The 52,138-nt window shown below is 44.2% G+C and overlaps 1 protein-coding gene and 2 pseudogenes across 1 annotated transcript in view; 1 reads left to right on the top strand and 2 right to left on the bottom strand.

The window, feature by feature from the left end:
* The window catches only part of PSAT1 (phosphoserine aminotransferase 1), a 19,011-nt gene extending 10,021 nt beyond the window's left edge, over nucleotides 1-8,990 (top strand). The window contains exons 7-9 of the mRNA XM_005868296.2: nucleotides 4,980-5,108; nucleotides 6,964-7,101; nucleotides 7,847-8,990. Of these exons, the coding sequence (XP_005868358.1) occupies nucleotides 4,980-5,108; nucleotides 6,964-7,101; nucleotides 7,847-7,952 (373 nt within the window). The 3' untranslated portion in view covers nucleotides 7,953-8,990. The remainder of the gene's footprint in view (nucleotides 1-4,979; nucleotides 5,109-6,963; nucleotides 7,102-7,846) is intronic.
* A 22,232-nt stretch (nucleotides 8,991-31,222) lies between these two features.
* Nucleotides 31,223-31,938, bottom strand: LOC102262906 (annotated as a pseudogene).
* Nucleotides 31,939-37,877: 5,939 nt separating this feature from the next.
* On the bottom strand, nucleotides 37,878-38,994 carry LOC102262589 (annotated as a pseudogene).
* Nucleotides 38,995-52,138: the final 13,144 nt, after the last annotated feature.

Here is a 52,138-nt window from a genome sequence, read left to right as displayed (position 1 = left end):
GGTAGTGTTTTTGTTTGATTTTGTTAGCCTTGGTGGTTCACCATTAACCCCAAAGCTCTGTGCAGGTGAAGTGCTGTGACTGCATCTCAAACAACCAGTGCAAATTGGGAGGAGGACTTTTAAACGGGGGGCCTCCCCTGCTTGCTTTTCTTTCCCTGCTGGGCCTGCACGAAGGAAGCTTGAAGCTTGGCAGCAAACATACTGGCTTGGGACAAACACCTTCCTGGTTTTTCACCCAACCTGCAGGGGTCCTGTTAGCTGCTTTGCACGCCTCTCAGGACTGCCCACAATCTTTTAACTCCCAGCTTCAGGTGGTTTGGGAAAACCTTTGGAACCCCTGGGATTTAACAGTTTCCTGAGAGATCTTCCTACCAACCATCTGTGAGACCTCTGGCAGGGCAGATCCTCTCATTATTATTATTCTCATTTTGCAAGTGAAGAAGCCGGGGCCCTACCTCTAGGAAGTGGCATAGCTGGGATTTGAGCCCAGGCAGCCTGGCTCCAGAGCCTGAGCCTCAGTGTGCTCTTCGCAAGCAGAATCATCAGGGTGGGTTTGTTTGTGTTTGAAGGATACCATCTGTGAGGGGCGGAAGTTTTCTTAAAAGAGTGTGTATAAAAGGGGGACTTCATTAGAGGTCTCCCCACTATGCTGCCTGTAGGAAATCCCCCCCCCCCATACATTTCTTTCCTAGGGAAGAAAGGAGTTGTTTTCAAAGCCAGGATTCTGATGGAATCCCTGCCAGTTTTCCACCCGCTCACGTGGGGCAGAGCAGCTCCTCGTGTTGTGTCCCCTGTGGTCCTTAGGGAAGGGGGTGTTCTGGTGCTAGCTCTCCTGGTGGCCTGGAAACCCCACTCTGTTTCCCCCTGGTTGAAAGTGTTTCTAAAATACCTATTAGGGATGGGGTGGTGTTTGGTGGGGGATGCTGAATCTATTGCTCACCTCTGGGGTTCTAGGCAGAGGAAAAAGAGTGCTCCCTGGCCAACCTGGAAGTGAGAACTGGGCGTGCTAAGTGGGGAGGCACAACTGGGGACCCTCTAGGGCAGGGCTCCTAGAGAAGGGGCTGAGGTGCCAGGTTCCACAATGGCAGGAGGTAGCTCTACCTGTTAGAAGGTGGGGTCAGGGCCTGGCTCTCAGCCAGGTGAGCCTTTCAGGGCCACTACTGGCTGTGGGAGGTGGAGGGAGACGGGGAGAGCACCATCCTGAAATTGGCCTGAAGGTGGCCAAGTTCTGATCAGAGCACAGCCTGGAGGAGCAGGGGAGCTGTCGTCTGGCATCTTCTCCATGAGTTATGTTGTGAAATAAAATTTTAAAATGTGGTGAATACGTTAATATGCTGTTTGTTACTATTAGGAGGGAATCAGCAGGAACTGAGAAAGTGGGCCAGTCTGTCTAATGCAGTGGTTCTCAACCTTCCTAATGCTGCGACCCTTTAATACAGTTCCTCATGTTGTGGTGACCCCCAATTTCATTGTTACAAATTGAACATAATCAAAGCATAGTGATTAATCACAAAAACAATATGTAATTATATATGTGTTTTCCGATGGTCTTAGGCGACCCCTGTGAAAGGGTCGTTCGACCCCCAAAGGGGTCACGACCCACAGGTGGAGAACCGCTGGTCTAATGGGAGGTGAAAGTGTCTGGAATCAAACCTGGAGATACAGAGGAAGTCCTAGAGCAGGAGCTTTGTCATAGGGCCCCCTCCAGCCGTGGCCCCAGGCCTTGACCTCGCCTGGGGTGGGGAGGACAGAAGGTGGGGTGGGGAGGACAGAAAGGTGGCCGCAGGAACTACCTCCCAGCACTTTCCTACCTGAGGAGACTGCTAAGCCAGAGACAAGGACAGAGAAGGGGCTATGTTTTTCCCCAGACAGATCAGAACAGTGATAATTGGGCAGCTCGGGGCAGGATAGTTAATGTTTGATTCGAGTCATGTAAAGGTAGAAGATGAAAGAGACTGGCTTAAATGTATTCTGCCCGAAGACAGCTCTTGGAGGTTGCTTTGCTTTCCTTTACCCCAAAAGAAGAGGAAGAGAACAAAGTAAAAGTCTGTATAGTTGAGCAGTTACCCTCAATCTCTAACTTGAAAAATGTAGCGTTCATTTGCAGTGCTTAAACGTTCAATGTTAGAAAATCGTCGCTCACCCAGTGAGAACAAACTCCTTAGACAGAGACATGAAGATTTGTGCAAAACTTCCTCCCCAATCTTTGAATGTAAGGTGATAAGACACTCAGAACACTTCAGAACTTTCTGTCACATAAAAGTCCTTGAAAAGGTCCGAGTTTGAAAAGAAGCCTTATTTTTTTCTTAGAAAATCAGAGCCAAATGACCACAGGCCCTGGGAAGTTTGTTTGAACTGTGCTGGGTAACTGGCCTTCAGATTCTTGCCAGTAGCCCTGGGTGATGAATTGGGGTGGAATAAAGAACACTTGGTCATTCTCTTCAACCTTTAGAAGAACACATGAAGCCCAGTTAGTGAAAAAGCAAAAAGATGCCTACACTTTTTTTTCTTCTAACTCTGTAGACGTTTTTACTTACTATGATTAACTGAACCCATAAGTACAAATTGGTTTTAGTTGTACTGGAGGGTAGAATAGCTAATAAGAAACAAACTGAACCCCACTAATTCGGGCCACCTTCTCAGAATGGGCCCAGCCTTGTCCACCATCAACTCCAGAAGCTCATCCGCAGAGTTCGAATCTTTAGAAGAGCTAGGGAGAGTTTTCTGGGGACTTTTCTGGTGTGCTTTTCTAAGCCCTGGTGCACAGAATAATTTGTATTGCTTTAAAAATTTTTATAAGAGGAACGCGTGCTATTAGCAGAGGTTTCTGAAGTAATCAGAACCTGCCGAGGTAACCACTGATAATTGCTTGCCGTGTATCCTAACAGATCCTTAACTGGGCATATGCACATATACAGAGCTGTATATATAATTACACGAATGGAACTTTCCTATGCACACTTTTCTGAGAATTCCTTTTTTTTCCCACCCAACAAAATACTATGAACATTGCCATATCCGCTCACCTGCCTGCCTTTTTTTCCTTTGAATTGCTGTGTGGTATTTCATAGAACAGATGTCCTGTGATTTATTGAGTCATTTAACAGGCAGTCTTAGGTGGTAAACCTGGGCTCTGTGTTTGCAGGTGGCATTTTAGATGTACAGTGGGGCCTTGACTTACGAGTGTCCCCACTAACGAGTTTTTGGAGATACCAGCTGTCTCTCGGCCGATTTTTTGCATTGAGTTGATAGCGTAATTTGAGTTAATGAGCTCCTTAACGAGCTCGGTCTCGGAACGAATTAAACTCGTAAGTCAAGGCCCCACTGTATAAGTCAGGTGAAAGTGTTGCACTGAGAGTGGGGAGAATGGAGACCAAGTTGCAAAGCTGTGTAAGCATTTGAGGGCCCTGTATTGTGAAGATTTGGGTTGCGTGGGGGTAGAAGCATAAGTTAATGCTTCTAGAAGCCACAGGAGAGTCACAGGGACCAGACATCCTTCCACTGCAGGGATGTGATCCCTAGGACAGCCCTCTGCCTCTTGGCGAGGCTTCAGACACCAAGTCTCCGGACTATGCGTAAAATGGGTGGGTTTTCTGCTGACTCTGTCTGCTCAGATTGCATTAGGATTAGCCAGAGAGCGAGGGCAGTGAGTCTGAGCAGGTCAGCCGCTGGGAAGGTAGTGTGTCAGTGCTGGGCTTTAATGCAGTGTTGGATGTGATTATCAAAACAGCAGCGTGGGGACCCTGGGAGAACAGCGCTGCAGGTGAAAGTGAACTGTGGCCTCCAGAAAGTACTGTTGGTGAACGGGCTTGAGGGTGGCTTTGGTGGCGGGTGTGTTTTTGTACTTGGTGGAGAGAGAGCAGTTTTGGGGGATGTCACATCAGTCCCTACCTGTCCAGCCCAAGCCCTAATGCACTTCACAACATTTGGGACACAGACAAGATGAAAGGGCAAGATCACCCCAATTCTAGGCCCCAGAAAGCCATTCAGAAAGAGGTTGCATTAGACTCCTCACCAGATGTCACATCAGTCCCTACCTGTCCAGCCCAAGTCCTCATGCAAACCTTCTAACACTGAATATCAGCAGGTGGAGGTAGGGGAGTGGCAGACAGGCAGCCTTAGTAGGGGACACACTTCCCTACCTCCACTTGCTGACATTCAGTTCCTACCTCAAGCACCCTCAGACCCCCTGGCCCCAGCCCACCCAGTTAACCCTTCACTTCCTGAACTACCAGAGTCCTCTGCACATACTTCCCTGTACAGCTTTTACCATTTGCTCTTTTATTTTATATTTCTTTGAGGAAAAGGTGCTCAGCTTTTCCACTCCAGAGCTGACCCAGGGCCCTCCACCAGGCAGGAGGCAGTGTGGCTTAGTGCTAAGAGCATGGGCTCTGAGTCACAGTCCTGACTCTAGACCCAGTGCTGCCACTTACTAACAGATTCCCCAGGATTAGTCACCTCCGGACCAGGGAGACCAACCCACTTCTGGTGGACACGTGCGACATTTTAACTGCCCTGCTCTTCCCAACTCCACCTTCCCAGCCAACAGGCAGATCCAGCAGGGTCCTTGCTCCCCTGGTCTCATAGTTGGGCAGGGGACCTAACGGACCAATCCCAGCCTTCCCTGGGATCCTCTGAATTGGGAGTGAGGAGAAAGAGGCAGGCGTGTGTTGGTCAAACTGTGAGATATGAGGTCAAGAGCCCAGGGAACATTAGAAGGATGCTCATCTGAAAATAGGAAGCCACCAGTCCAGCAGAGAGAAGCAAGGGTCAGAAATAGCAGATGGGGTGGGATTTGTGTCCCTGGTTCCAAGGAACCTCCGTCCTTCATGGGGCGTGGAGCCATCCCTTTCTGAGCCAAGTGACCAGTGACATCTTAAAGACTGTTTTGGTATAACTTCACAGTTTGCTTGAGTGTCTTTTCACTTTTGCAGACCAGAACTAAATGCATGTTTTTTTTGTTTTAATCTTTATTTTAGCATCTATGTCATGGGCTTGGTCCTGGAGTGGATTAAGAACAACGGCGGTGCAGCAGCCATGGAGAAGCTCAGCTCCATCAAATCGCGGATGATTTATGATATCATTGATAATTCTGAAGGATTTTATGTGTAAGTCGATGGATTTTCTCTCACATTTTGTCTCTTTGTGAATTTAGAAATGTGTATATCCCAAGGAGTTTTGGCAAATGGGTGCATTCATCTTTCTCTGGGACATTGAAGTGCTGGTGAGCTGGGTGGGGGAACCCTAAATACAGAGTCTTCATTCCTCCATCTTTTAGGTCTTCCCGCTCCTCCCCCCCCCTTAAATTAGCTATGCTTTTTATAATTGGTCCTTCATGGCGGGAGCCTGAGGCAGCAGAATGTCAAAAGAGGGTATCCACTGAATTTTTCATTTAAATGTCAACTGTGACACCTACCACTTTGTGAGAAGGGGTGGGCAGGTAAACTGAAGGCTCAAAGCCTGTTACCAGATACCTGGTTTCCCTCCTTGAGTCTTTTCTGCATTTAGGTGTGCATGTGACTCCTGTTAACTAACAGGAATTGTGGATGTACCCTCAGGGGAGAGTGTGACTTTAATGGGGGCTTCCTCACACTACTTTTATTTGCTAATTTTCATGAATCCCACTCTGAGAAGTGAAAAGAGTAAGACAGGAAGTATTGGAAAGTGGAGAAAGAGGGTTATTACATATTTAACTTTTCTTTTATTCCAGAGGAGTATGTCAGTTCCTCTGACATTTGCCACTTTGGGTTGTCAGTAGAAAATAATTTTGGCTGCTTATTTTCCAAATCAGAAACTGAAGTCCTAAATAAAAAATTCACTCATCAGTTTTGAGAGTCTGTACAAGCCCTGTCGGTCTGTGCAAGGTGCTGGGAATAAAAAGATGAGTTGATTGAATTTAACTGTTCTAAATTGTTTCCGTTTCCTATTTTTGCATCACAAAACACCCCAAGATAGTGGCTTAAAATTACAACCATTTTCTTTGCTTGTGATTCCTTGGGTCAGCCGGTGGGGCTGGGCTCAGCTGGGGAGTTATTCTGCTGCCCCCACCTGGGATTGCTTATTCAACCGAAGTCATCTGGTGACTCACCTGGAGCCAGGGGTCAAAACTGGCCTCAGTCACATGTCTGGGAGTTGGTGCTGGCTGTTGGCTGGGCCTCTTACCTCCAGCAGGCTAGCTCTGCTTACTTAATGGAAGCAGTGTTTTAAGAGGGCAGGGCAGGTGTAGAAGGTGCATATGCCCCGTGAGGCCTGGAAGTTGTACAGCATCGCTTCTGTTGCAGTCTCTTGGTCAAAGCAAGTCACAGGCCAGCCCAGATTTAAAAGGTATGAAGAACTAGACCCCACCTTTGCTCGGAGGGCTGCGGAGAATCTGTGGCTGTTTAAAAATATACCACAAACATTTTCTGCAGATATACTTAATCCTCACATCATCCTTATGTGAGGTTCCATTACTCTTCCCACTGTTCAATGAGGAAAGTGAGGTACAACAGAGAGGTTAGTAACTTGCTCAAGGTCACACAGCTTGAGACAATGCAGTGTGACAAGTGCTTTGAGAAAACCGCTGCTCATTATATATTTTGAAGTCTTTCAAACACTATGAGTGCCAAATTTTTTTTCTCTGCAGCCTTGCTGTGTGGCTGCCATGTGTTGGAAGCTTCATACATGTTGTAACACTCAACTGTCACAACTCGTCTGAGATGGAGGTGTTATTATTTCCAATATTCAGATGAGGCAATGGGTGCTCATGGAAATTAGCTACAAGTCATACAAGAGAATGCTCAGTCACTGTTCCTTATGCTAGAGGCGTCTCCCTAAGTAGATGATAAATGTCCTGGGCACAGCTTTTTCCTTAAATCCGCTGTTTGCATCTAGAAAATGTTTAAACATTTTTTTTTCTGTTCATTTGTTAATGGCAGTTGCACATTTTAGAAAAGTCACTGGACTAATAAACATGTTTCTCAGGTGTCCAGTGGAGCCCCAGAATAGAAGCAAGATGAATATTCCATTCCGCATTGGCAACGCCAAAGGAGACGATGCTTTAGAAAAAAGATTTCTCGACAAATCCCTTGAGCTCAATATGATCTCCTTGAAAGGACACAGGTGAGTACGCATCCAGTCCAGAAGCCTGCATTCAGTCCAGAAGCCTGCATCCAGTCCAGAAGCCCGCATCCAGTCCAGAAGCCTGCATCCAGTCCAGAAGCCTGCATTCAGTCCAGAAGCCCGCATCCCGTCCAGAAGCCCAGCAGAGAATGGGTTTAGCTTATCAAATGCAGAGAATGGGTTTAGCTTTTCAAATGCAGAGTAAAATGCCTGCCCATCTCTGAGTAGCAGTTATTGTAACTTGGGAAAACCAGTTGTCACAGGGATAACTCTTTTTCCTGTTACTTCTAGAGCTCTTAGCACGATTCCCTTGGTGAGAGCATGGAGGAGCCACATATTCCAAGGACTTTTGTTAAAATTCCCCTTGAAAATGCCATGATTGGATCTTCTAGCACAGGGGTTGCCGTCCCATGTCTGATGAGGCCGGTACAGCCCCGTTCGGTGTAGGCAGATCACTGGTGCTCCAGCTGAGTGTCAGATGGAGCAGTCATTCTTGCAGGCTCTATGAAAAATACACGTCCTCACCACATGGGAGGCAGGACGCATACCCTGCAGTGGTCCTGGCTCCCTGTTCCTGTTGAGCTAGGTTATGTGTGAGTCAATAGACCTTCGCTGCATCAGGGAGAATTTTCTAGTGACTAGATGTCTGAGGCTCCCAGCCACCTGTGGGGGTGATTGGAAAGAGGGTTTGTCTCGATGCTAAATTAGATGCTCTTGTTAATGGTCGTACCTTTGGTCCTTCTAGGTCTGTGGGAGGCATCCGGGCCTCTCTGTACAATGCCGTCACGATCGAGGATGCTCAGGAGCTGGCAGCCTTCATGAAGAAATTTTTGGAGATGCATCAGCTGTGAACACATCCTAACCAATCTATATTCTACCCTTGAACAATGTCCCACATTTAAAGTAACTTAACGGCTTCAAAAATTTTACCATGGTAGTTTTCTCAAAGGAACATGCTTATTATAGATTCTTCCCTCCCCACCCCTCCGCCAAAACCCCCTCACAAAACAGCGCAATATGCACAGTTCTTCAAAGCTGGTGGGACGTAACAGACACCTTAATTTTGACTTGAAATGAAAGCATTTAAAAAATCTTCTTTTAGCTTTTCTAACAATCCCACTTTTATGTTGTCTTTGCTGCTACGTTTTCTAGCTAGATCTTAGTATTCAGACTTGCCTGTGGACTTACTTACACAAAGTGCAGTTAATGTTCCTGGAGACACACGAACACGTAGCATTGAGGGTGGGTGGGGTCTGCCAGGTGCTGAATTTTGATCCTTCCCAAAATGGCAGCTGTAGGGGCTCCTGGGTTCCACAGGGATTAAATCGGGTCAACCTTGACCATGGGTGAGTGTTTAGGAGTTCTAGGCTAAAGGGCCAATTGGAGATCTTAATACTGTTACTCTCATAAAGAGATAAAAGTGACATACCATACGTTTATATAGCAAAGTCTGTTTTTAATACCAAATAGTTTATATCTCTATGCATTTATATTTCTAATAATGTGGTTCTTAGTGATATATGTAGAGTCTTTGGGAATTTGTTAAGAGTCCTTGACATTGTGCATTGTTTTTTCAACAGTTGTGTCTTCTCCCTTCCCTCCTACCTTTGGAAGCTGCTTCACAAGATTTAGAAGCTCCCCGATTCACTTTTATTTAGGTGGAAGAGAAGGTTGGTTGGTTATTTTTTCAGTTATGCCGTGAAACTAAAAAAAAATCTTAAACTCCCTTAGCGTTTGTTCACTTGACTATTCTCGTTAATTGTGTTTGACCAGAGTGATGCTGTGAGTTCTGGAAGGTCCTTGCTGGAGAGTCTTGCTCCTGTTGTTTATCCATTGTCAGTATTTGATGTTGAGTACCTGAAGGACATTAAAGTCCTAAAACACCTAAACCTTTGTCAGTGAATTTCTTTACCTGCTTTTAAGATTGTTCTTTTTCAAAACTTTATGATGGGAAAACTTGAGTTTAAAAATAACATCTGATAGGGTATTTAATTTAGTTCAACCAAAGGTATAAAACTTGAGTTCAGTGTGTCCATTTAAAAAATATATCTATTTTAAAAATTGATTTTAGAGAGGGAGGGAGAGGAGAGAGAAACATCAATTGGCTGCCTCCTGCACACCCCCTACTGGGGATTGAGCCTGCAGCCTGTGACCTTTTGGTGCATGGGACGACATTCAACCAATTGAGCCACACCGGCCAGGGCTTTTTTTTTTAAAAAAAATGATTCAGCGCACTGTGTTAGCTTTCCATTGGCTTTTGGAATGGACATTATCAGCAAAACCACCTTCCGACATACTCATAACTCATGGTGTAAAGTCCCATGAACTCTTTTCTGCTCAGGCCAGAAACATGCTAGTAGGATGGTGTTGAGCTATCTGTGTGCTTCGTTGTACTGTGTAATGAGGACTGGACTGGTCTCTCATCTCTCTAGTCAGGGCTAAGCCTCCCAGTCTTGGTTTTCTCATCTATAAAAGAAGGATTGAAATAATTCCCCCCACTTATCTCAGGAATGTTTAAAAATTTACAAGGGCTCAATGCAGGATGTGAATAATAACCACAATAAATGTTTAGCAAAAGCCAGCCAGTCCATGGGATCCAACTAAGTGTTCCCATTGAATAGAGTCAACCTCTTCCTCAACCTTCCATCTGATGGTTGCAAGCCCTATGGTTTGTACCAGCCCCGAGTTCCTTAAAACTCCACTTGTGTCCATTCCCATTGCCATGGCCAGCTCTGCTGTTGGTTCTCAGCAGAATGTTTCACCAGCCAGTTGGACGATTAATTCCCCTTGTGCTCCTCCTTGATATCAATTCCAGGCTTCTTAGCCCAGCAATCGCAGCTTCTTTTGTTTATGGTTCTTAGAATGTGGCATGAATTTGCCCATGTGACACATTAGCCTGGAGGTCCTGCCCCCACTCGTCAGGATCAATCTTCAAGACACCTGTCAACCTCCCGACTGTGTCTCCTCCCTCAGAACGATGCTCTTTTCCCATTGAATCCATTGCAGCACCTTCATTCTGTTCTTCACTGGACTGGGTGTCTGCTTATCTGCCTTCTCCAACAGAGCAGCAAGGAGGGAGCCGTGTTTCTCTTTTGCCATCTCCTGGCATCCTGCTTTGCCCTGAGGAGGTGCTCAACGACTGTTTAGTGAATGAAAAGTCTTATCCAGGTCCTGTTGGTCTTCCTGAGTTTTGCAAACAGCCTGGAGTAAAAGGCAGAGTTCTAAATCTCGTGTAGGGATTTTTTAATATTCAAAAGCTTAAATATACAATTTAGTTTTCCACTAAAATGATTAGATATGATTGGTTGAATGAGTAAATTTCAAATCTTGGAGGGCTTCTAGACTCATAAATCTGTGAAAGCCTTTGGAAGATGGTCAGCAACTGCATTCATCCAAATACAAATGGTAGTCCCTGTTTGGATACAGATTGCTGGAAGGTACTCATTGATTGAAAACCTTGACCTTTGTATGTCTCAAGTGAATGAACTGATGCCAGCCAGTCTGCTGACACGTGGAGAGAGGTAGAAGGGGAGATAAGAGGGATCCTGGGTCAGCAGGCTGCGATGGGAGCCAGAACCAGCTAGTCTTCCATTAAGATTACAAATGGTAGATAAACTTGTGCCTTGGGGAACTTGTGTAAGGGTGGTGGCCTTGTGTTCCTTTCAGATCCTCCAATTTGTACTTCTTCCCCTAAACTGGATTTGAAGTGTGATTTTCCTCTCAAAGTTCTTGACAACTCATAATCATACTAATGTCATCCAAGTGAGAAAAATAATTGTTCCTATGTTTCTTGTGTTTATTTCCAGGTACTCCTTCGTCAGTAACACGGAGGTTCTGTTCTTTGCACAAGAAACAAAATTGTGTTATGTGCCTTAGTCTTCATTTCCCCACTAGTCTATCTCAATATCTAATGCCCTCTCATCACAACTTAGCTGAAGCTGGAAGGTTTGCCAAGCCCTTAGGTGAACTATGTGATGTAACAAATAATTATTTCCTTCCTCTAGAGCTGAAGGAGACACTAAGACCCATAAAATGGACAAGACCCATTGCTAGATGTCCAATTCTGCCCAGGGCATTAGCAGGTCTGGCCTTGTATCACTCCATGATTAATGTTGGTTGTATCATGTTCTTTGGAAGGAAAATAAACGAAAAATTTTCTCACATTTGATCGGAATGAACATAATTAAAGATGAAATGCAACTGGGTCTGCAAAGAAATCAGTCACTTTAATTGGAAAGAAGATTCCTTGCCTCTATCGGTAATTGGGCTCTTGGTAATTTAAAATCAGAATCCATGACAATTTGTGACAAATTGGCTCCTTTTGGGCTAGAAAAGGTAAGAAGTTTTAATTACCTCTGGATTATTCCAGAATGGATGGCAAAGCTTAATCAGAAAGATATTGAGAGAGAGAGAAGCTAGTAGTGAGCATAGAGTTATTGAATTTCTTTTTAAGTAAAATAGTTCATTTGCTGTGACAAAAACAAGAGCTTGTGGTATCTGAAGTCCCAAAGATGTAAATTGGATTTTCTAAGAAAATAGGGAACTTGGCATATAAGAAAAAGTTTACGTACACAAAAGTTCCATAGTTAGGTTATAGAAGTTAGCCTTAGTTATTAGTGCATGAGAACATTGACAACGTTGGGCCTCCCTTGGGGGCAAGTATGGATTTTGTACTTTGAGTGTTAAACATATAAGTAATAGGCACTAAATTTAAGAAAGTCTGAAGGTCATTGCTGGTGTTTTAGCCTTTGTTTCTATAGTTTGCCTAGGAAAACCTGAGGAACAGGCTGGATTTTAGGTTGACACACTCGGTTATAAACTTATTTTGAATTGTGTGTGTTTATTTTCTATATCTGTATAGGTGTAGATATAGGTATAGCTAGATACAATTTCAAACAGAAAAGCTGCAGGATTAGTATAAAGAACTCACATATGTTTAATCTAGATTCATCAATTATTAACATTTAGCTTCATTTTCTTTGGTATTCACTCTCTTTCTATTATAACTTCTTTCCCCCCTGAACCACTTAAGGATAAGTTGGAGACATTGTGCCCCTTCTAAACAGTGATGGTTTCCTAAGAGCAATGGCATTCCCTGACATAACCACAGCCTAGTGATCTAAGTCAGAACTTTAACATCAATGCTTTTGACTCATCTACAGTCCATATTCAAATTTTGCCACTGTTCCAGTAACAGCCTTTATAGCTTTTCTTTTTAGCCCAGGAACCAGCCCACAATCATGCATTGCATTTAGTTCTCATGTCTCTTTAGTCTAAATCTGAAACAGTTCTTCAACTTCTTTGTTCTTCAGGTTATTGGCAGTTTGTGAAGAATATGGACTGGCTGGTGTATAGAATGATCCCCAATTTGGGTTTGTCCTGTTTTACGCATGATTGTTTCAGGTCATGTGTTTTTTGCAAGGGTGCCATTGTGTCCTCAGTGCATCCCAACAGGTGTGTCATTGGTGTTTTGACTAAGGTGGTGCCCCTGAGGTTTCTCCATTGTCAAGTTGTTATTTGTCCCTTTGTCGTTAATAAGAAAAAATTATGGAGATATTTTGAGACTCGATCCTGTTCTTCATCAAACTTTTCCCTAAAAAGGATAATACAGGTAGATTTATGTGATGTAGAAGGTGAAGTGATTTGCTTATTTTCCAGCAATGCAAAAAAATAAAATAAAATAAAATAACAACCCTAAAATATATGCAAAAGTATGCAAAAAAGTATATTGGGAAGTCAAAAGCTGGAGGACATATAGTCCAGGAGCCCTGAGAGTAACAAGCATGTTTTGAGGATGTGAATAGTGTGGGCCAGTGTGCTTTTGGTGAAAGAGGGGAAAGCATCTCCTGGTCAGGATTTAGGGACCAACTTGTAGAATTTTCCTTAAGTCAAATGTGTTGTCTGTTTTTTCTCTCAATATTTTTAGAAGCACAACCCTTTGGCAATGCAGACCTCTAATGGCTAGATCATGAACCACACAGCCTGATTATGCTTTGAAAGATGTCATATAACAACCTAAAGTTAAAGTTGTTTCTGATGATTCTAGCCTAGCAAAATAGCCCCCAAGAGAAACATAACATCTTGGCTTCCATCAAGCCAGGTAAAAAAGCCAAAGCCATCTTAAATGCCTGAGAAATGAAACTTGAGTTTGAAATATGAGAAATATAAGAAGTTACAGGTCATTCTTGGGGGGTGAGGGGTAGGGGGAGGGGAATAGTTATCTTATCCAGCAAAGTGAAAGGTACCTAGAGTCTAAATCATTCCTTCCTGCTCCTGCCCCCACTTTAAAACCATAGTTTCTTTAGGTTGAAGGCAGAATCTTCAGTTCTTGGGAAATGACAGCTGAGCAGGTTAGTAACCTCAGATAGCAAGCATTCTATTATAAAATACATTGGGGAAAATACTTTCAAATTTCTGATGCATTTAAAGCTAGGGTAGTCTAACACATTTTCTAAAGAAATGTGTTGGTTTTTTTTTTTTTTATTATTGATTTCAGAGAGGAAGGGAGAGGGAGAGAGATAGAAACATCAATGCTGAGAATCATTGATTGGCTGCCTCCTGCATGCCCCCTACTGGGGATCGAGCCCACAACCCGGGACCCTTCAGTCTGCATGCAGGCTGATGCTCTATCCACTGAGTCAAACCAGCTAGGGTGAAATGTATTCTTTTTTAAACAAAAATATATTTTTATTGATTTCAGAGAGGAAGGGAGAGGGGGAGAGAGAGGGAGAGAAACATCAATGATGAGAGAGACTCATTGATAGGCTACCTCCTGCACGCCCCACTCTGGGGATCAAGCCCACAACCCGAGCATGTGCCCTGACCAAGAATCAAACCGTGACCTGGTTGATGCTCACGCCGGCTGGGCTAAAGAAATATGTTCAAATTAAGGCTCTAGCTGACTGTCTCCCAGTCCCTTCCCCCAATAAGCAGTGCCCAATTCTTCCAGCAGCACATTGTTCAAGGCTATTTATTCAGTGTTTTCCATGAGCAAGGTTCTTGTGGATGTAGGGGCAAGCAAAAATAATCAAGGTATTATATCAATTAGGATTTTGTTGGTTACAATAGAAAACTTGATCCAAAATGGCTAAAGGAAAATAAAAGGAATTTATTGGATGATATAACGGAAAAGTCTGAAGGCAGGGCCAGCCCAGGTCTGGTTTGCTGCGGAGGCCCATGATATCTCACCTTTGGGTCTCCTTCATGTCATGCTACGTGATAACCACCATGGTGACATTGTCTATGTCTGTGTCTCTTACTTCTCAGCCACAGTGCCCGGGCTTGCTTTGCCTGAGTTGCCCTAGGTCAGGCTCTCATTCCTGAACCAATTACTAGGGTCTGGAGGAGGCATGGACTTCCTCCAGATGTACTTCTTCCAGGTGGCTGGGATACATCAGGGCCCATCCTTGGAGCTGAATTGGCAGCCAACTCCACCTAAACCATATGGAAGCCTGTTCAGTTTGCCAAATACATTCTGCTTTCTGTTGCCTTCAATGGAACTCACAGCCTAAGTGGAGAGGCAGACAATAAACAAACTGATAGAAGATGTGAAGTAGAGGAACGGAGCTGTGAGACTATGTAGGGGGATGCAGTCCAGACCAGGAAGTGGGAAATGACATTTGAGTTGAGATCCAAATGGTAGAGCAGGAGTTAATCAAGAAAAGAGATTAGAGAGAGGTGAGTAATTTGTGCATTTGGGGAGAGGAGTATTTATTTTATTCCCTCTTTGTAGAGTTGGTGTGTAATACTCTAGTGAGCACCCACGTGGTACCCGGTAGAGGCCGCAGTTCCTAAGGGTGACTGCAGGAAAGCACCAGCTGGCTGCAGGTGGCCACCACCTTGGGATCAGATGAGCACCTGCATTGGCTCACTGGTGCCTGGGGCACCCTCTTGCTGGAGTCTGAGGTCTGCAGGGGTGGGCCTTGGACAGTGACTATTAACCAACCAGTATGGAAGTAGAGAAACATGGAAGTAACTGGTGTGGCTGCAGGAGTGTGTTCCTGCTGGATTTCAGCCCTGAGTGTCCTCATTGTGGGCTGCTTCTCACTGTATGCCAACCATCAAGCCTTCCTTATGTGATATTCGATAAACACGTAGGTGACTGTGTCTCTGGCTGGGTAGCTCAGTTGGTTAGAGTGCTGTCCCGATATGCCAAGGTTGCAGGTTTGATCCCCGGTCAGGGCACACAAAAAGCAATCGATGAATGCATAAATACGTGGAACAACAAACCAGTGTTTCTCATCCCCCCTTCCTCTCTCTAAATATCAATCAATCAAAAATACTTCAAACAGGTAGATGACTATATTGGTAGCATGGGGAAATAATCTACATTTATGCTTGATACTGATATTTCGCCCCAGAGCAAATTAGCAAATACTTCTCTGGGTTCTGCAGAGCATCTTTGGCACTGATTTCAACTAAAGGCTCTGGAAGTCAAATCAACCATGGCCTGAGGTTTGTGAGGTGTGGGGTCCCTGCCCCGAGTTACATGTTCATTGCATTGTAGTTTTGGAAGCTCACATGGAAAAACTACACCCAGAGTTGTGTTTTGTTTGAACCTTCCAATACTTATGGACATATTAACAATCATGAGATTAAGTATTAACATCTTTTTTTGAAGGGGTAGAAAGTTTGGGCTGGCATTCCAGCGTGGCGACAATGGTCTGGAAGCAGTCGAGGCTGCCTCTTTGGGTGGCATGCTCTGATTTGCCTTTCTTCCACCTTGCCCGCATCTTTGGTATTTGTTACCTACCTGGCCCTTGGGCAATGGGTCTGCAAATAGCAAAAATTAAGGTAAAGAGAATAAGACATTTGGTCATCCCTGGTACCACCCTCTGGCCTTTTCCACTGTCTTAACTCCTGGAGCAGGAGCGCCAACTTTACAGCTGTGGGAAGGACTCCGACAACCGAGCCAGAGCAGCCCCCAGACCAGTTGATGTTAGTCTGTTACCTTTGTGCAGGCTGAAAGCATTAAATAGTCATTTCCAGCCCTGGCCGGTCTGGCTCAGTGGATAGAGTGTCAGCCTGTGGACTGAAGAGTCACTGGTTCGATTTGGGTCAAGGGCACATGTCCGGGTTGTGGACTCGATCCCTCACTCAGTGGATAGAGTGTCAGCCTATGGACTGAAGAGTCACGGGTTCGATTTGGGTCAAGGGCACATGCCCGAGTTGTGGACTCGATCCCTCGAAGGGGGTGTGCAGGAGGCAGCTGATCAATAATTCTCTCTCATCATTGATGTTTCTATCTCCCTCTCCCTTCCTCTCTGAAATCAATAAAGATATATTTTTTTAAAAATCATTTCCAGTTATACCTCTTTTTTTTTTTGCAAGAGAAAACAACCAAATTTAATATACACTTATATGTGGGAACCCTGCATATAGGAGAGAGTCAGAGACTCCACATGCAGGAGACCCTCAGAGATAGAAAGGGGCTGAGGTATATAAGACATCCGGAGCTAGGGATGAGGCAATGCACCTTGGGGGCTTCAAAGGGTCCCCCAAGGGTAATAAGAACAGACATTTAGTGCAGGGGGCCTCGAGGCGCAGCTCCAAACTGACACACCATTTCTGCTGCGTTCTATTGGCCGAGGCAAGTCCCAATGTGAACCCAGTTTCAAGGATGGTGAAACGGACTCTACCTCCTGGTAGGAGAAGCTACAAAGTCACACTGAAGAGGTGAGTGAGGCTACAAGGTGACTATCTGGAGCCACGTTTGCGATACTTTGGGAAGACGACTGCTGCCTTCTTCAAGGAGGTGCTTACAAACCATTTCTCAAACATCCCAGGTAGCCTATAAATCTCCATGTCTGGTCTGGTGGTCCCCAAAATTCCCAATCGATTTTGGTGAAGGGACAAGTTGTGACAAGTGTTATCTCTAAATGGGTGGTTTTATTACTGACATCACACTGCCCCTCATACATTATTTATAAGGTTTCCCTGTATGTATGTGCAATTATGTTTCTGTGTACATTTTGGGAAATAAATCGTACAGGTCTCTTTTCTTTCACACTCCCTAGAGAGGTTATAGAGGCAGTAAAAGTGTCCAAATTTGTGAGAAATTGGAATAATCAAGAGTTACCTGTATGGAATGCTATTAACGATAGCAATTCACGCTAGAGTACCTTTCATCTCAGACACTCGGGCTCTGTTAACAGATTAAAAGTAGTAAAAGACACCGATCTAGAGAATTTTCATTATCTTGTGCTTTGAAAACTCAGATTTTCATTGGTTTGAATGGGCCTGAACATACATTTTTTATTACTAGGGGCATAGAAGCCTCTAGCAGTCTTCTTAATAAAGCAAGACGAGTTGTAAGGGATCATCTGATGGAGGGTAAATGTGCCATACTCCATTTTAAGAAAAATACAATATAAAAGTCTTACCATGGAAGAAAATCTTGATATGATCTTTTAAGAAAACCTCAAGAAAAATAAAGACACGGCACTATATTAAATTTAAAGCCAGTGTCTTATAGGCAAAGAAAAACAAAGACGGTCTGATTAAGGCTGCTGCATCGTTCTGCCGTTTTTTCTTTCTTATTTTTTTTACCCCTCACCCATTTCTGGGGCCTTTTTAGACCATAAGCGTTTAGGGCCCAGAGAACAGCCCCGTCTTGATGTAGCACCGAGCAAATGCACCGAAAGGTTCTCAATGAACAGGCAGCAAATTCTAAGTCCAGAAGGGGCCTGGAGAAGCCCTCTCTTTACTTCCTGGGAGGACTGTTTTAACCAGGTTTTTTTTTTTTCTTTAAATCTCAAAATGGAGAGACTCCACCATCAGAATTCACGTCTCACCTTTGCCTTGGGCTCTGCTGTGGGTGTCTGTAGAGCAGACCCTGGCCCACCCTCCTGAGCCACGGTTTGAGTTGCTGCGGTCTGTCCTGTGTCCAGGGGCCTTCTCGAGGGGGCTCTGGACTCGAATGTGCCTTGATCATGTTCTTCTGCAGAAGCTTGGGTGCTTGACCACTCTGACCCTCCGTCTCCTCGGCAGGTTCTGGGGAGGATTAAATGAGCTCGTGTGCTATCCAGGTGGCTGAGGCCGAGCAGGTATAGACCGAGTCTTCGCTTCCTTTCAACTAGTTACAGAGAACAGCATGACCCGAAGGATGGGACACCGGAACTCCAGCGTGGTGTTTCTCAAACGTTAATGTGCCTACGCCCCTCCTGCAGATCTTGTTACAATGCAGGTTCTGATTCATAGTTCTGGGGTGGGGCCTGGATTCTGTATTTTGAATAAGCTCTCAGATGATAGCACAGTGCTGCTGGGTTGTGGGCCACACTTGGAATAGCAAGGCTCCACCTTCTGCCTTTCTCCCGGCCTCCTGGAAAAGCAAGACATCTGCCCCGGTGGGGAGAAAACATCTGCAATGTAAATACTCTAACCTATGTCCCTCTCGGGCAAGGGGCCTGTCCCACCAGGTCAAGGTGAGCAGAAGAGACCTGTAGGCTGTGAGTCCAGTTCCAGGCTCCTGGAATTGGAGGTAGACATCTGGTTTTAAAAACTGACTCTCCCACCCTCTAGATGTGTGATCTCGGAAAAATTATTGAACCTCTCTGTGACTGTTTCTCCATCAGCAGCGTGGGAATAACCAGGGTACCTCCCATTGCATGAGATCATAGATGCATGTCCACAGCAGCACTGGAGCTTAGCTCTTATTTTCATTAGGAGGCAGGTATAATTAGAAGACAAGTGTCTTTTTCTAAAACAAAAGCACCAACAAAAATGTCAGCTTCCTTCCCTCCTGCAGCTTAGATGCACAGGGAAGAAATTCATAAATAACTCCCCACTAGGGGCCTCTTGCCTCCAGCCAACAGGGTCAAAGGACTGCTCTGAAGGTGTGTCCATCCTGTCACCTGTCATGCCAGCCCTTCCCTTTGATCTCTCCCCTTTCTCTGTGGGCGGATTCACCTTTTATTGGAAGAAGAGAGATGGAACACACACTAAAACAAACCTCTGCTTACTTGGAAACTTCACAATTTTTTATTCTTTAGTGGGCATCAGGGCCAACGATCACCAGCTGCTCAGACACAAAAAATCATGCTTCGGAAATCTCTTGATGTCGATTCTGCACACAGAGCAATCAAGCTGCCCTACGTGTGCCACTCACGACAGAAGCCCTTTTACACAACTTTTTAAATGGAAAGAACTCCCGACCAGGAGAAAGGAGCCATTCAGGATGGACTTTAATTGGCTATTAGTGCGCTTACCGGGCGGCGGAAATCGCTTGGCCTTTGGCTCCAGGCCGTGCTGGGCACCCACTGCAGGCATTAATAGCTCATTAACGCGCACCCTGTCACTGCTTTATTTTCTAATTAATACTGCCTGCTTAGGGATAGGGGAACGAACTATAAAATTGTTTTATCTATTGCTTCAGCAATGAGGGAGGAAAAAAATGTTATTAGCACCTCATGCCTGCCACATTCATGATTAGACTAGAAAATCAGAAAAATCAGCACGGGTCTTATTTTCAGAATCTTCACCTCAGGGGGGAGAGAGGTGAGTTTCAAGCCTCATAGCCAGCTGAGATCAGGAAGCTTGAACATTGATGGTGTAGTCAGCCCTTGGGTTCCTTATAGTATCTCAGAGTGAGACAGGCTAGTGAGCCAGGACAAGTGGAGTAGGGAAACTGAGACAGATAGTTAAATGGCCAACAGTTTACCGCAAAATCCTGTCTTCCCTAACCAAGGACACTTAGGAGTAAATGGTTTACACTTCTCCCCAACCAGAGGATAGATAGCAGAAATCCAATTAGTGCCATTTGACAACCACACCCTAGGACAGATGAAGTTCAAGGAATAAATCTCATTTTGGTGCACCAGTATAAAGCTGATGAATATTTTATTGATATCTTTTTCTAAGGACCGACTTCTGTGCATGGGCCACGAAGTTTCAATCGCACTGTACATGCGCGCCTGCACGTGGTATTTTGTGGAAGAGCCACACTCAAGGGGCCAAAGAGCCACATGTGGCTCGCGAGCCGCAGTTTGCCGACCACTGCTATACCAAAATGTTGTCGGTTTGATCCCCAGTCAGGGGATCATACTCACATCGATGTTTCTTTCTCACTCTTTCCCTCTCCCTTCCCCTCTCTCTAGAACCAATGAATAAATAAACGAACTAATACATAAATAAATAAATAAGCCAGGTGGATCTGGAGGGCATTATACTAGTGAAATATGTCAGAAAAAAGACTAGTACTGTACTGTATGATCTCACTTATATGTGGAATCTAAAAAAAAACTTGAATAGAAACAGAACAGATTAGTGGTTACCAGAGGCAGGAGTAGAGTGGGGAATGGATGAAGGGGGTCAAAAGGTACAAATTCCCAGTTATGAGATAAATAAGTGCTGGGGATATAATGTAGCGTGTAGCGACTCTAGTTAACAATGCTATACTGTATCCTTGAAAGTTTTGTGAAGAAAGTAGATCTTTAAAGTTCTCATCACAAGGAAAAATATTGTCACTATGTGAAGGATGGATGTTAACTAAACTTATTGTGGCAAACATTTAACAATCTACACATACAGAAAATTATTACTTTTTACATATTAAACTAATACAATGTGTGTGTCAACCTAGAGAGAGTTGGGGGGGGGGGGGGGGAGGAGGAAGAAAGCCAACCTTGCAGGTATAAAGCCTCCTTCCTTCCCCCTCACATTCAAGGTGAGACCGTAAGCCAAGATCTTATACTGTGTTAGTTACGTTTCTATTAACTGTGTCAGTAAATGGTAGGTGATTCCCTTCCCACACCTTCCTTTGTTAGCCATTTGGGGATAAGGTAGAACCACACTATTGGAGGGATCATATATCTCAGATTCTTCTAGAAAATCATGGTCTCAAAATTTGATCCTTTTTTCCACCTAAGTACACTTGTATTTTTCATAAAACAGGTTTCAAAATTTAGTTTAGAAACATTATGGCCACGGTGCCTGCTCTGCCAAGATGGTAACTTGGAGGAGTGGTGAGGCAGTGGCAGGTGGCAGGTGAGCAAAGCCAGCAGCCAAAAGGAGGAAAGAAAGAAAACAAGACCCAGAAAATCCATAACTTGAGAACAAATCCCCAAATGATAATAGTATAAAGTAGCAGCAAGTACTAGCCCCTAGTTTACTGCCAAATCTATTCCTCAAATAGCATGCTAGTAGGAACATTGAACACAAAGTGTCCCCGCTGTAAAATGGAAATACTAATATCTGTTTGTGTTCCAAGGTTATTTCAAGGGGTAATGCTAATATCAATAAAGCCTTTTAGAAAAATGAACCAAAGCAACTGGGAAAGTATTCCTTTTCCTCTCAATCACTACCAAGCGGTAGCTCTAACTTAATTGAATCCTGGAGGTTGTCTCTGAATCCTGGAGGTATTACAATGACCGACTTCCTACCTGTCAAATATTCCTGTACACTGTGTGCAGACGGTTATGGCTGAGCCCTCGGCCTGTCTGGGAACTACTGCACAAGAGGATCTAATCGATACACATTACGGCATTCTCAAGAGTCTTTGGCAAAGGCCTATAGATTAGTTTGCTAACGGCATTTGTTAATTGGACAGCAGACCGGGTGGCAAGAAAAATGCGCTTGTCAGTTGGGAAAAGCCCCTCTAAAAATCAACAGACACAAGCAAAGCAATCTCAGCGCAAAGGTTGATTAGAACGTGGCTTGTATTTTGGACAATAAACTCTATTTATGATAGTCTCCCGGCCATTAAGTATCTCTGCCACGAGAGAAAACTGGGGCTATTAACTTCCTCAGACAGAACCAGGGGGAAGAGTGATCATTCCTTTTATAAGCAGAAGGGAAGGTTCTGCTCAATAAAGATCAATTAAACATCTCTGTTAAAAGGCTGCTTGAAGCCGGTGCCAATAGAAATTGCACTGTGTTAAGTCAAGCTCCTCGTTCCCTCCAGCCCTCCCCACCTCTGTATCTTGCACTGGGAAAAATTTTATGGGGACACTGGGGATTGTCAGCTGTATAAGGTGACAGACGCTCTCACATCCATGGCTGAATGGTCTATGATGTTGGGTGACTTTTCATGCATTTAGCAGGGGCATTCCCAAAGGATAGCAGGCAAATTAAATGCTCCTATGAATTCAGCTAAGCATCAGTGGAGAGAGATAGAGAGAGAGAGAGAGAGAGAGAGAGAGAGAGAGAAAAGAATCTATCAGTAGGTGCCCCAAAAGATTACTTGGTGGTCAGCGCTCCTAATTCCCAGGAAGCAGGAAGAGTTTGGGGGGCCTTGGGGGCCCATTGCATAAAGAAAGCCCCTCAACAACCTCTGCCAACATCTTACACGTACCAAATACTGTGCGCTTCCATTCTCTGGTTTAGACTGTGCCCTCTCGTGTAAATTCCATCTTTCCTTGGTCAAAATTAACTGCCTTGCTTTCTGAGCTCCTCTATGGTTTTCTTACGCTTCAATGATAATACCTGCCTGACAGTTAATTTTCCAAACATCTGGCCCTCCTCCGAGATGCAAACTCCTTGTTTATCTTTTCATCCTTTATCATCTATCCACCCCCAATATCCAGTTTGATGGTTTGCACATGACAGGCGTGTGGAAATAAGCTGCACGCTGGTCTTGGATAAACCTCATCGCAGTAGGCGTTCTTGATCAGCATATTCCTGAAAGGCACACTGGCCTGAGTCAGGGGAGAACCCAGACAGGAGGAATGCAGATAGCTCTAAGGCAAGCACGTCAAACTCTCGGCCCGCGGGCCGCAAGCCTCACTTATTTGGCCCGTGTTAGCCTTTGAGTTTGACATGCTTGCTCTAAGGGGACACGCCCATCTATATTTAAACCCAGAAATTGTTGGACTTAAAAATCCTCAGCAGTCATCCAGAAATCAAACCCCTGGGCCTCTCTGTATTAGGCTTTTTAATTTTTAATTTTTAAATTTTATTCCTGTGTAACAAATTAGCACAAACTGAGAGGTTTGCCATACATAACTTTATTATCTCAGTTTCTGAGGTTGGAAGTCCAGGCACAACGTGGCTGGACTCTCTGCTCTGCTGGGGCTATACCAGCTGATGTCAAGGTATCAGCCACAGCAGGTGCTCCTCTGGGGCTCAGCGTCTTCTAAACTCAGTTGCTGGAAGAACTTGTTTCTTTATGGTTGGAGGACTGAGGACCCTTTTCTTGCTGTCCGTCAGCCAGGGAGCTCCCAGCTCCTAGAGGACACCCACTTTTCTTGCCACATGGCCCCTCCATCGCCGAAGCCAGTGATGGAGACTCTCCGCAGACTGATTCCTCCTCTCATTTTGCTTTCGGTTCCTGTCTCTGACTTCCACACTCAGGTTTAAAAAGAGCTCAATTGATTTGATCAGGCCTGTCAGGAGGGCTTCCCTCTCTTAAGGGCTACTGATTTGGGACTTAAATTACATCTGCAAAATCCCTGCAGAGTAGGACTTAAATTAATGTGTGATTGGATAATGGGAACAAAGTGTGTATTCACCAGAGGATGGAAATCTTGGAGGCTGCCTTAGAACTCCGCCCAGCGCATTCACCAACAGCTGAGGTGAAAACTTCGCTCATCTGCCTGTGCTTGACCTCCTCATGTCCTCCCTGCGTCATGAGTAGCGCAGACAGGGAAGGTCCCAAACCTGCATCAGGTACTGAAAGTGCTGCTCCCTGAAGAGGAAGGGAAGACACAACCTTCACTTTATTCCCTGATGAGGGTGCTGCTTCATGGTATTAGGAAGATTTTCATCAGACCAACTTCATGATTGAGTCATGGCCTTAATAAGGTGACAAGTAGCAGCATTAGTGTCTCTTTTTTTCATGGTATTATGAATGGACTAAGAGAGGAGTCAGCAAACGATAGCCAGCCACCTATTTTCTGTAAGTAAAGTGTTGGACCACAGCCAGGCCCATTCATTTCTGAATTGCTGCTGGCTGCTTTTTTTTAAAAAATATATTTTTATTGATTTCAGAGAGGAAGGGAGAGGGAAAGAGATAGAAACATCACTGATGAGAGAGAATCATTGATCGGCTGCCTCCTGCACGCCCTACACTGGGGATTGAGCCCGTAACATGAGCATGTGCCCTTGACCGGAATCAAACCCAGGACCCTTTAGTTCACAAGCCGACGCTCTATCCACTGAACCAAACCAGCCAGGGCACCGCTGGCTGCTTTTGTGCTGAGAAGTTGTGACAGAAACCAGAAATATTCTCTGGCCCTTTCCTTTGCTGACCCCTGGCCTAAGATCATTCCCATAGTTCTCTGATGATAGAATCACCTGGGTCACTTGTTAACAAGCCAATTTCTGGGCCCACTGAGTCAGAACCTCCAGGGTAGGGGTTTGGGAAGCCCAGTGAACAAGCTCCCCAGGTGATTCTCATTCCCGGGAACTACTGCTCTCCTGTATGCTTTCCTGCCAATTAGGGGAGCGCGTTTAAAAGAGGCGATGGGTGGTGCCTTCAAAAGCAGACTTTGAGCTTCCACCCTCTAGGATGCATCCTGCTCTGCTTCTCACCAAACCTTGACATTTCAGGTAAGTTACTTTTCACCTGCAGTTTCCACACGTGAGACGTGAGGATGATGCTAACTCATTGTCAGTGCATGTATGTATGTTGAGTGCCTCACGCAATGCTCCATAGCAGTCACCCTTATTAAGAGGAGCGGCACAGTATAAACACCAGATGACCCCACTGGGGAAACAGCTCATAAATAAGACTGGCCCAGCGGGGCCTTATGACAATAGTCCACAGTGCATAGACTTCCTCAGAAAGAAAAACTCCCTGAAAGAAATCTTCCACTGTGTTTGGGCCTTTTAGAAACTCAACATTTCCTGCACATCACTGAATAAAAGTTCATAACTGATTATTTTAGGGTATTACTGCGTTTGCAAAGGAATATTTAGTTTTATGATTGAGAACTCTGGTACTTAGCAGAAAACCTTGTTGTTTTTTTCTATTTCTTGCCTGATGAGATTGTGCAAATGCAGCCATCTCTACAGCTGTTAACAGAAAGTTTTAAAATAAATTGCTATGCCTTTGCCACATACATCCTTGTAAGATACAGGACTCCAACAACACTTCAGCTTACAAGGAGTTTTATATTTTACTGAAAGGGGGGAAGGAATCAATATTGAATCTTTTAGTCCAGTGACCAAAGCATCACCCCATTGATTATGCTCACCTCCTCAGGTAAGTGAGTGCAATTTGTCCTGATTTTATCTTATCTGATTTAAAGTTTACTTTTTCTGGAAAATAGTAATTCTAATGTTTTATGCATAATAATGCTGTAATACTGTACCCTTTAAATTTTTTAAAAACATAATTTCAGAGAGGAAGGGAGAGGGAGACAGAGACAGAAACATCAATGATGAGAGAGAATCATTGATTGGCTGTCTCCTGCATGTCCCCCATTGGGGATTGAGCCCTCCACCCAGAAATATGTGACCTCATGGTTCATAGATCAACACTCAATCACTGAGCCATGCTGTCCAGGAATGGACCCTTTTAAAAGCTGGTTTGGGTTAGTGGATAGAGCGTCGGCCTGCGGACTGAAGGGTCCCGGGTTTGATTCCGGTCAAGGGAACATACCCTGGTTGTAGGCTTCTCCCCCGGCCCAACCCTGGTCAGGCACGTGCAGGAGGCAACTAATTGATGTGTTTCTCTCACAGCAAAGTTTTTCTCTTTTCCTCTCTCTTCCACTCTCCCTAAAAATCAATGGAAAAATAAGTTTCTTGGGTGGAATTAACAACAACAACAAAGCCATTTACATAGCTTATGTGAACATCCTAGAGGCGTGTTTTCCTCCAATGTTTTTTCAAATAAATGTTTGTTGTATGTTATTCTTCTTTTCAACAGAAGAGGGAGGCAAAGACTTAGCTAAACAGTGTTCCTAAGTGCCAGGGAGCAGGGGGAAATGGATTCATATGCATATTCTTAGAAGAACAACAGGTAAACAAGAGTAGGATGGATATTGCCAGCTATGATTTAGGTTTTGTGAACAAAAAGACAAACAATACCCAACTGGCAAAACAGTGTGTTTTGCCAATTTCTTAATATTTTAACTTCAGTTCTAAAAGGAAGTACCAGTTGAGATCTGACAAAAATAAAACCACAGAGGGGAGGGGGGATATATTGTTCATTTTTATTAAATGTGGTGTTGTGATGTTGCAATACTCTAAGACACAGCTGGATAAACAGGGTAGCTCAAGATCTGTCTGAACCAACTCCCTAAGCAAACTTCCAGGTCGCTAGGCCACCAGGCTGACTCCAGGCTAGTGACTCCTTTGCTCTCACTCCTTTCTGCTTATCTTAGGGGAAAAGCCACCCTGCATGCGTTCCTGCTAGGGTTGTCCAACCCTGAGAGACCCTCCTGGGCTGGCATCTCCTGAGCAGATGCCCCTCCTCCCCAAACTCCCAGAGTTCCTGTGGCTCACACCTGCTGCCAGTCAGCCAGAGACCTGCTTGTAGGGCCTCATGAAAAGCTGATGCTAATGGGGCAGCCATATAGACTAGAGGCTGCCTTGATCTTCTGTGGGCTTCTGCCTACTGTGGTTTTAAAACCGGACAACCAGTGGGTCTGGGCTGCCTGTCACTACTTGAATCAATTAAGCAGAGATAGGGTTGAATCATTATATGAGTGTTTATTCCAATACTGCCAGCAGGATGGGAGAGCAGCAGGTCATCCACAAAAATCTGCTCAGCCTCTACCCCTAAGCCAGCTGCTTTTATTGGGTAGAAGGACAAAGATTATGTGGGGAAGTAGGAATTACAGGCATGGGAAAGTAGGCACTGTATAATCATTACAGGTTACAAGTCATGCGGGCTGGGGGCGGGGGGGTGGGGGTCGCAGAGGGTAGGTGCCTCTGGCACCCAGGAACCAGATTACAGGCAATAGGGGCTGGGGGTTGTAAGGAGCAGGTGTCTCCAGGACCAGATTGTTCAGCCACGAGGTTGTAAATCTTTCCATAATGATAGGCGGTTCTCAGGACGGGAGGATGGACTGACTGCATTCCCATGTTAGCTCCCATGTCCCAGGGTGTACAACTCCCAGCTGGCAAAAATGTGCTTTCATTAATCAGAACAAAACAATCATGGTTAACAGAGCATGATTAATATTTCTTATTTTATTTTATAACTGGTAGCTAGTATTTTGAACCCTACTTCACCCAGCTTTCTCTCCCATGGTCCAAGTCTTCAGCCACTCCTGGGAGGCTGACCTTCTCCATCCACAACTACTGCCTGCATCTTGTCTCATGAAGACAATTTGGCCAGTTGAGGACTCTACCACTCGTCTCTTACTGTCTCCCGGATCAGTTCCATACAGGGCCTGAGCAGTAAGAAACCACCTCCCTTTAGGAATGGGATTTTGGGTTTTGTCAATACTTCCATAGGGTTTGTTTCTGAGGTATAGTATCCAGATGCACATTTCTCATTTGCCACTACCTCCCATTTTTGAAATGGGGGTGCACTATAACTAATGTCTTCTGATTGATTGGTTTCACTTAATACTTAAAACAATCACAGAGACTTTCTGCAGCAATACTTCTAAGCTGATCTCACTGTTTTTAACAGCTGCCAATATTCTACCAAGAGTGTGCCATAATTAACTTAACCCTTTCTGTACCAGATGTTTATGTTGTTCTTCCTTTTTTACTCTTGCAAATAAGCTGCATTGAAAATCCTCCTACACGTTTGCTTCCTTGCACACTTAGAAGTTTAAATTGTTGGGTCACAGAGGATGTGCATTGTGACAGCAGATTATGGGAGGGATGATTGTGAGCACAGAATGGGATCTGTCCCTGGTGTTCTTCTTCCTGACCAACACTTCCGTTGGTTTTACATAAGAAAACAGGTTTCATTTATGGCTTAGGGGCGATAAGTAAAAAGTGGAAGAGCTGTTTTTCGAAAAAGCCCTCAGTAAAATATTGTGTGGGGCACAAATATGACCGTTTTGGGAATGGTAGCTGAAAAGAGGAACGAGGCATTTCCCCCTATTACTCCATACAAACCATCCTGCAGCTTTGGCCTGGCTGGGGTCCCAGGCATGAGGTGCGTGAAGGAGCAGGAGAGGGAGCTATGCAGGCAGAGCGCCACCCTGTGGCCGGCTGGAGAGATCGGACTAGTTTTCAGACACAGGTACAAATAAAATCCCTGGTAGCTAAAAATGCATGAAGGGTATTTTATGGAGGCTAAAGTCCTGCATGAACAGCGGGGACATTGGAGCCAGTGACATTTGGGTTATTGTTAAAGTGACTCCATGTGTGGCTATAGGCTGGTGCCTGGGGCAACTCAGGTTACTGTTGCTTTTGAGTGAATTTGCATTTTATGTCTCACACAATCTACATATATTAGAACAAGATAGTGGCAATACAGCAGGAGCAAGTCATTCTCTAGGCAGTGCTTATCTGACTTCAGGGACCTCTGCCATAACTCTGTGGTCCATAAGTTGGGGACCACTGAGATGGGATATTGAAAATGTGAGTGCAGATGAAATCATAAGATCAGTGTCAAAGGGGTGCAGTGTTCTTTAAAGGAATCCTGGGGTGAGTTCTCACCATACCTAAGGAACATCCTGTTACTCCTACTCAAGACCCTAAAATGACTCCCCATTGTAACATATTTACTTCTCTTTTCCCGTAATAAGTCCCCACTGTATTACAGAGCCCTGTTTCCCTCAGTTCTGGCCAGGGCAGGTGCTGTCACTGCTATCAGCAAACGGTATGCCTGTTTCTGCTTTTATTTATTTATTTATTTATTTATTTATTTATTTTTATTGCTAAAAGTATTACAAAGGGTATTACATATGTGTCCTTCCCCCCCACCACCACACACTTTTTTATGATGTTCCATTGGTTATGCTTATATGGATGCATACAAGTCCTTCGGTTGATCTCTTACTCCCCTCCCTTCTGCCCCCCAACCCTCTCTGGCCTTCCCGCTGCAGTTTGACAATCAGTTTGAGGCAGCTCTGCCTCTGTATCTATTATTGTTCAAAAGTTTGTAATGGTCTTTATTATCCATGAATGAGTGAGATCATGTGGTATTTTTCCTTCATTGACTGGCTTATTTCACTTAGCATAATGCTCTCCAGCTCCATCCATGCCGTTGCAAATTGTAAGAGTTCCTTCTTTTTTACAGCAGCATAGTATTCCATCGTGTAGATGTACCACAGTTTTCTAATCCATTCATCTACTGATGGGCACTTAGGCTGTTTCCAGATCTTAGCTATGGTGAATTGTGCTGCTATGAACATATGGGTGCATATATCCTTTCTGATTGGTGTTTTTGGTTTCTTGGGATATATTCCTAGAAGTGGGATCACAGGGTCAAGTGGGAGTTCCATTTCCAGTTTTTTGAGGAAACTCCATACTGTCTTCCATAGTGGCTGCACCAGTCTGCATTCCCACCAGCAGTGCACAAGTGTTCCTTTTTCTCCACATCCTCTCCAGCACTTGTCGTTTGTTGATTTGTTGATGATAGCCATGTTTCTGCTTCTAAATCCTTCTTTCAACACTCTATTCAACACTCTCTACTCTAAGTCCTTTTAGCCAATTTGGGCCTGGAGTGACCTTCCCTTTTGTAAAATCCTGAAGCTTTTACACTTGGTTATCATACATTTGGTGTGGTCTCACTTCATCTGCTCAGGTAGACTGAATTCTGACATCAGTGATGCTTAATGTCTTCACAGCTCCTTGATGGGAGACACTAGTGTAATAACGTTTTAGGAATTTGCAGCAGGATGAAAAAAATTAAAGGCAAGTATTTTTTTTCTCACACTTGGATCTTCATATATTGGATCTGTTTCAAGTAGATTTAAAAACACACATGACATGTCGGATACATGTCAGGCACATCCCTCTGTGACAGAGAGGAGAAAATACCTAGTTTTCTGGAGCTGTGAGCTGTGACAAATGGGTAGCTCATGCTCTATGGACAGGACTCTCATGACTCACCACCTGGCTTTGAAGATGCCTGTTTCCCCAGTTGTGCTGACCAAGTTGTCCTCTCCCTTCTTGCCAATTCCCTGAAGACCCATGTTAAATGCCTAAATGAGGCTGGACTCGGGTATAGGGCATAGTCTTCCGCTTGGGATGGAGCTATATTCCTGTGAAAAGTATGCCCACCAGTGAGGAAAATCAGTTGCTCATCAAAGCAAAGCAAATCTGTCTGGATCTGGGATTAAAACCCCAGAGCACCAGGATCACATCTCCCCACATGCTGGCACTGGTGCACTGCCTGGGAAACACTTGCTAGATGACGGATGTTCATTTTTTTTCAAGGTGGGGCCACATGGGGCCAGTTTATTGCAGTTAAATACCTCTCTCTATTTTTTTTGTGTGTGTCCATTTTTCCATAAAGAACATGAAAACACACCAACACCCAAAGGGGAGCAGGAATCCAGAAACAAGAGGTGGGGTGGGACATGGCCTCCCTTCTTAGGTGCAGTCTCAAGGATGGCCCCCCAAAGGCCCCCTCCTGCCCCTAAGCATTGTGTCAGTACCTCTAGAGACCAAAGAGGCCTTGGGATATGGCAGGGCCTCTGTCCTCTTCCCTTTTGCCTCTAGGCCAGACCACTCGAAGTGCTGGGGCTTAGTGGGAGCTGGGAAAAGGGACACCAACAGACGAGGAAGGGAGAATATCATTTTCACGTGGAGAGGAGAGTGGTGGGTGCTTATCCACAGGAATGCATTTCTTCAGCCCATTCTTTTGTTTTTTTTTTTGTTTTGTTAATAAGCCAGTCAGAGAATATAGAGTTTCAGTTTTGCAAGATGAAGCAGTTCTGGAGACAATGTGAATATGTTCAACACTATTGAATTGCTCACCTAAATATGTTTAGCCCTAGCCGGATGACTCAGTGGATAGGGCCTCAGCCCACGGACTGAAGGGTCCTGAGTTTGATTCCTGGTCAAGGGCATGTACTTGGGTTGCAGGCTCCATCCCCGGCCCTGGTCAGGGTGCATGCAGGAGGCAACCAATCGATGTATTTCTCTCACGTTGATGTTTTTGTCTGTCTCTCTCCCTTCTTTCCACTCTCTTTAAAAATAAATGGATAATGGGGGGGATGAAGACACATTTGTAATACCTTAACTAATAAAGAATTTAAAAAATAAAAATAAATAAAAAAATAAAAATAAATAAATAAAAATAAGTTGGGCCCCCCAAAAAAATCGATTAAAAAAATGCAGCTGGGGGAGGGGCATCTGTCCCTCTGGATGGGGAAGGGGGCCGCAGAGGCCAGAGGAGGGCCGGCCACAGACGGGATGGGTGGGCGTCACTGCCGGTTGCTCTCGCCCTCCACCTCAGGCTGTGCTGCTGCCGCTGGGTGCCAATCTGTGGCCTCAGGAGCTCACTGTCCATCTGCAGCCGCTCGGCCTCCTGGAAGGTCTCCTGCATGCACTGGTTCGTCTGGTGCAGTTCCCCGGGTGCAGTCGCAGGCCTTCGACTGTATCCCTCCTCTGCTCGCTCCTGCCTTGCTGTCGTCTGCGTTACAATCTGGAATGGTTTTTGAAAGTTGGATGACCCAGTTGTTGATCTTGTCCCTCCGCTTCCGCTCCATTTCATTGTGTTGAGTTCTCATCTGGGGTGTTGTAGTTCCATCGATTTTCGGGGAGTAGGGGTGTGTCCAGGTTGCAATCGTCCTTTGCCTTCCTGTCTGAAGCACGTCCTGGGGCGTCATCCCTACATAGAACTGGCCTCTGGCCTGCAAGCTCTGGTCTGCGGTCTGTACCAACACAGCCATGGTCTCTCTGCATGGACGCTGGGAAACAGGCAGATCGTGCCTCCCCACGGACAGCCTTAGCTGCTGGGCTGCCCCATCCACACCCACCTGGGTCCCAGCCTGCTGCCCCCCACGCTTGCTGTGTCGCCCTGACCATCCAACTGCCCATCAGTCCCCCGGACTACGCGTTATGACACCTGTCCTCCAATATTCTCTGTGCGGAATCGGTACTGGATGTGCGGTCGCCCAACGCTGGTCATGGCGATAGCCACCACCCTCTGCTCCTCCGCCTCAGGGCCCTTCCGCACCCTCCCGCCCTCCTGCAGCTCAATGCCCTCCTCTGCCTCGGGTCCTTGCAGCAACAGCAGACAGAGCAGTGGCCGAGGCAGCAGGATCCAGACCCAGGTCCAGCATGTCCATGGGGAGTAGGATGGGGGTGCTCAGGCCCTGCGGAGCGGTGGGGAGGAGAGAGGTGAGGAGGAGGCCTGGTGTTCACACTTCTATTGGATTCAGCTCTGCTTCCTCTTGGGCCGCTGTGTGTTGACTTTTTCTATGTGAACAATGTTTTCCTGGCCTCTGGGTTAAGAACAGTTCTTTCATGCACACAGGCCAATGGACAAACTGCTCACTGGTAGAAAAGTTCAAGGGATCTAATATCTTGGGAGGATTTATATCAATTACTTAACTGCCTGAATACCAACTTCCTTTATATTAGCTTTCTAATAAGATGAGCTGGATCTCACATTTCTCCTAGGAAGACAGACTTATCCAAATCATCTATATTTTAACAGGCGGTACCACATTTCAGGCCTCAGAAACACATTTTAAATAATTCTTGCCATACCATATATTTTAAGTATCATTAAAAAGCCATGTTCTTACTTTTAAGAATATGTGTGCAATATATTTTATGAAACCTATAACAAGTCTATGAAAAATTGATTATTTTTTCCACAGGGACATGTTCAAATGATTTTCATTCTGCTCACCAAATGAAAAATCCAGCATGGGTGATGACCTTTATCTTATTTACTTCCTCTCATGAGTATAATCACTGTGTTCCCAAACAAAGAGGAATGGGTTACTCTGTTTGAGTAGCCAAATAATTTCCTGTGGTGGGCAGAGGGGTTGGTACACATCTAAACTAGGAAGCGCGGATTTCCCTTTCAAATGCCTTATTTTCCTGCTCTGTGCCTCCTTTCAGTCAGCTCCCTGTGAAACGGGTCAGAATAAAAATGTGGGGGCTGGTGAATGTACGGGTGATGGCAGTAGTAGGTCATTTTAGGACCCAAGGAAGATGTAAAGAGAGCTTTGTGGTCAAAGATGGGAACTGTTCTGTTCTTTAGTTAGGATATTTTTTTTCAAATGAAACAATATGTGCTAACATCCCCACTTGTTTCATCTTGGAGTTCTCTTGATTCTTATTGCTACAAGCTGGTCATGGCAAAGGCTGCCTTCCCAGCATTCACTGCCTCCCTGTTCCTTAGGCTTAGAACCATGGTCAGGGGATGGGAAGGGATAGGCTATTGTCAATGCTCGCCTGTGTCCCAGTCTCTTTGAACTCCTCCCCATCCACTCTTCCACCTGGGAGTCTTGGGTACTTGCTGAATCCTCAGAACAGACAGAGGGTGGGGGAACTGGGCACCTGTGGAAGTGACAGTGGAGTAGAGGTGACATCTGGAAACAGGCTTCTGAGCTGGGCTGGTTGTACACACAGCCCTTGTTTCATAAATAAGGATGAACAAGGCAACACACAGAAAGGCTCAAAAGACTATTATGATGAACTCTTGAGTACAGGGGAATGGGAGAGTCCAGGAAGATAGGATTTGCCAAGAAATAGCAGCAGGAAATGGGACACCATGACATGAAAGTGTGCCAGTGGCTGATCTGATGAGAAAAAGATTGGCGTCCCATGTGGCTGGAGTGGAGGGCGGGCAAGTGGGTGGAGTGGGGTTGGGAGGAAAAACATGGTGATACTTTGTAAACTTGGACATTTAAACTGGGGCTGTGTCATGGAAGATCTCAAGTACCATGGTGGCGAGCATGAATTGACTGGTTGCATGTTGAGGGGCCACAGGGATTTTTGAGATTGCGACTTTTGAGAGTATGATTTGAGCTGAGGCTGTGGAATCATCTTCAGGAGAATTTAGAAGTTGTCATGTCTAGTGCTTTTAAACCTGTGCTTTGATGACGTCTCCTTGGGGGCTGTTCTGGTGGGAGGATCTGGGAAAAGAAGCCAGGAGGCTGGGATCATACACCCCTGCTCCCACTGAATCGGGCAGTTCCCTGTGCATTTTACTTACTGTGCTGCCATGTAAGAGTTTTTGAAATTTATTTTTTAATTAAAAATATTTTTATTGATTTCAGAGAGAAAGCGAAAGGGAGAGAGAGATAGAAACATCAATGATGAAAGAGAATCATTGAACGGCTGTCTCCTGCATGCCCCCTACTGGGGATCCAGCTGCAACCGGGCATGTGTCCTGACCGGGAATCAAACAGTGACCTCCTGGTTCATAGGTTGACGCTCAATCATTGATCCACACTGGCTGGGCCAAGTAAGATTTCTTACCATTTTTTAAAAAATGTGGTAAAAACCACATAACATAAAAGTTACCGTCTTAACTATTTAAGTGTTTAGTAGTATTAAGTGTATTCACTTTTCACCTTGTAAAGTTGCAACTCTATACCCTTTAAACAACAAATTTCCTTTCCCCCTCCCCCCAGCTCTTGCTAACCACCATCCTACTTTGTTTCTATAAATTTGGCTAGCCAAGAAGATCCAACCCGCAACCCTCATCCCCCCATACCACTACCCCCACCCCCGTCCCCCAAACAGTCATGCAGCTGAGAAGGTTTGAGGGCTACTGACCCGTCATTCCTCTTGATCTCACAGCCCTACTTAATGAGAAAATTGGGGTCCTGGAGATCCTGTAAGAGTCCAAAGTGTCTGCACAGTGGAGATGTTATGAACACAGATACTTAAGCAAGATTACCAGGTTCAAATTCTGGTTCTGATTCTGTGTGTGTGTGTGTGTGACCTTGGGCAATTGGGCAGTTGATTTAACTCGGTGCCTTAGTAGTCTCATCTGTTAAAGGGACATGACAGTAATAGTATCTGCTTTTAGCTGTAAGGATTAAGTAAAGTAATCAAATAGAGCACTTGGAATAGGGCACTTATATAAGTGTTTGCTATTATTATTAATGTTAAGTGACTTCCTAGCATGACATAGCTCCTCCTAGGGAGAGCTGTTACTTTGGGCCTACCGCCAGCTCCCTTGGTGCGTGTCTCTTGAGTTTCCACTTAAGGCTGAATAGATGGCTCTGACTCACATGCTTCCCTCCTGCACATCCCTATTTCTCATCTAGGGCATGCCATTGATCTTGGCGGATCCTCCATCAATATCTTAATCCTCAAGGGGAAAGTGAAGCAGGACATGTCACATAGCACAAGAAGGATGGTTATCCTATGACATCAATTCAACAAATATTTACTGAACGCTTTTGACGTGGAGACACTTGGCTAGGTGCTAGGGACACAGAATGAACAAACCAGGCCAACATTCTTGCTCCCATAGAGCTTGTGTTCTCATGGGGCAAAGCTTGCAATGCAGCCCTTCTAATAAATGAAATGTTTTTCTTAGACTCATCTAGCCCCGGAAGATGAAAAGTTTGCATTAAAATGCTCAAGTTTGGAAACAAATACTCTAGACTTATTGCTAGGGGTGCCTTTGAAAAATGGTTTGTAAAAATAGATAGTAAAAATGGTTCAGAAATAGTTGGTTGAGACAATTTTTCAGATATAAAGTTTCCTACTCAATTTATCTCAAGTTCTTATTCAAAGGTTGTACTTATAGTACAGTCCATCATATTTAGAACCCGGGGAGGACAGCATAAAGATCATTTTGCTCGTGCTTCCATCAGATATTAGAAGGAATGTGGGATTCCACCTGCCTACGCCCCCTCCTGGGCTGATCCTTTCCTCCTTAATATGAACAGATGACATTCAGACACAGAGGAAGCCGAAGCAGGCATAGGGGGGTTGGGACTAGTCTTGTTGGGGGAAAAATAGGAATTGCCATCAATATAGGAGGCATTTCCTGCACCTGTCACAGGCTGTGGACAGTCTAGCGAGGAAGAAATGATCTGTAATACAGGCACTCCTGCTGCTTGCTACTCCCCTGGGCCATGTGCTTCACAGCTATTGCTAAAAAGTCCAGACCATCTTTCCTGGGATCCTACAAATGTTTCATTTCCAGGCATAGCACTTCCAGGCTGCCACTGCCAGTCAGTCAAGGTTGGCAGGTGATATGCATCCCATGTATCATCAGGAACTGCTGGGACTGAAGACATGACGGCCTTAAAGCCATCGTTCAAAACCACTGGCAGCCATGGCCAATTGTTTGTTGCCCAAGCAACCTGCCATTACCTCACTTCTTTTCTGCTAAGAGCCCCCAACTTCATTCAGGCTGGGCAGAGATCTCTTGATCTTAGGGAATGGAACAATAGCAGCCAATATAAATCCCTGAGTTTAAAAACACACACCAAAAATCACAGAAATTAGTGGCAGCCTATCGTCCAAACTGGGCTGTCTGCTCCCCGATTTTCTATTATGTGACTATTTGATGTCTTAATTACATCAGCTATGTTAGTTTAGTTGTCTGTGACTGGAAACTGATACAGCAGTTTTAGTCTTTGTCTTTGAGGTCAGACTGAACCTAACAAACGTTAATTTAACAAAGTCATAACAAGAGGTCATTAATGGAGTTGACAGGGAAGTTCTGGTGGAGGGGTGGAAGCAGAAGCCAGAGTGGAGCAGAGAGGAAGAGGGACAGTGAGCACAGACAAGTCTTGGAAGGAATTTTGCTCTCAAAGGGAATAGAGAATAGGGATATAGCTGAAGGGGAATACAACTCCAAGAAGAGAGAATATCCTGTCAGAGCAAAAATTATACTGATCAAAGCTAAACAGGCAAAGGTTTTAGTCAAGGCTATTGCAATAGGGGAGAGAAGCCAGAACTCATCTGAGCTCAACTCTGCTGAAGCAGAGGGTGGTAGGATTTTTAAGGGCTGGGGTGTGAAGGAGAGATATGGGTCATCCATGTCTGCTATTTGGTTTTACCCAAAGTAATATTAAACTTCTCATATCATTATGATAAGAGGTAATTTTACAACTTGGAGCAAGGTGCCCCCCGAGGTCATGCTCCCACAGAGACTAGGTGGTAAGGATAAGTTCTCCTTTGATTGCATTTCAAGAGATGATTCCTAAGTCTTTGAGAAAGATGGTCCTGGGTCATAAAACTGACAAGACTTGTTTAAAAACAATTTTATTAATGATTTTTTGGAGAGGAAGGGAGAGGTGGAGAGAGAAACATCATGTGAGAATGCAACAGTGATTGTCTGCCTCTTGCATGCCCCCTACCAGGGATCAAGCCTGTAACCCAGGCATGTGCCCTGACTGGGAATCCAACCTACAATCCTTTGGTGCACAGGAGGATGCCCAAAGAACTGAGCCACACTGGCTGGGGCACTCACAAGAACATTTTAAAAAGATTTATATACACTTCAAGGGCCAGGGAAAGGATTTACTATTACAAATTTTCTAAAGGGGATGCTCCAAGAAAAGGGAAGTAAGAGACCTAGAGTTGGGAAAAATCTTGTCTAATGTTAAGTCAAGCTGAGGGGGAATATTAAGGCCATCTTGGTCAATTTCATTTTTTAAAATATGAGCATTTGGTTGATTTTTAGAGCACTGAAACATTGCGGGGGGGGGGGGGGGGGGGGGGGGATCAATTGGTTGCCTCCAGCATGCGCCTGAATGGTGGTCAAACCTATAACCTGGGTATGTGCCCTGATGGGGAATTGAACTGGCAACCTTTTCAGTGCAGGGGACAGCTCAACATCTTGGTCAATTTCTAAAACAAGGATGAATCACCCTGGCCGGGTAGGTCAATTGGTTGGGGCATCCTCCCCATTAGCCAAGGTTCTGGGTTTGATCCCAGTCAGGGCACATATATGAATCAACCAGTGAATGTGTAAATAAGTGAAACAACAAATAGATGTCCCCCCTCTCTAAGGATCAATGAAAAAACCCCCAAAGATAATCATGTTTCTATATACAATTTCTGATGCCTACAGGATAATCAAGACTCTTTCCATTCTCCATACTCCAGAGTTCATCTGTCCTTGCCATGCTCACAGTTTTGAGAGCCAGTGCCTCCACCTGCTCTGCAGGCTGCAGCAGGTCGTTCATGTTGCTCTCAGCCTTGGTGAGCTCCATCTTGTCCATGCCCTCGCCTGTGTACTAGAGCAGGAAGGCCTTATCCGGAACATGGCCAAGAACTGCTCTGAGATGTGCCTGAATAGGTCCTGGATGGCCGTGCTGTTAATGAAAGTGGCTGACATCTTCAGGCCTCCAGGCGGGATGTCCCATCATAGGCTGTCTTCACATTGTTGGGGATCCACTCCACAAAGGAGCTGCTGTTCTTGTTCTGCATGCTGAGCATCTGCTTGTCCATCTCCTTCATGGTCATGTGGCCCCAGGAAACAGCAGCCACTGTCAGGTAGTGGCCCTGGTGGGCTTTGATACTGCTGGCTGCCCCGGCTGGTCACGGGGGGCAAAGCCAGGCATGAAGAAGTAGAGGCGTGGGAAGGGCACCATGTTCACTACCAGCTTGTACAGGTCTGAGTTCAGCTGGCCCAGGAAGCACAGGCAGGTGGTGGCCCTGCTTATGGTGGCCGACACCAGGTGGTTGAGGTCTTCATACGTGGGGGTGGTCAGTTTCAAGGTGCGAAAGCACATGTCATACAGGGCCTCATTATCAATGGAGTAGGTTTCATCTGTGTTTTCCTCCAGCTGGTAGTCAAAGAGGGTGGCATTGTAGGGCTTGACCACTGTGTCGGACACTTTAGGCGAGGGCATCACACTGCAGGTATTCACGATGTGGTCTGGGTACTCCTGCTGGATCTTGATGATAAGCAGTGTGCCCATCCCTAACTGGATGCTATCCCCAGTGAGTGGGTCAGCTGGAAGCCCTGCAGACAGTCACAGCTTTCTGACTCCTTCCTCACCACGTCCAGGACTGAGTCCACCAGTTCAGCTCCCTCTATGTAGTGGCCCTTTGCCCAGATGTTCCCAGTCCCACTCTGACCAAACATGAAGTTGTCTGGCCTGAAGATCTGACCCAATGGTTCAGACCTGACCAAGTCCATCGTGCCAGGCTCTAGATCCACCAGGATAGCCTGAGGTACTGCTTGCTACTAGCAGCTGCATTGTACTACACAGCTACAAGTCACTCTCCATGGTGATTGCCAGTGGGGCCGATCCCATGCTCATTACTAATGACCTCCCAAAACTTGCCTCCAGTCTGGTTGCCTCACTGGCCCCCGGAATGTTCCTGAGAATTGGGCTGCCCAGGCCTTTTAGCCATGTCCAATTTTGTCATCATTATGTAGATATGGGTAAAATCTTTCCATCATGGTCAATATGTTTTTCTTTTTGAACAAATGTAGCAATTTCTCATTGAAACTTCCCTCCTAAGGGACCATAATAGATTTCATGGTTCTCCAATGAAGAGGGAAGGTGCTAACTAGCCATGTAGCTCAAAGTACAGCGTTACAGCAACTACTTCCCTTTGGGGAATAAAGAGCTGGTATTACAGCCTTAAAATTCCCTTTTACTACCAATAAAATAAATTTTCACACTTGTTCTATGAATAAAGTTTCTTTAGGAATTTGTTCTGTATGGCTGAATCTCTTCTGTTTCACCCATGAGATTAGAGGACAGCTAGATGAGAGAAGGGTTGAATAAGGCTGAAAAGGGTTTATGATGAGGAATTAATAATGTCAATTATAGATATAATAGCAGTCAATATTTTTTGAGTACTTACTATGTTCTAAGCATTGCTCTGAGCATCTCTCATTTACTAACTCTAACCCTCACCATAGCCCTACAGATAAGTGCTAAGACAGGAAGGTGAGGCATGAAGAGGTTAAGTAATGCTCAAGGTCATACTTGGCTGAGTCTGATTCAATCAAACTTAGGTGGTCTCGTTCCAAGTCCAAGTGCTGGGTTTTCTGTGTTGTGGACTGACTGTTTCCTCTGCTTTAATGCATTCGGCATTAGGATTGTCCATCTGCCTCAATTAGAAAAGCAACATGTGTCATTAGCGTCCTTTAGCAAAGATTTAGAACACTTAGGTCCTTAAAAGAGCAAGGCAGAGAGCTATATATTGTGGGGGGATTTGATGAAAATTCTCATAGTAAGACAGTGAGTTGTAAGCTCCAGAATTCTTCATTTATGATCTGTCACACTGTCATGGATGGCCTACCCTGGATTTGTGTGGCCAAGGGATGTGGGTCTAGCTGGGCATTGGTTGCTAAATGCTTCCTGCATTTAGCAACTATTTGTGTAAAGTCTGTGATGGACCCAGCACGGTGCCAGCATTGTGGGGGTTAGAGATGTATAACTACTTCTTTGCTAAGGGTTTGATATATTTGGTAAAGAAGGATTTTTATTAAACACCAGCTAGGTAGCAAGTACTGTGCTAGGCATTTTACACTGGTTCTTATTGGATTCTTCTGACATCCTTGGGAGGAAGGTACTATCCCCATCTGATGGATGAAAAACTGAGTCTTAGAGGGATTGAGGCACCTGTTGAAGGTCATGCAGCCAATACAGGGCAAGCCCAGAAATCAAGCCCTGGAGTAAATTAAAGGGAAAAAATGACAATTTTAATGAGATCTGTTTATTATGAATGGATCTCACTGAATCCAATGAAATGAAGAGCCAGTTAACTTTGGAGAGCAGTGTTTTTTTTTGTTTGTTTGTTTTAAAAAACCACTTTCCATGTAATATTAATTCCAGAAAATGTTTCTTGGGGTGGGGTGCTGATGGTGCTGGGGGAACGGAATAACTTTTTCTTAACACAAAAGCTCAGTATATGAAATAGTTGAAAGTGATGTTCCTGCTGTGTGTGGGGTGGTGGTAGGGAGGGTGGTGATCATGGATCTTTCCCATATTGGGCCTCCTCTCTACCCAGGACTGTGGAACCATAGGATTCTTGAGAAACCAGTTGGAAGTCAATGTTTTTGTAGAAAATAATATGCCAACTCAAGTCTATAGATGGCAACTGTTAGCAAGTCATATACATAGATTCCTACAAAGCCAATTGTGTTGTCCTCATGTCCTAAGAGTAAAAATAACAAAAATAATTGACCTCGGTAAAAATGCTTAACTATGTACTTGGATTTCAAAAAAATACATCAGCTGTAAATTGAGTGTTCAATCATGAAGAAGCAATAGGAAAATTCTTGGGAAGATGAGGGGATGGATGTCTTCCTGTCTATCTCATCTACCACTTGCTGGGGGAAGGGGGAGAGACTGGTAGAAGACGGCTTACTCTCGGCCTGCCTCTTTCTTGGATGATTGGTCCTGGTGGGAGCCAAGCAGCCCACAGCAGAGTGTGCCAGCAAACCACCTGGCTGGGTGAGTCAGTCTGCATCTTCAAGAGCAATTTGGAGGTTGTTTGCTTCTTCCCACTCCCAAGCTCCAGCCTCCCCTCAAAGACAGAGAATTTGTTAAACACACACACACACACACACACACACACACACACACACACACACACACGAATGAAGGAAATTCCCCCCCAAAGAACAACAAAAACACCCATTGTAAACAGCAGGTTTGTCTTCTGACAGGTTTTGTTTGCAAATGATAACAATTACAGGTGATTTTTCATTTCAATTGGAGAAGCAGGTATTAAAAAGAGAGAGAGAGGGAGAGAGAGATGGAGAGCAGGCTCATCTCCCCAGTGCCTTATTCACTCCCTAGTCTACAACCTAACACAAGTGTGGAGGGCTAGGCAGTCTCCTCATTCCATTAAGTGAGATCTAATTGTGGCTGTTCGGTCTGTTGGCAGATGCAGTTTCTACATAACAACAGCCCAGAGACAGGGCTGCGTGATTAATGCCTCCAGTTGTCATATGCCCCATTATCTGTGCATTTGCATAACTTAATGGTTTAGGACAGGGGAGAGAGGATGCTTAATTTAATGTTTAGCAGGCCCTTGATAGCTGAATAATTTAAGAACTGTCAAGGGGGTCAGTCCTACAGCAATTCAGCAAGACAGCTATGATTTCTGCATATCGTTAAAATTCTTACTTAGGATAACTTTTTTTTTTTTAAGGAAAAAGAAAAGAACAACAATGCCTGAGAGGAAGCACTGATTTTTTTTTTTCTTCTGTTAACCATTTTCTCCCTGAGGCAAATGGAAATTTTGTTTTTTGACAGCAGTTAAATGTTTGAAGATAGCTGGGGTGGGGTTGGGTGGGGGGAAGGTTACACTCATTCTCTTCCTTCATTTCTCTCCTCCCTTGACCTCAGGAGGTTCTTCTTTCCCGTTCTGATTTGTCTCCTCTTATTCTTCTTGTCCCCTCAATCACCTCATCCTTTGTGCCCCCTTTTATGAGCCATTTGCAATCCCTCCCCTCACCCCCCAGCCTCTAGCTGAAAGGCAGTTAGGGGAGGGGAGAGTGAGGAGAGGCTGGAGGGGAGGAGCATAATTTGCTTAAAATCAACTAACAGCCCAACCTGCTTTCAATAGGAAACACTGCCAGTTTCATTAGTTGCTAATGAATATTATTAAACTAATCTGTCATTTGTTTTCTAATTATGTGTCACCAGGCATCACAGTGGCAGTGGAGGTGACTGCTGGTGAACAATTTTCCTCCTTGAGTCCTTTTTTCTTTTTAAAGAGGAACAGCCAGGAATGATTAGCAATAATTTGAACCTGGGTAATTTCCCCCTCTTTTCCTTAGTCTTTTAATTTTTCTCCCTCTCATTTATAATACTGCCAGGATCTTCATTGCCACCCAGCGTCTATAACCCCCTCCCAGGGTGAGACCCCAGCCCATGCCAAACGTGGAACAGCCCCCCTTCATGATGCAACTCATGGGCATGTCAACTGTGGTCTATTCTGGAGAGTCTCAAGCAGATCGAGCCCACATCTCTTTCCTGAGCAACGGGCTACTACACATCTTGACCTGGATGTCCCACAGACAACTCAAAATTCACATAGCCAAAGTAGGACACATTTCTCAGCCTGCTCCACTTTCCCATTGTTTTGAACTTGCAACCTGCAATTCTATCACTTTTCCTTTTCCTTGCTTTCCATGTTCACTTAATCACTAAATTACACCGATTCCAGCTAAATATCTCTCACCTTGCTTTTGGGACCCTCATGCCAATCCTTATTATTTGGTGATGAAGATGGCAAATAGATAACTGGGTTCCATTCATTGCATTTCCTCTACCCTTATTCTGTTATCCATATATTCACCAAAGAAATGCTTCCAAAATGCAAACTTGAATAAGTCACTGTCCTACTCAAAAATCCTTCAATGGCTCCCTATTGTTTAGACATTAAAGTTCACATGTTTAGTCTGGCATAGTAAACAGTCTCCCAGCTTCATCCCTCCACACCCCTCCTCACACCCTTGCTCTAGCCTCATTGCTGTGTTATGCCTTCAAGCTTTGCCATATGATTTTTTTTCTGTCTGAAATCCTTTTCTTTTTCTCTCTTTTAAATATATACTCTAATTCTCCACTTAAGTTGTGTGTGTGTGTGTGTGTGTGTGTGTGTGTGTGTGGTTTTTTAAGCATGGATGGAGTGTTTGTGTGAACTAATATAAATTCAAAGTAAACATCATTACATAAAAGGGTATGGTCTTTTTTTTTTTTAGTTTTATTCATTTCAAACGGGCCGTAGTTTGCCCACGGCTGCTAGCCTCATTGCTGTGTTATGCCTTTAAGCTTTGCCATATGATTTTTTTCCTGTCTGAAATCCTTTTCTTTTTCTCTCTTTTAAATATATACTCTAATTCTTCACTTAAGTTGTGTGTGTGTGTGTTTTAAAGATACTTTAGATCTTGCTCCATGGGAAACATTTGGCAATGTCTGGAGAAATTCTTTGTTGTCACAAGTTGGTGGTGCTACTGGCCAGGTATGGTGTTAAATCTAATACACAAGACATCCCCCCACAACAAAGAATCATCTGGCCTCAAATGTCAATAGTGCTGAGGCTGAGAAACTGCTTTTGATCAGCTTCTGTTGTGCGACTATTCCTTTGTACATGTCGCTTATACCTTTCACATGGCATTTCATTCATGTGAACCACATGTTTCTCCCCTTAGATTGCATGAGCCAGAGGGCAAGATTTTATATGCTGACATAACAGAACATCTTAAGGATTAGTTATTTAAAAAATGGCTTTTGTTGATGTTATTCCTGAATTTCCTCTGCCTACTCTACTGGCTGTTCACTCTTATCAGTCATTTACACTTTAGAGTGAATGAAGCTTGAGTTATGAAGGTTTAGATTAATCCTTATAAAATGTTACTTTCTGGAGATTAGGATGTGAATCCTAGTTAACATGGAGTTTGAATTCTAATACCAAGAGAAAAAATGGTCTCTTACCGATGTAAGATTTTATAACTTTTCTAATTGAGAAGGGACTCAAAGCCTTCTTTTGTTAAACGAATTGATAGGTTTTGATCTAATTGATCTAATTTTCTATTCTCTGAAGTTAAAAGCAAGTCCTGATTTTTTTTTCTAATGGAGGAAATACATTTCTTGGATACAACAACTCTGAATATCAACCTGGTTGCTTTGACAATCTTCCTTGCTGTATTAGCATGAAACAATTATACAGGAACCAGAATAACTTCATTTGCTCCATCACATAATCACACACCAAGTAGGCATCTCTTCTGAGAAGCTATTTAAAACTTTCTAGTGACTTCCTGTCATAATTAGAATAAAATTCACACCATCCTAGCTTTCCCTAGTCTCTGTCCTTGTTTAATTCTCCCCCAACCCCACATATACACTCTCCCACATGCTCACTAGGCTTTAGCCATACTGGCTTCTTTTCTGTTCTTCAAATACTAGAAGCTTGTACCTGATGTTGGAGTTTTATACTTGCTGCCCAGAACACTCTCCCTAGATCTTCTCACCGTTAACACTTTTTTTTTTTATCATCCAATTCTCGGATTTAATATCACTTCTTCAGAAGTGATTTTATTAATGATCCTATAAAAAGTTGCTCCTCACCCCAGGTTATTCTCTACTCCACAATTCTCTTTAATATTTAATAGTTCATATTGCTATACCATCATCTGAAATTATGTCACTTATTTACTTATTGATTATCTGTCTTTGATCACTAGAATGATAACTCTTTAAAAACAGGGAATTTAATAAGTTTTTTTCTTCACAGTTTATCTGAATTTAAGATATTCTGTGGGACCTGGGTGCCTAACGTACTTGTTGAAAGACTTAATTAACTCTGCCACTGTTTCTACTCAGTTCAGCAAGTATTTATTGTATCTGAATTTAAGATATTCTGTGGGACCTGGGTGCCTAATGTACTTGTTGAAAGACTTAATTAACTGTGCCCACTGTTTATACTCAGTTCAGCAAGTATTTATTGTGTATGCATTCTGTGGGTGGTACTGTGGTGAGGAAGAAAGAGATAAGACATCATTCCCTCTCAACTAGTGTTCAATGTGGTGGAAATGGGCTGTGTCCATAACCATCACCCTCATCTCAAAAACAACCACTTGTGCCCTAGCCAGTTTGGCACAGTGGATAGAGCATTGGACTGTGGATTGAAGGGCCCAGGGTTTGATTCCCATCAAGGGCACATGCCAGGGTTGCAGGCTCAATCCCCAGTTGGGGGTGTGCAAGAGGCAGGTGATCAATGATTCTCTCTCATCAATGATTCTCTCTCATCACTGATTTCTCTCTCTCTCTCCCTTCCTCTCTGAAATCAATAAAAATATATTTAAACAAACAAACAAACAAACAAACAAAAAACATCATTGCTAAGTGTCTATAGACTTCATTTTATTGAATCCTCGTAATGACATAGGTATGAATAACCCCACTTTACAGGTGAGAGAATGGGAATCTAGAAGGGTAGCAACTACCCTAAATCACAAAGGTCGTATATGACAAAGCTCACCATTGAACTTAACTCTGCTTGAGTTTAAAGCTGTACTTGTAACCTCGTCACATGTGTTTTCAAACACCTTATTTTGCTTTTCAGGATGCTAGTTATATAAAAGAGGTAGGATATGATTCTTTAAATCACCTCCTCAATAAACAAACAAACAAACAAAAAACATCATTGCTAAGTGTCTATAGACTTCATTTTATTGAATCCTCGTAATGACATAGGTATGAATAACCCCACTTTACAGGTCAGAGAATGGGAATCTAGAAGGGTAGCAACTACCCTAAATCACAAAGGTCGTATATGACAAAGCTCACCATTGAACTCAACTCTGCTTGAGTTTAAAGCTGTACTTGTAACCTCTTCACATGTGTTTTCAAACATCTTATTTTGCTTTTCAGGATGCTAGTTACATAAAAGAGGTAGGATATGATTCTTTAAATCACCTCCTCAATTTTAAAGAGAGGTGGATGAGGGAAAGAGAACTTTATTTTCTATTGTAAGGCAAGAGGTTTGTTAGCTAAACAATAAAGTCTCCTCCAAACACTGGAAACAAACAAACAAAAAACATCATTGCTAAGTGTCTATAGACTTCATTTTATTGAATCCTCGTAATGACATAGGTATGAATAACCCCACTTTACAGGTCAGAGAATGGGAATCTAGAAGGGTAGCAACTACCCTAAATCACAAAGGTCGTATATGACAAAGCTCACCATTGAACTCAACTCTGCTTGAGTTTAAAGCTGTACTTGTAACCTCTTCACATGTGTTTTCAAACATCTTATTTTGCTTTTCAGGATGCTAGTTACATAAAAGAGGTAGGATATGATTCTTTAAATCACCTCCTCAATTTTAAAGAGAGGTGGATGAGGGAAAGATAACTTTATTTTCTATTGTAAGGCAAGAGGTTTGTTAGTTAAACAATAAAGTCTCCTCCAAACACTGAGCCATTGCCTTCGACTTTATTGCTAACTCAGGGCTCTCTCCTATCCCTGATCTTTTAGGATAGAATAGTGAGGAAGAGAGAGGTGAGTGGGGTACACATAGGAGGTAAAGATAGTCTGATAAAATTTAGAGTCCAGTCTAAAACTGTGCTGCTTCCCCACAGCGCCTGAAAAGATTCTCTCCTCTTTGTCTCACCTTTTGCTTCTCCACCAATTAGAAATTTATTTTTTATTACTAACTGCACAATGAAGTGAAGACTAGCTCCAGAATGGCTATCAGTCCCTCATACCTCTTTGTTCTCTCTGATGTCTGTTGATTAGAGGAAATAGAAGATCTGATAAAAGAGTTTTGAAGACCTACATTGGGAGGGCAGGTATTTTAGGCTGTTATTGGGACTATAGGAAGGTGCTAGGTGGTTGGGGTTCAGAAGTGGGGGTGATTAGGTAGTATAGGAACATAGAGATACTCAAGATAAATGGTTTTCTATCCTTAAAGGACCAGGGGTGACTGAATCCTGTGGGAGCATATGGTGGTGGCTCTTGACATGCTGTTTGTACATGTGACAAGTGATAATAACCTCTATCTCTGTGTGCTGGTATTGAAACCTCTGTTTTCATCTTCCTTTTGACCCACTTTAATTGCACAATTAGACAAATGATTAATTGGCCAGCAGGGGAGAATCGTAGACTCTTCTAGGGAAATGAGGATAGCACTCATTTCCAAAATTTCTACCTAGTTATTTTACATCCTTGGGGTTTGCCTGATTAGCCTTGTGAAGTCATTGATCCCTGGCCATAGTTACTCCTCCTGGTGAGAAAAGAAGTAGAGGAAACAGGAGAAATCACATGTAAGCATTAAACTTATGGAGTGACTCTTCTCTATAATATTCTTGCCTTAACTCTATGTCCATAGTTCTAGAATGAGCTTTGAGTAGGGGTGGGAATGAGGATAAATCAGCTTTCATTTTAGGTGAGGAGGAGGAAAAGGAACTCCTAGCTTTCGCCAAATTTTTGTAGGAAGCAGATCTGCTTCACCCTACGGGAAACTATCAACTTTAGACAAACAAACTCTAGGAAGCCTCTCTGTAATGGCAGAATAAATCTACCCTTATATTTCTCTTGAAATAACAAGGAGATGAAATACAAAGAGAAAACCTTGCGCTCACTAACATAAATCAGCCCCGTTGTTGTGATCAGCACATATGGTATGGTAACATTGCCCACTGCTCTGAGACCCGCTAATGGAAGACCATATGTGCTTCTGCAAGATCAAAACACAGCGGGCCTGGTTTAAGACTCCGTGGCGGCCCTAACTCCGAACTTACTTGCATTTATTGGTTTGTGTTTCTGCTTTAGCACCATTCTTGCCACCATAGTCTCTCACCTTCCCTCACTTTTTCTTTCCTATCTTTCAGGAGTTGAGAGGACTGGATAATTTAAAAACTTGTTTGGACTTCATAGAGTTCTTTTAGTGAGCAGTGGCCATGGGAGAGAGACACAGATGCCAGAATTGGGAGATACTATTGATAATACTTCTAGGATTGACCAATATTTTCTGCTGGATAATTTGCCTCTTCCCCTCCCCCAGCTTGGAGATATAACTGACATAAAAATTATATATATTTAAGGTGCATAATTGGATACACATATACATTGTGAAATGAGTACTATAATCAAGCCAATTAACATAGCTGTCACCTCACACAGTTACCTTTGTGTGTGTGGTGAGAACACTTAAGATCTACCCTTTTAGCAAATTTCAAGTATATAATACAGTGTTATCAACTGTAGTCACCATGCTGTATATTAGGTTCCCAGAAAAAGAGTTGCACTTTGGAATATATTAATTACAGGGAATTAAATAGACAGATTTAAGCAAGGGTGAAACGAGGTGTTATTTAGTTTTCTCTTCCTCACTTTTATTTAAATGTAGACTTTGGAAAAAGTAAGAAGGCCTTGTATTTATTTTCATACATAAATTCAAAGTAGATGAATGACTGAATGAATGAAGCGGGCCACATAGCTTCTTGTATTATTGTGAGTATGAGCACAAATGAAAACCAAAGAGGTTATTAATAGGAGGACCAGATGCATAGCACATCTTTTTTCTTGGGAGCTCAAAGAACCTTGTCAGCATAAATGCATTTCTCTTGGAATGTCCCTTTGAGAGTGGTGTCTGGTTAACATATTACCCTCTGATTTGTTATGGCCCATGCTTAGCTCCTTTCCCTTTCACAGGAGATCCTAGATAGGTCTGAACAAGCCCATGATGGATGCCAGACAAAGATTTTAATGGGAGAGAAACAAAAAGCCACACATACTTGTTACTGAAATAAAACTAGCTTATTATCCTTTGAGTAAAAAAAAATAACACCCTATTTGTCATATTAATGAAGACCTAATTCAGTTATGTTCTTTTCTGAGTCCTTGCCCATAGCATCCCCACTAAACCAGGATATCTGCCAGGACCCTTCGATGCAGACCATGTGGCGCCTCATTGTTGGGCTGAATGACAAAGGTCTTATTATGAAATCCTTTATATTCTCATGTATTTATTTTTTCTTGCGAATTAATCCTATGCCATTTCAGTGCTATGAAATCCTATTGTTTCAAAGCCAACACTCACCCTCTAATCCAAATTGGGCTAAAAGTGATAACCACCCTGAAAACTGTGTGCTATGTTTAGAAAAAACTTCAGTGGAGACTTCTGGACTCCAAAAGGGGATGTGGCTACTCTGTAGCAAGCCAACAAGGTGGAAAGAATGGCAGCTGTTTAGGTACATTAGGTATCAAGAGGTGGCATTGTTTAGGGCGATGATTCCTAAACCCAGGTGATCATCCAGATGAACAGGGGAAGGTTAACATCACCAGGCTCCCACATATGAGGAATCTTATTCAAGAGGTCTGGGGGGTAGGTCCAGGCATCTATCTAAAAAGCCCTCTTAGCCCTAGCTGGTTTGGCTCAGTGGATGGAGCGTCGGCCTGTGGACTGAAGGGTCCCGGGTTCAATTCTGGTCAAGGGCACATGCCCAGGTTGTGGGCTCAATCCCCAGTAGGGGGCGTGCAGGAGGCAGCCGATCAATGATTCTCTCTCATCATTGATGTTTCCATCTCTCTCTCCCTTCCTCTCTGAAATCAATGAAAATATATTTAAAAATAAATAAATAAAATAAAAAAGCTTACTTAGGTAGTTCTGATGATGAAATACTAGCTGTAAAACCCTTGTCTTGAGTTTCAGTTCAGGTTCTGCCATATGTTCATTCAACCAACCAACCATCTAATCAATTGCTGTTTCATGCCAGGCACTGGGTTGAGTGCTGGGAAACAGAGGTTAACAAGACAGGCATCCTGGCCAAACCATTTAACAACTTTCAGCTTCCTTTCCTCCTCTTTGAATAGGGGTTAGATGAGATTTTGGGTCCTGCCCAGCTCTAGCAGTCCATGATATTTAAGAAACAGAGCCCCTGACCTCCTAATATGCCTTTCAACTTCTTTTCGGTTCTTATTGCCAAGCTGACATTCTCCCATTCCAGTTTTCTACCTTCCTTGCCTTACAATTCTGCCTCAAAGCAACAGTCTTCAGTGCTTGATGTCAGCCTGATTGAAATGCTGAAAGATTTCCTCTCCATTTCCAGAGGCGATGGGGCTGAGAAGTTAACCCAGGCTTCATCAGGGCTACTCGTGTTTCTATTCATCATGGCAGCCCTACTGACAGTTTAAAAAGGACAGCTCCCCATTTGTTACATGGAAAGTTCTTGTGCTTTTCCTCTTCTACTTCCATTAGAGGCTCAGTGGAGCTAGATGTACAGCTCCAAAGACAGGAGAAGATGAGGCAAATCTGGACCTCCCAAAGCGAAGGGGCTGAACGGAGGGCGAGGGCCCTTTTGGGAAGATGCTCCAAATTTGGCCCTGAAGGTTCCTCGCAGTGGTTCTCAACCTTCTGGCCCTTTAAATACAGTTCCTCATGTTGTGACCCAACCATAAAATTATTTTCGTTGCTACTTCATAATTGTAATGTTGCTACTGTTATGAATCATAATGTAAATATCTGATATGCAGGATTGTCTTAGGCGACTCCTGGGAAAGGGTCGTTCGACCGCCAAAGGGGTCGCGACCCACAGGTTGCGAACCGCTGCTCCAGAGGCCGTTCTCAGCTGCCTGCTAGTTCTGGGAGGTCTCGGTGCAGACTGGGTGACGGGGACAGCCCAGCGGAGACAGGACAGGTCCTGTGCCGGGCCGTGCCGGGCCATGCAGGCCAGCTGGTGCGCTGGGTTCTGCTGGTAGGAGTGGCACTCAGGGGCTTCTCAGTGGAGCCCAGGCCCGTGGGGGACGTCCGCTCTTGACCTTTTGGTGTGCGGGCATGCGGGTGGGACTGCCGGGGGAGGCTCTGGTTGGTTTCTCTGCGGAGGATACCTTCCCCTCAGACCCGTGGGGGCCCCTTGCTCAGGCCGGGCAGTCTGAGCGTGGCCGGGTTGAGAGGTCCAGGCCGCTGACAGTGGTCACAGGAGGTTGCGGTGGTCGCACTGTGCAGACTCTGTGTTTGCCTTCACCAGCCGGTCCAGCTCGTTGTCTGCCTCCTGCAGCGCCTCTCTCGCAGCATCTCCAAGTTTTTCTTCTTGAGCTCCTCTGTGGCGGCCTCATTCCGCCGTGGAAGCCCGCCGGGTACCCCCTCCGCTTCTCCCGGTCGAGGCTGAGCTCCAGCTGGGCCCCTGCGTTGCCATTATGCTCGTTCTTGCGCACGAGACCGAGAGGCCTGGGTGGCTCTGCTCGCCTGGGCGCTTGGGGATGTGAGGACACGTTTGCGCTGCATCTCACCCGGTGGGACTGGATGTTTGTAGGGCAGAATACAACTCCAAACAACAACATGCCACTTCCACGTTAATAAGTTTTCAGAAATGGCCCTGTGTGAATTTGGAACTCTCTAGATCAGTGGTTCTCAACCTTCCTAATGCCACGACCCTTTAATACAGTTCCTCATGTTGTGGTGACCCCCAACCGTAAAATTATTTTCGTTGCTACTTCATAACTGTAATTTTGCTACTGTTATGAATCGTAATGTACATATCTGATATGCAGGATGTATTTTCATTGTTACAAATTGAACATAATTAAAGCATAGTGATTAATCACAAAAACAATATGTAATTATATATGTGTTTTCCGATGGTCTTAGGCAACCCCTGTGAAAGGGTCATTCGACCCCCAAAGGGGTAGCAACACACAGGTTGAGAACTGCTGCTCTAGATGGAGAGAGTATGGCAATTTAACCTACAGAGGTTTCTTTCTTTTTTTTTTTAAAAAAAATATTTTTTATTGTTGATAGTGTTACAGATACCTCCCATTCCTCCCTTTGTCCTCCCTCCTCCCAGTCCCTACCCCACCCCCCCACCCCCCAATCACCACCCTGT

This window comes from Myotis brandtii, unplaced genomic scaffold, assembly GCF_000412655.1.
Source record: "Myotis brandtii unplaced genomic scaffold, ASM41265v1 scaffold266, whole genome shotgun sequence".
Taxonomy (NCBI): Eukaryota; Metazoa; Chordata; class Mammalia; order Chiroptera; family Vespertilionidae; genus Myotis; species Myotis brandtii.
Note: the sequence above shows the minus strand (reverse complement) of the source record. Positions and strands in the feature narration are given on the sequence as shown.